We start from the raw sequence: 72,089 nt of genomic DNA, 5'->3' as shown, positions 1-72,089 counted from the left end.
GGCCGAGTAAGTGTTTTGCCAAATGTTTATCCTGATGTACTAATTTTCTGTTCAGATATCCTGGACATCAGGGTCAACTGCTTGCCTGGACACTTCTATTGGTAGACAGTATAGCCAGGACCTGGCCAAGGTCCTGAACTGATAACTCAACAGACTCAGACGTAAAGTCTGGCCCTGACACTTTCTAGGAACTTCAACAAATTTCTTTACTCCTTAAGCCTTAGTTTTCACATTTACACAAGACAGTAATTATAATATTGATTGCGGCTGTACTGAGAATCAAACTAAATTCTAATTGAAAATACCTGGACAGAGCAGAAGCTCAGGAACTGTTATTTATCACTGTGTAGTTATGTTACTTGGAGTTGGTGTTGTGCCTTGCATCATACCTCAGAGTCCATAGATCTTAAGCAATTGCTAGTTGAAAGCTGAGTCTACATCCTACACCCATTGTCTTCCCCACTCTTCCACCAGCTTGTTTTGTGGGTTTAACAGTCTCCCTCACTTCCTTGCCTCATCACTTCACATGAAATGGAGCCCTCCATGATGTCAAGCTCTTAACTTTTCTGTAGGAAAAGTTTACCCATTGGTTGACCATCAATCAATAAAAAGTATAGTAACTGTTCCCATGGTAGTCCCTACACAGGGGGAACATTCTGAACCTATTATACATACTTGCCCCCTCCAAGTCGCAGAATTTTACATTGTATTTCCCTCCCTTCATAAATTCACTCTAGTAAATGTCATTTGAGGCTGGTTCCTTCAAACTCTCTTATTTTATATTGTCAAGCCTGTAGACTACACCCTGGTATGCCTTTAGGGAAGTTTTTTCTTAAGAATTTCATGAGTATCATGGATATGGACCAACTACTACTTATAGAAAAGATAGTTCCTGTTTTTGACCCAGGTGGTGACATTCAGTATTATATCAGTTTTCCTCTTTGTCAGTGAGTACAGGCAGCAATATTTTAATTAATCAGAAATTAATCCAAATACATGAGTTAATTTTCAGAGAAAATTCTAGAAATACTCCAAGATTAAATTTAAATTATGGGCATATGATGAGGAAAATTTCCTAAAAAGTTCCTAGATTTAATATATTAAATCTAAAGCTCCAAAAGTCAATATATAAGTATTATATATTGGATTAAATTACATACCATTAATGTTATATAGAGCTGGCCATAAGCAAAAATTAAAGTAATATTCCATTTATTTTACTTTAAGAAGGAGAAGAATTGAAAAGTCAAAATAATGGTTAAAGGGAAAAGTAAACTTAAGATATATGAGGTAATTGTAAGAGAATAACTTGTTGCTTTCAAGAATTTCAAATATCCAAACCAGAACAATTATATCATACGAACCTTGAATACATGTTTATAAAACCATCATCAATAATATTTGGGAAACCAAGACAAATTCTTTTTAAATCAAAGAATTAAAGATTGGCAAATGTCTTCAGTTTCAAAAAGTAGTAACTACAGATTGATGAACTTGATATTAATAACCAGCAACATTTAGAACAGGTTATTAAAGAGATGATTATGAACATTTTTAAAACAATCACTAGTAGTAAGCATGTGTTCTCTGAAAATAGGCTATAATAACGATATATATTTTTTCTTTGGGGAAAGGACATCAGCTAGCTGTAGAATCAGGATTTTTGCGTTTGTGTATCCGTGGGCAAGTCACTTGACCTAGGACTAAATATTACAAAGTCACTAATAGCTGTTTGTCCAGAAGGGATCTATGGTGAAGTATGTTGGAAAAACAGTTGAACAAAATCTGATAGGCTTTTGTTATTGAAAACTTATCAGAGTCTTTAATAAGTTCATGCCCATTGCAAGTTTCTGAGAGTGGGCCACTGTGTGCAGTATTTTTCAACTTGATTGCCTGAAGAATAATTTTGATTTTCAGTGCATCTTACAAGACTAGGCTTCTGAAGAACTCTCAGAAATACTAAGCTGAAAGCCCCCTCAGCTCTAGCATTTTATACCTATAGATGGTTAATTATAAACTATTAAAATCAAGACAATTATTGTTACAATCAAAGTATATAGTTCAGAAATGTTGTGTCAAATTTTCACACGAAGAACATAAAAACAATAAGAACCAAAATATGTCATGCTTCAGAACTCTGGAATTTATATATTAAGTAATTCAAAATCCAATTTCAAGCTACATTTTAAGGCAACTTTAACTTCAGTTAAGCTTATTTCCCTACTGGTTTTTGTTTCAGGAGCTATTAAAGTATATCTCCTGATAGGCTATAATTCATTCAATTTAAATTGCATGTTAATTCACTTATAAAAGAAGCAGGAGGATGGGGTGGGGAATGGAGAGAGATCAGCCCCTTTATAATTCAGTTAGTAATCTTTCATTCTTAATTAGATGATTTAAAAAACCTTTTAACTTTATCTTATATTTGAAAGGAACACTGAGATATATTCCAGAGACAGGGCAAAAGGAATAGCAAACAGAAAATATTGTTCTGTAACTATGAACATCCTCCAATAAGTATTTAAATTACTAATATGTGCTTTAAAGCTTATTAGAAAAATACAAAATAACATTAATCAAGTTTTCCTAAGGCCAATTAACATTTATGATCTCTATGTACATATATAGATTTTGCAAATGCCAATACATCGGTTGTTTTTTTTAATTGCTCTTCCTCCCACATCTTACTTCCAGTTCCCCCGACTCTGACCAAGATTTCTAGAGAAATCTGAAGCTCCCTGAAGCCCTTGAGTTCCTCAGTTCCATTTACTCTGAGAGAAGGTAACCTCTCCATCCAAACCTTCTGCATCTGCATTTACCCAGCATTTCAAGAATACTTTCTTTTTGGCCAATTTATAATCACATTCCTCTAAATGCTAATTTCACGTATGTTTTGTATAGAACTTTAGAGATTTCTATTTGACTGTTAAATCCAATCCTCACCATAACCCAGCATATAGACAGGGAGAATGTTGTCCACATGGACAAGTGAGGACTCTAAGGCAGGGAAAGGTCAGAAGTCCTGTGAAGGGAATAATTAGGACTTTGCTTTCTAGCCACCCTCCTGGTGCCTCCTACTCCCCTGCCCAGACTCCCCTACCCCCACAGCGCCACAATAAAGCTGTGGTCACAGACTGTAAGCCACAGAACGCTTTCCTTATATTCTGATATCACTGTTTGTTAGAGGGATGACTTTGGGCAAGTTACTTAACTTCTGTACATCTCAATTTTCAAAACTGTAAAATAGGCACACTGTGGTACATGCTTTATAAAGAAATAAGAATTAAACTGGTTAGTGCATCTAACCTTGGGTTTTGGGGATTAATTTAATGCGAATAAATAAATGAATTAAAGATTATATTAGTTAATGCATTTACTCATCCAATAAATACATGTTTTGATTAATACATAATGATTGGACATATTATTTCTGGATTTCATGTGACATTTTGATACATGGATAAAATAATTATCAAATCAGAATAATTGCGGTATCCATAACCTCAAACATTGAAATTACTTTATCTTGGGAATATTCCAACTCTTCTCTTCTAGCTACTTTGAAATATACATTAAATTATTGTTAACTATAGTCACTACTATGCTATTGAACACTAGAAATTACTTCTAACTATGTTTTTATACCCATTAACCAACTTTTCTTCACCCCTGCACTCCTCCTAACCTTCCCAGCCACTGGTAACCATCATTCTACTCTCTACCTCTATGAGATCAACTTTTTTTTTCAACTTTTCAACTTTTTTCACTCTTATGTGGGAGCTATAAAAGCTCCCACATTCCCTCCGACAGTGTATAAGCTATAAAAGCTCCCACATATGAGTAAAAACATGTAATATGTGTTTTTCCGTGCCTGGCTAATTTCATTTAACATAATACCTTCCAGTTCCATCAATCTTGCTCTAAATAGCAAAATTTTATTATTTTTATCACTGAATAACATTTCACTGCATACATACACCACATTTTCTTTATTCATCTATCCACTGATGGACACAGGTTGACTGCATGTCTTGGCTATTGTGAATAGTGCTGCAATAAACACGAGAGTGTAGATAGTGCTTCAAATATGCTGATTTCCATTCTTTTGGATATATATCAAGCAGTTAGATTGCTGGATCATATGGTAGTTCTGTTTTTAGTTTTTTGAGGAACCTCCATACTTCAACTAACAGTAGTTGTACCAATTTACATTCCCTCCGACAGAGGATAAGATTTCCCCTTTCACGGCCGGGCGCGGTGGCTCAAGCCTGTAATCCCAGCACTTTGGGAGGCCGAGACGGGCGGATCACGAGGTCAGGAGATTGAGACCATCCTGGCTAACACGGTGAAACCCCGTCTCTACTAAAAAATACAAAAAACTAGCCGGGCGAGGTGGCGGGCGCCTGTAGTCCCAGCTACTTGGGAGGCTGAGGCAGGAGAAGGGCGTGAACCCGGGAGGCAGAGCTTGCAGTGAGCTGAGATCCGGCCACTGCACTCCAGCCTGGGCGACAGAGCGAGACTCCCTCTCAAAAAAAAAAAAAAAAAGATTTCCCCTTTCACTGGGAGCACCCAAGATGGCTGAATAGGAACAGCTCCAGCCTCCACCTCCCAGCGTGAGTGACAAAGAAGATGGGTGATTTCTGCATTTTCAACTGAGGGTTCATCTCACTGGGGCGTGTCAGACAGCTGGTGCTGGTCAACAGGTGCAGCCCAACCAGTGAGAACTGAAGTAGGGCAAGGCATTGCCTCACCTGGGAAGCACAAGCGGGAATGGAATTCCTTTTCCTAGCTGAGGTAAACTGAAACACACAACACCTGGAAAATCAGGTAACTCCCACCCTAATACTGCATTTTACCAAGGGTCTTAGCAAACAGCACACCAGGAGATTATATCCCACACCTGGACCGGAGGGTCCCACGCCCATGGAGCCTCCCTCATTGCTAGCACAGCAGTCTGAGATCTAACTGCAAGGCAGCAGCCAGGCTGGGGGAGGGGTGCCCACCATTGCTGAGGCTTAAGAAGGTAAACAAAGCCTCCTGGAAGCTCAAACTGGGTGAAACCCACCGCAGCTCAAGGAGGCCTGCCTGCCTCTGTAGACTCCACCTCTGGGGACAGGGCATAGCTAAACAAAAAGCAGCAGAAACCTCTGCAGATCTAAATGTCCCTGTCTGACAGATTTGAAGAGAGCAGTGGTTCTCCCAGCATGGAGGTTGAGATCTGAGAACCGACAGACTGCCTGCTCAAGTGGGTCCCTGACCCCTGAGTAGCCTAACTGGGAGATATCCCCCACTAGGTGCAGACCAACACCTCACACGTCACACGGCTGGGTACACCTCTGAGACGAAGCTTCCAGAGCAAGAATCAGACAGCAACACTCACTGTTCAGCAATATTTTATCTTCTGCAGCCTCCGCTGCTGATACCCAGGCAAACAGGGTCTGGAGTGGACCTCAAGCAAACTCCAACAGACCTGCAGCTGAGGGTCCTGACTGTTAGAAGGAAAACTAACAAACAGAAAGGACACCGACACCAAAACGCCATCAATACATCACCATCACCAAAGACCAAAGGCAGATAAAACTACAAAGATGGGGAAGAAGCAGTGCAGAAAAGTTGGAATTTCAAAAAGTCAGAGCACATCTCCCCCTCCAAAGGAACGCAGCTCATCGCCAGTAATGGAACAAAGCTGGACGGAGAATGACTTTGATGAGTTGAGAGAAGGCGGCTTCAGTTGATCAAACTTCTCAGAGCTAAAGGAGGAACTACATAACCAGCGCAAAGGAACTAAAAACCTTGAAAAAAGAATGGATGAATGGATAATGAGAATAATCAATGCAGAGAAGACCATAAAAGGACTGATCGAGATGAAAACCATGACACAAGAACTACGTGACAAATGCACAAGCTTCAGTAACTGACTCGATCAACTAGAAGAAAGAGTATCTGTGATTGAAGATCAAATGAATGAAATGAAGTGAGAAGAGAAGTGTACAGAAGTAAAAAGAAATGAACAAAGCCTCCGGGAAATGTGGGATTATGTGAAAAGACCAAATCTACCTCTGATTGGCGTGCCTGAAAGTGACGGGAAAATGGAACCAAGTTGAAAAACACTCTGCAGGATATCATCCAGGAGAACTTCCCAAACCTAGAAAGGCAGGCCAACATTCAAATTCAGGAAATACAGAGAATGCCACAAAGATACTCCTTGAGAAGAGCAACTCCAAGACACATAACTGTCAGATTCACCAAAGTTGAAATGAGGGAAAAAATATTAAGGGCAGCCAGAGGGAAAGGTCAGTTTACCCACAAAGGGAAGCCCATCAGACTAACAGCAGATCTCTTGGCAGAAACTCTCCAAGCCAGAAGAGAGTGGGGGCCAATATTCAACAATCTTAAAGAAAAGAATTTTCAACTCAAAATTTCATATCCAGCCAAACTAAATTTCATAAGTGAAGGAAAAATAAAATCCTTTACAGACAAGCAAATCCTGAGAGATTTTGTCACCACCAGGCCTGCCCTACAAGAGATCCTGAAGGAAGCACTAAACATGGAAAGGAACAACAGATACCACTCATTGAAAAAACATGCCAAAATGTAAAGACTGTCAATGCTAGGAAGAAACTGCATGAACTAACGAGCAAAATAACCAACTAATATCACAATGACAGGATCAAGTTCACACATAACAATATTAACCTTAAATGTAAATGGACTAAATGGTTCAATTAAAAGACACAGACTGGCAAATTGGATAAAGAGTCAAGACCCGTCAGTTTGCTGTATTCAGTAGACCCATCTCACATGCAGAGACACACATAGGCTCAAAATAAAGGGATGGAGGAAGATCTACCAAGCGAATGGAAAGCAAAACAAAAGCAGGGGTTGCAATCCTAGTCTCTGATAAAACAGATTTTGAACCATCAAAGATCAAAAGAGACAAGAAGGCCATTACATAATGGTAAAGGGATCAATTCATCAGGAAGAGCAAACTATCATAAATATATATGCACCCAATACAGGAGCACCCAGATTCATAAAGCAAGTCCTTAGAGACTTACAAAGAGACTTAGACTCCCATACAATAATAATGGGAGACTTTAACAGCCCACTGTCAACATTAGACAGATCAACGAGACAGGAAGTTAACAAGGATATCCAGGAATTGAACTCAACTCTGCACCAAGCAGATCTAATAGACATCTACAGAACTCTCCACCCAAAGTCAACAGAATATACATTCTTCTCAGCACCACATCGCACTTATTCCAAAATTGACCACATAGTTGGAAGTAAAGCAGTCTTCAGTAAATGTAAAAGAACAGAAATTATAACAAACTGTCTGTCAGACCACAGGGCAATCAAAGTAGAACTCAGGACTATGAAACTCAATCAAAACCGCTCAACTACATGGAAATTGAACAACCTGCTCCTGAATGACTACTGGGTCCATAACGAAATGAAGATGGAAATAAAGATGTTCTTTGAAACCAGTGAGAACAAAGATACAACATACCAGAATCTCTGGAACACATTTAAAGCAGTGTGTAGAGGTAAATTTATAGCACTAAATGTCCACAAGAGAAAAGATCTAAAATTGACACCCTAACATCACAATTAAAAGAACTAGAAAAGCAAGAGCAAATATATTCAAAAGCTAGCAGAAGGCAAGAAATAACTAAGATCAGAGCAGAACTGAAGGAGATAGAGACACAAAAAACCCAAAACCCAAAATATCGATGAATCCAGGAGTTGGTTTTTTGAAAAGATCAACAAAATTGATAAACTGCTAGCAAGACTAATAAAGAAGAAAAGAGAGAAGAATCAAAGAGATGCAATAAAAAATGATAAAGCGGATATATCACCACTGACCCCACAGAAATACAGCTACCATCAGAGAATACTATTAACACCTCTACACAAATAAACTAGAAAGTCTAGAAGAAATGGATAATTTCCTGGACACTTACACTCTCCCAAGACTAAACCAGGAAGAAGTGAATCCCTGAATAGACCAATAGCAGGCTCTGAAATTGAGGCAATAATTAATAGCCTACCAACCAAGTCCAGGACCAGACAAATTCACAGCCGAATTCTACCACAGGTACAAGCAGAAGCCGGTACCATTCCTTCTGAAACTCTTCCAATCAATAGAAAAAGAGGGAATCCTCCCTAACTCATTTTATGAGGCCAACATCATCCTGATACCAAATCCTGGCAGAGACAACAAAAAAAAGAGAATTTTAGACCAATATCCCTGATGAACATCGATGCAAAAATCCTCAATAAAATACTGGCAAACCGAATCCAGCAGCACAGCAAAAAGCTTATCCACCATGATCAAGTAGACTTCATCCCTGGGATGCAAGGCTGGTTCAACATACGCAAATCAATAAACGTAATCCAGCATATATACAGAACAAAAGACAAAAACCACATGATTATCTCAATAGATGCAGAAGAGGCCTCTGACAAAATTCAACAGCCCTTCATGCTAAAAATTCTCAATAAATTCAGTACTGATGGAACGTATCTCAAAATAATAAGAGCTATTTATGACAAACCCACAGCCAATATCACACCGAATAGGGAAAAGCTGGAAGCATTCCCTTTGAAGACACGGATGCCCTCTCTCACCACTCCTATTCAACATAGTGTTGGAAGTTCTGGCTAGGGCAATCAGGCAAGAGAAAGAAATTAAGGGTATTCAGTTAGGAAAAGAAGAAGTCAAATTGTCCCTCTTAGCAGATGACATGATTGTATATTTAGAAAACCCCATTGTCTCAGCCCAAAATCTCCTGAAGCTGATAAGCAACTTCAGCAGTCTCAGGATACAAAATCAACATGCAAAAATCACAAGCATTCTTATACACCAGTAACAGACAAACAGAGAGCCAAATCAGGAATGAACTCCCATTCACAATAGCTTCAAAGAGAATAAAATACCCAGGAATCCAACTTACAAGGGATGTGAAGGACCTCTTCAAGGACAACTACAAACCACTGCTCAGTGAAATAAAAGAGGACACAAACAAATGGAAGAACATACCATGCTCATGGATAGGAAGAATCAATATCGTGAAAATGGCCATACTGCCCAAGGTTATTTATAGATTCAATGCCATCCCCATCAAGCTACCAATGAGTTTCTTCACAGAATTGGAAAAAACTACTTTAAAGTTCATATGGAACCGAAAAAGAGCCTGCATTGCCAAGACAATCCTAAGTCAAAAGAACAAAGCTGGAGGCATCACGCTACCTGACTTCAAACTATACTACAAGGCTACAGTAACCAAAACAGCATGGTACTGGTACCAAAACAGAGATATAGACCAATGGAACAGAACAGAGTCCTCCGAAATGATACCACACATCTACAGCCATCTGATCTTTGACAAACCTGAGAAAAACAAGAAATGGGGAACAGAACTGAGATTAAATCAATTGCAAGCCAGCTAAGATAGCCATAATAAAATTAAAATACACAACACATCTGATTTCTTAACCAACTCACAGTCAAATACTTTGGCATTTGTTTTGAAAGACATACCTGGTTGAGGCAGATTGTCTCTTCAGAAAGCCTGGTCCAATTTTTCTGCAACAAGATACAAATAATTAGTAACCTCAGTTTTCTTTGATAGGAAGCACTGTAACACCATTGTCTTAATTTTGGTCCCTTTAGAAATAGATCCTGAGACAAGAATTTGAGTGAAAGTAGCTCATAGGAAGCATCAATAGGAAAGTGGAGAAAGAAGAGAGAAGGGGCTGCACACCAGGGACTTCATCAGGTTTCAACCAATGGGAGACCATGGGACACACCTCAGAGTTGGCCCACCTGGGCAGTGAGAAGGCTGAAGTATTTACGTGCCATCTCCTATCCATTATTGTTGGAAGGCTGTCCTGGGCCCTTAGCTACCCGGTACTTCTGGCCAGCCCCTTGTGTAGGCTGAGCACACAGATATACCTAGAAAAGGCCCACAGGCAAAAAGTGACAGCTATTTGTAGCCAGAAGCCATCTGTGAATAGGGAAATGATGCTTGCTGAGGGCATACAGATGGGCGGCAACAACAATGGCTGCACATATAACTCAACTAGTGGAGCATTCATGCAAGAGCATCAATTCTTAGGCACAAGTGTCAGGCATGTGGTGAAAGCACTGGTTAATGGATTAAGTAGAAATCAGCTAAGAAAAGAATAGTAACTTGCTTTAAAAATGGAAAAACACCATAGGAATAAAGCGATTCTTTTGTTCTCTTTTTACTTAGACTATGTATAACCTGTGGCCTAAGTTGAATGATCAAAGGAATTACTTTTCTGAGTAAGAAAGTCACTCTAGGTCTTCACATGCAGCAGGAGTCCTCCTGGTCAGCTTCAGTGAAAGAATAAGCTAACAGTGGGACATATATGGTGTCAAGGGATTATTCCAGGGGAAAAGGACACAGTAAAAATATATAGATAAAAGGCCAGCCGTGGTGGCTCATGCCTGTAATCCCAGTACTTTGGGAGGCCAAGATGGGGGGATCGCTTGAGGTCAGGAGGTCGGGACCAGCCTGGCCAACATGGTAAACCCCGTCTCTACAAATATACAAAAATCAGCCACATATGGTGGTGCGTGCCTGTAATCCCAGCTATTCAGGAGGCTGAGGCAGGAGCATTGCTTGAACCCGGGATGGGGAGGTTGCAGTGAGCTGAGATCAAGCCACTGCACTCCAGCCTGGGCAACACTGTCTCAAAAAAAAACAAAAATAAAAAAAGGATACCAGTAGAATACTTAATTTCTTTTTAATTTAATGAAAGAAAAAAATACTAAGTGGAAACTAAAGAAAATGCTAAACTTTAAACAACTCTGTGTCATATTAGTTTCTAAAATATTCCTCAAAGGTTAAAAAGAGGAATTATAAAATCTAATAAGGGATTGGCATCCTTGGAGTTCATTAACTAAAGCATTCAACTTGAGATCATATAAATTATCTTTCCTCTCTGACAGATAAAGTCATTAGGTTGATGTCATTTTCCCTGCCTACATTCTGATTTTTTAGGTCATATTTCATGCTAGCAAGATATAACAATTTACATGCTTCTTTTCGGCCACAATTTTCACAATTATGTATTCTTCACTTTATATTTAGGTGAAGATACTGCTCTTCACTAGTCCTTTTGTTGCAGCCTCTCCCTTCCTGAAGTCTTTATTTTTATTCATTTTTTAGTTGGCTGAAATTCATGGTCAAGCAGATTTTTCACAAAGAAATCTTGAGTACTAGTAATGCTTAAGTTTTGTTTTGTTTTAATTTTTACCTTTATTCTTAATTGACACCTTGGCTGGGAATAATATCCTTCCCTCATACTTTCCTGACTTCAGTGCTCCTTTATAGCCATTTCTCCCTTGTATTAGAGTATTCAATGTTGCTATGAAGTAATCTGGTGCCAGCATGAAAATTTACCATCCTAAATGACTTGCTCGCAGCCCAGAACTTAAAAACTTTTCTTTTATTCTGCTAGCATTGCTGCTAAGCATTTTATATCTATTTTCCTAGAATATGCTGTGGGGATTTATCTTCTTTCCTCCCTTCCTTCCTTCCCCTATTTTCTTCCTTTTTCTTAATTTCTGTAAGGGAAAGTTTTCCACTTTTTTGTTTGTTTTTGTTTTTGAGATGGAGTTTTGCTCTTATTGCCCAGGCTAGAGTGCAGTGGTGTAATCTCGGCTCACTGCAACCTCTACCTCACAGGTTCAAGGGATTCTCCTGCCTCAGCCTCCTGAGTAGCTGAGATTACAGGCATGTGCCACCATGCCTGGCTGATTTTGTATTTTTAGTAGAGATGGGGTTTCTCCATGTTGGTCAGGCTGGTCTTGAACTCCCGGCCTCAGGTAATGCACCCGCCTTTACCTCCCAAAATGCTGGCATTACAGGCGTGAGCCACCGCACCTAGCCAAAGTTACCACTTTCATCTGAGAGGAGTCCTGTCTCCTATCTCACCTATTTCTTCCCAACAGCCATTTCCACTACACTGTAACCAGAAGACAAAGGACAAACTCCCTCACTTTGTTTTTCTCACACCTGGATAAGGATTTTGTGCACTTACTAATATGGTTTCTGAAAAATGGAGGAAAGATTAGTAGTCTTCTCATACCATACTGTGGTCTTCTATTTTGTTCCCTCTGAAGTCTCTTGTTTCTTTTCTTAGCTACCACGTTTTAATTGAATGGCATTGAGTTTTTTCTATTGAATATTTTCACTGACTCTTTACTATTTTTGTTAAATTTCTTATGCAGAAATGTTTTATCTAAAGCAGTTGCATTCTTACATCTTAACACTGATATATCTAGAATTCATATTCTTAAAATCCCTACAATTTATACTCTTAAATTTTGTTTTCTGATGCTCACAGGTTTTGAGATTACTGATTTCATGTGCTCACTTTCTCCATCTAGGTTATATTTATCTTCCCTGAGCCTCAATGTGACTTTATCTGCAAAAGGAGAGTAAGACCTGTATTAGTTCATTCTTGCACTGCTGTAAAGAACTGTCAGAGCCTGGGTAATTTATAAAGGAAAGAGATTTAATTGACTCACAGTTCCACATTGCTGGGGAGGGCTCAGGAAACTTACAATCATGGCCGAAGGCAAAGGAGAAGCAGTCACCTTTGCCACAGGGCAGCAAGACGGAGCGAGTGCAATCAGGGGAAATGCCAGACGCTTATAAAACCTTCAGATCTCGTGAGACTCATTCACTTTGATGAGAACAGCATGGAGAAACCGCCCCCACGATCCGATTACCTCCACCTGGTCTCACCCTTGACATGTGGGGATAGTTGGGATTATAATTCAAGGTGAAATTTTGGGTGGAGACACAGCCAAACCATATTAAGATTTTCCCAGGTTACACCTTATTTTGAGATTGTGGCAATGAAATAAATGAGGGAATGTGTACTGATATCTTTTGAAAACTTTCACACACTCAAGAAAGATATTATTACTGTAATTTCCACTTTCCTGTCTCTACACCTGTTTTGGTATTATAGGGGCTAAATTAGTTTCAGATTTTTCATATATATATATTTTTTACTGTATTTTACTACAGTGAGCTATTACAGTGGATAAATTAAAGGTTCCTCTCTTTTGTATTGTTTTATCATAGAAACCTCAAAACAGCCTTGAAAACAGCCAGTTACTCATCTCTGAATGGCATAAATTCAATGATTATTTTTAAATGATAGATTCATTTCTTTGTAACCTGAAATTCCACCATAAAGGAAACCTAAACAGCTAAAAAATAAATAAGAAATGAAGGGAACCAGTTAGTCATTTTGCATCAATTTACAATACTGTTTGCACTAAACAGATGATTACAGCAGAGCAAAGTAACATGAAAGGATTTCTTTCTTTAGTTCCACCCTAGGGGCAGGCAACGGAAAAGACGAATAGCTGAACACACAGAGATGGGAAGCCTGTGTATGTAGTAAATCAGAAAGATAAAGGACACTAAGTAAATGTTCTACTCATTTCTGAAACTAAAAGCTGTGATCTGGTTTACAATAATAATCAAGTGGAAATCCACCTTAATCCTATGTCAAATGAAGTTCTATAGGCCCCTTGTAAAATCTAGTAACTTTGTCTTCAGACTGAAAGATCTGTAAGAGTTTATAGGTCTTTAACTCATTTATTTTTATGACTGAGCTTTCTTAGAATTTTGCCAGTATGGCACCTACCTATTGCGCACAGGGGTTGCCAAACTTCCTTTTGTCCTTCCTACAACTTAGTCATATCTCTGTTCCTTGCTATTGATTTTCCATCTCCATGATTGTGGCAGACACTCTACCTTCCAGACCCACTTACCTTGAATTCTTGAGATCAAAAGCCCACTTCTTAGCATACATCCTTTTCTCTTCAAGCCTCAGGACCCACCACCCCATGGCTGTCCTCACGCAGTCACAGTGAAGGGCCCATTAAAGAAGCACTTCCCCTGGTCATGATATCTAGGGGTTTGAAAATAGCCTTGGAAGCCTCGTGGTGCCAAATAATGGTAAGATCTACGTACAAAATGAGCCAAACAGCAGTCTAGAAAACTTTGCCTAAAATATTTCAAAGCTGTATATATTTTATTTATAAATAACATTTAGATACAGAGGTCAATAAGATGTTCCAAAAATTCCCAATTTTTTAGTACAGACACATCAGAGAGGAAAAATAGTATGTTTATATGTTTCTGTCACTTGACAGCAAAAACAAAGGCTGGTCATATCCAAATATCTGAGTAGACATAGTACCGATCACTTACAAACTACAAGCATTAGATTTATTTACTTATTTTATTTGTGGCACTCCTGAATAATTTCCCTGAATACTTTCATTCTCATTATGTATGCTATGCAATTATATCACATCAGTTATATGAACTTTGGTCAACTTAAACTCACTCTTCACTTAGCATGAATTCTGCTAAAAGAATCACCTGTGAGTAAACAATCTTTAAATTGTAAGCCCTTCTGCTTCCTTCTCCATCCATGTTTCCTGTGAATTTATTCCACCTGTGCACTGTGGGGGACAGCATAACAAAACTGATAAGATATTTTTTCATTCATTGTCTATTATCCAAAGATTTATTCTAGAAACTGTAGCATATTGGAATTTTAGAAGTATATCTTAATATCAGTCACACTTTATACCATAATACTTTGCTTTAAAAAAAATCAAATGTAGATATTGATACTCTGAAACCAGAAGGTTTTTAACCAAGGTCAAATTATTCCTCTGTCCCCAGTAGCACCAATTCAATAACTTTTGTGAAGCCCAGGAAATGGGACTCTAGATACTCCAGAAACACGTGCATTATTCTCACAGAAGTGGAGCAGGGATCAATGCTGTTGCTGCACAGACACCTTTATTACACATGTACACACACATATCTCTGTCACTGCATTCAAAACACTGTCACTTTACTGTCCCTATCGTATTCTCATGTATTCCTGAACTGTGTGATTTTCATAATCTCAAAAAAATAATTTTAATGTGTGGATGGGAAAAGTTAGTAAGGTCCTAATGCAAATACATAGCCTGGTGGCAAAACAGCATTTGTAAGGACCCCAGAATCCCTTCCAAGGATGTTACACCCCATAGTCAGCCCCAAGTGTAAGTCTCTTAATGATAGGCAGCTGTTGAAGAAATCTACAATTCTAGCCATTCTCCACGAGGCTGCTAAGGAATTGAGTCATTGGCAACTCACATGTGTAGAATCACTTGTCTTATTTATTTAATCTTGAGATCAGACAAGAAATCCATAATATTCCCAAAATACTTCTACATAGAGCATAAACACCAATTATGCAATATTCAGAGAATTGAGACTAAAAGACTGAGTTATTGAGAAGCTTAAACTCCTCCCTTTCTTAAAATAACATAAATATTAATAAATGCCTTGGTATGATCCCCAGGGACTCAGCCTTAGAATTTCCCTCTGCTTAATTTGATCTTTGACCTGAACCCACCTTATAAAAGCCTCAATTTCACATTTGAAGGTAACTAAAACTCCATTCCCTCACCTTTCTAGCATGTCTTTTTAATATATTATAAAGCACTCAGTACTGTACTCAGTATTTCAGCAAAAAGATTGCTTGTTAAATTCACAGAAGGAATGCATAAAAGGCAGAAGTAAATAAATGAGACATAGAATTCTTGTTTTCAAATAAAAGAACTTTAAAAATAAATTGGCCTGCAAAATGACTTTGCAATTACAGTGTCATATATGGCCCCACTGTGTCTCAGAGGCACTGCATAAATAGGAACAGAATGGCCTAATGCACTTTTTCACAACAGTGCTTCTCAGCCAGGGGCTTGTGCGAATTCATTCCACGGCTGGGTGCCGGTGACACTTCGGTTGGCTTTATTGGCAACATTTTGGTGATGCGTCCTATTCTAAGAGGAAGGCTAGAAACCAAGCACATGTCAAGAGCAAAATCCACCATGTTACTTCTTTTCGTGCTTCTTGGTTAACTCCCCAACGCCCAGTTGGATGTGGCCCTGGTTGTCACTGATTCTCTCTTCCCTGCGCTGGCTCTCCTGGGAGACTTGCTGCACAGCTCGCAGGATTGCGTTCTGCACAATCTGTTTGCTGGCATTCTGCAGCTTCACCTCTTCAGGCTCATTTCCAGGTTTCTCACCTAGCCAAAAACATGAAAAGGAGGGAAGAAGGAGAGAAATTAATTTCAGGAATGTGAGAGGGAAGGGTAGGGGAGAAAGAGGACGGAAGAGTGAGTGGACCAGTTAACTATGAGAAGACCACCAGAGCACATACAATTGGGGGACTGGTCTCAGGACATGCTGTGGATACCAAAGTCCTTGATATAAAATGACCTAGTGTTTGCATATAATCTACACACATCCTCCCATACACTTTAAGTCATCTGTAGTTACTTATAATACCTAATATAATGTAAATGTAATGTAAATAGTTGTTATACTATATTTTAAAAATTGTATTATTTTTCAGTGCTGTACTGTTATTTCTTTTACTGGGTTTTTTTCCCAATATTTTTCTTCCACGGTTGTTTGAATCCTAGGATCCTCAGCTGCTAGAGAGACAGTTTTGGCCAATGAGGGCCTCTGGGAAAGTTTCTAGAAAAGAACAGACCCTTGCCCTTTTGCACCTTCCCCACTTCTTTCAGGAAATGCAGACAGAAGCCTTCAGGTGTTGCAATCATCTTCCAGTAAGCGTGAAGATGAAAGTCAGCATTCTGGGCATGGCTGGGGAGAAAGCAGCAGCCTAATTTTGAAGGCAGCACTGAGCATCTGTACCAGCCCTGGGCCATGTCCTTCTGGGCATTCACGTATGTGATGAAAATAATTCCTTTCTGTTTAACCGAGTATTATTCAGGTTTCATGTTACTTGCACCCAAACACATGCATAGCGTATGTAACCTCACTGGGGCTGGAGAATAGATGATGACTGAATCCATATCAAGGTCAACTTTGCTCCTATAATAGGATCACAACCAGTGAAACTATCAGAAGCTGCCCGCTGCGATCTAGAGCAGGCATTGGCACACTTTTTCATCAGAACCTGCCCCCTGCTCCCGCCCCCTGGGATCTAGAGCAGGGATTGGCAAACTTTTCCTTTAAAGAACCAGTTAAGAGATAGTCTAAGTTCATGGGTCATACAATTTCTGGAACAACCACTCAACTCTGCTGTTGTAGCATGAAATCAGCTATCGATGAGTGCATAGGGCTTTCATTCAATAAAACTTCATTTACAAAAAAACAGGCCACAGGCCACAACTGGCCTGTGGACCAGTTTGTCAACCCCTAATCTGGAATGGTGGGAACTTCCTAATTAGAAGGCTAGGCAGTCTACCCAGCGCTGATTCTCTACTTTCTTTCTTAGGTAAAAACACAATTTTAATTTTATTTGAGTAGTTATGTAACTAGGTATAGCTAAATTCTTGGTGGAAGTGGAAGCTCATTTAATAAAAATCCTAGAAAAGGGATGTAGAAGAGTAAAGTCAGATAAAGGCCTTTTATCCTCTACCCATCCTATTGCCTGCAACTCTGGCCTGATAGTTATTACAAGGGGCAGAGCCATTAGAACCATTAGAATAGAAACTGTTTTCAGGGATTTCAGAAGAAAAAGAAGGAGCTTGGGATACAATGACCAAGAAGCCACCATACCAGTTCTCAGATCCCCACCTCCAGGCCTCTTTTTATGTTAGAATAAAATAATATACCTTGTTTAAGGCAACTGCTATTCTGTATTTGTTTCTATTGTGCAGCAGACGTAATACTAATTCATACATGGTAGACTGATCATAAATCTACCATTTGGTTGAAGTGCAATCTGGAAAACCCTAAATCCCACCTATTTATATTTATAGTGGTAAACAGAATGGACATAATTTCTTATTTACAATCATCTTTTTGGATATTTCCTCTACACAAATATGCTCACTACCAAGAAGATGTATTTAAAATTGGAGGGATGACGTTCACTGGGGTTGATTAATTAACAACAGAATTTATACACCTATGAAGAAACATCACAAAAGATAATATTGAGTAATTCTGAAAGACCAGACAGTTCTTATTCATTTAGTCATATAATCGTCATTTATGGAGCATTTTTATCCATCCATTGAGGGATTTACAATCTAGTGAACAAAGCAAGATAAATCTATTCAGAGCAAAGAACAATATTTTTAAACACAGGATAAAACCATCAATGTACACCAAACTGAGCAGATGAGTCTAGACACATGAATTGCAATAGACTGAAGCTGTGAAGTGGCCAAGAAGAATAGAAGTTTTTCTATATGAAGAGTCATGAGGGTATAGCTATCAAGAATACGTGTTTTGAATCACTTCAGAGATTTCAGGTCCTTTCTGCCACTTGCATTCATGCAATCTTGGCCAAGATACTTCACCTCTGTAAGCCTGTTTGCACATCTGTAAAATGGGCAAGTGGCATTAATTTAGGGTGGTTGTTGGAGAGTTAACCAACACAAAGCGTATTCAGCACTCAGTGTGGTCCCTAACGCATAGTAAGCATCTGTAAGTGTCCGCCATTGTGTGTTAATCAGGGAATAGACTAAGCTGTTGTAACCGAGAAACTCAAAAAGAGGACACCTCACACAAGAGATATTCATTGCTCTCTCGTGTAACAGCTCAGAAGTACTCCAGTGTGTCAGTAGCTCTGCTGCATGGGTTATCTAAGGACTCTAACTTCCTTACATCTTACTGCTTTAACCTTTCTAACAATATTGCCCTCATTTACCTGAGTGAAGCTGGTTAACCAATATCCCATGTGGGACCAAAAGAAAGCAAAAACGAAAAAAAATGGAGGGCAAGCAATTTGCTTTTAAAGAATTGTCATAAAGGTTGCAAACATCACTCTACTGACATTCTATCCAGGGAAACTTAATTACACGGCCACACCTAGCTGTGTGGGAGGCTAGGAAATATATTCATAGGCCAGGCAGTCATATGTCTTTCTGAAATTCAAGGAGGGGCCAGGCGCAGTGACTCACAGCTGTAATCCCAGCACTTTGGGAGGCCGACGTGGGTGAATCATTTGAGCTCAGAAGTTTGAGACCAGCCTGGCCAACATGGCAAAACCCTGTCTCTACTAAAATACGAAAAAATTAGTCTGGCATGGTGGTGAGCACCTGTAGTCCCAGTTGCTTGAAGCTGGGAGGCAGAGGTTGCAGTGAGCTGAGATCATGCCACTGCACTCCAGCCTGGTGACAGAGTAAGACTCTGTCTCAAAAAAAAAAAAAAAAAAAAGCAAAATAAAATAAAAGAAATACAAATAAAACTCAAGAAGGTTCTAATGCTAAAACAAAGAAGCCATTACGGATTTTAAAAAATTACTTCCAAGCAAAGCCAAGGCTACATTGAAAAGGGAGAATACAGTATATACTGGCAGCAGGACAAATGTGAAACCCAGGTTGCTCTGTCTACTACCACTATACAGTGCATAAGTGTGAGGACAAACAAAAACAATTTCAAAAGATTTAGGTTTGCTCCTAGAAAGAGTATCTTAGTCAACCTAGATGCGTGTTAACTCTCACTGCCCTCATTACCACTTCATTTCGGGTCATACATATCTACCTGCAGTGGAGGTTGTGGGACAAAGACAGCAGCGAAGGCTGGAGCAGAGAAAGAGAAGGATTAAGGGGGGGAGAAAAGCCACCCAGAGCACTTAACAGACAACACATGCAAAATAAAAAGGTGCAGAAAGCACATATACTACTTGTGGGTTAGACTCTTTGGTATGCGAGGAATAATATTCTCTTCCATTACCTTAAGCTATGGTAGAGGGGAGGGGACCATGAAAATAGAGAGACAAATGTCATAGCCAAGCGTCCAGGAACTGTTCAGCTGAGCTTCACATTACAACTCAGTAATGGAAAAATCCAGTATAGCTCCAGTTATTGCAGCACGTAGGTTATCCTCTGCCATGAGTGAGCCTCACCTTTCCATCTGCCGCAACCAGCCAAGCACCTCTCCACTTCTTCTGGAGTCTCTCTGACTTTATGCATTCATTCACTCTTATTTCTGCACATTCACAATGTGCAGTGCTTCATGGCTGTACATGTCTCCTTCCCTCTGAGGGCATTCCAGCTAAGGTCCTGGCTCATGTTCTTGCAACTGACTGACCTTTGCCATATCTTCAGTTGAAATTCCTGTGAGAGAGAGCCCAACAGACTCTCCATATCACCATTATCCTTATAAAGCAGCACTTTTATACCAGGCAGTGCTTTTTTGTTTTGTTTTTTATTCTTTTCTGATGGGGTCTCACTATGTTGACCAGCCTGGTCTCAAACTTCTGGGCTCAAGCAATCCTTCAGCCTCAGACTCCCAGACCTGGGACTACAGGCACACTCCACCACACCAGGCTCCAGGCCACTTCTTAAGCCGGCCATAGGTTGAATAACAAGGTTTATTCTGGCCCAATCTGCTGTGCCCAAAAATTCGCATCAAGAGGTGAGAACACAGCTACTTAGAAGGAAGGAACCACTTAACCCCATTGTCTTGGCAAAGCATCCTGGAGAGCAGGTGTTCACAAGTTAGTCTTTGTGCAGCATCACACTCATACTTCCTGGCATTCCTATGGCATTCACTTGTAAGGGCAAGGTATTTGGGAAACTCCTGATGGAGACTCTTATAATAATACAAGTACCATGTGAGGAAGTACATTACAACCAACAGAAGGCAGGGCCAGCCACCCAAACCCTCCGAGTCTCGCCAATGACTTATATGCGCTGAATTCACTTCAATGTAATGAATCACTTAGCGTTGTAGGCAGACTGTTGTCTAGTTTTAAATGATGCAAACATCTTCTAGCCTAATTAGCATTTACAACAACATTTTTGTGTTTCACAAAACAATTGAGGAGTTGATTTAATTGGCTATAAACTCTTCAATGCCCAATATAAATAAACCAAAATCAAGAATGTGGTGTAACTGAATTTGTCTTCAGTGTCTTTCCACCTCTTATTGTTACTTGCCTTTCCCCAACCCCAGGCATCCACATGGTCCTGCTTATTTGTGATCACTGAGTGCTCCCCCATGGGGGGTCCAGCCTCCCACAGACCACTGCGAGCTCTACAGCTCCCCACCACGCCCCTCAGAACTTTCTGCCCCATATCCCATTCATGCCTCCCCAGTGGAAGGTGTCTAAGGAACTCAATTGCAATCTGGTTAATAATTGATCTTAATTTCTTATGTATAGTCATTAAAATTGTGCTTCTAACAACCATTGGATGACCCTCCTGATAAAAACTTACATCAATTTTCCCCCTGGAACCTAAGTGTCATTTACTTCTATTACATTAGCCCCGTTATATTCCAGTGAGGCGGGTTTTGGAAAAGGTCAGCGTTCCATTTTGAGACAGAATCTGGTTAGTGATTTTTTGCACAGATAGGGCACCAGAGGTTGTATCACAAATGGCATCTCTATCTCTCATCTCTCCCCACTGACTCACTAAATATGCAAATTACAGAAGTCCCTACCAGAGCAAGACAGGACTCCAACACCACTCCCTGCACACACTCGAATACACAGGGCTGCTGCTGGTAACCAGGGATCAGATATTTTATCTCCCCTTCTGATTGCTTGAGACTGCAAAGACAGTGTGGTCATTTATCAATGACAAGCATATGGAACACAGAGAACAAGAGCTAATTCTGGGCCCTTTAATAATAGAATGATAGCTTTTTTCTTCCATCTCTGGAACTACAGGAATTTTCCATGAAGGACCAGATGTTAAATCTCACTCATCTACACCAACTGCAAATAAAGCAAACCCAGGAGCCCTGCTTTGCTACCAAACAAGCTAAAGTTACATGAGTTCCCAGCAATGAAAAGCCACAGCCCCTGGGTTTCCAACTTGCTGCCAGCCCAACTGAGCATGCTATTCCCCTATGCACCGTAACCAAATCAGAAGCATTTTAGGTAGATTTGAGATGCAGAAAGCAAGACAGCTATCAGCAGCCATAGGACATTTCTAAGTCATATTTGAGTGATACTGCCTATTACCACCACCACCCTTATCAAATCAGATACAGGGAATTAAGAATTACCCCTGACTGTACCTACAATGGCCAGTCACATTATTTCAGATTGTAGCCAGCTACTCTTATAAATAATATGGAGTTCTTTATTAAAATGTCCTAGACAACAAGATGACATGAATCAGAAAGATATTTATGGAGGACCTACATACATGGTACTATGGAGAATAACATAGGCCACTAGGCCAAAATGTTTCATTCATACATACTTTCATTCATACATACATTCATTCATAAAAGAATTACAAAGCCGTTACTACATGACAAACACTAGACTAGGTATTGGAGACTAAAATGTTGAGCAGAACAGTCATAGCCCCTGCCCTGTGTGAGCTTACAATCTAGAAGAGTCAGATGTTCACCAGCTAATCAAATGGGTTTATAATTGGGAGCTATGGCATGTGCTATGAAGGGAGCATGGGGAGCATACTGAAATCATCCCCACAAGGTTGACAGGAATTGAATGCCACACTCTGGACAGAAATATAGTTATAATTAAGCATCAGTCAGACTGCACTCTGGCCCACTTACTTGTTGCTGAAAGTCACTCAACACTAGATACTGCCAGTGCATCCCATTGTTCCTATAGACAGGATAGCTGACATTACAATCATGAGGTTTTTGTTTAAGGATCACTTAAGAAGTTTTTCAGAACCCAAATTCTAGTCAAACAGCGGATGCCAAACCCCACAGAAGAACAGGATCAGTATGAGAATGCAACATCTTCATCCTGCTGTCCCAGGACTTCACCCTGCACTCTTCGACCAATCAACTATCTCCACACACTTCAGCCCACTCCAAACCCTTAAAATCCATAGCCCCAGTCTCCTTGGGTAGATGGATTTGAGGTTTCCTCCCATCTCCTCATCAGCTACTGCACAATTAAACCTGTTTCTCTGTTGCAACGCAGTGTCTCCACGTATTGACTTGCTGTGTGCATCAGACAATGAACCTGTTATGATTGCAATACCACAAAGGGAACTAATCTAGTTTAGGGGTCAGGGAAAGATGTCCAGAGAGGGGACTTAAGGATTAATGAACATTAACTGGTAAAAGGAAGGTGCTGGGAGCAAGAAGGGAAGAACACTCCAGGCAAAAAGATCCACCCCTGAGTGGCAAGTCCCTGATGTGTGTAACAAGAGCAAGGCCGGAGAGGAACTGAAGGCAGCCTGAGTGGCTGGTGCCCACCAGGGAGGGAGGGAGACGATGACGTTGAAGAAAGGAGGCCAGCCTGGGCCTGGGGTCCTGGGGAGGTATCAGGGCCTTTTGTTGAGAGTAAAGCAGCCATGTATCCTCATATCTGTGCCACCCAGTGTAGCTTTAGAAGTCTGAGGAGAGTTACATAATTAAGGCAAAAATATGCAAGATTTAGAGAAGGCCTTGAAACACAGATGGACTTTGGAAAGGCCAAGGGAAAAGGAAGCAAATTCTTTCCCTGGCCTTAAAGGGCAGGGCAGACAAGTGGCTGGCTAACAGGGTCATGGAAAGCTTTTACGTGCAGAGCTGCTGAATTATTTTAGAACATAATTTAAATGATACAATATTACTGGATTGTAATTCCTTAGGGAAGCCATAAAAATGGTGCCAATAAAACTTGAAAAGGAAAAGACAATTTTACTCTAGGAATCAAGATGCTTATTGAGTTATTTTGGCCAAGAAAAAGCAAAGTTAATTTTGAAGGAAAGAAAAACAACAAAACAAGGAATAAGAAGGACCTAATTTACCAGCTATTAATACCAGTTACAAAGCTATGTCAATTAAAAAAGTGTGATAATAGTACAGGGATACAAAAATTAACCAGTACATTAAAGAGTCCAGAAACAACCACACAGATATATGGAACACCTGATTTATGGAAAACATGACACTGTTGTAGAGTAGGAAAAAGACAGTATTTTCAATCTTTAGGGCTGGGTCAAGTAGTTACTCATACAGAAAAATAATGAAAGTGCCTACTTCATACTATACACAAAAAAATTCCAAATGGATTTCATATCTAGATCTGAAAAGTAAAATAATTTGGAGCACAGAGGATTTTTAGGACAGTGAAACGACTCTGTGTGATAGACGCTATAACAAAGGACACATCATTGCACATTTGTCCAAACCCATAGAACGTACAACACCAAGAGTAAACCCTAATAGGAACTATGGAGTTTGGGTAATTACGATGTGTCAGTGTAGGTTTAACTGTAACACATGCACCACTCTGTGGGGGATGCAGAAAGGGGGAGGCTGTGCGTGTGCGGGGGAAGGGGACATAAAAGAAATCTCTGTACCTTCTGCTTCATTTTGCTATGAACTTAAAACTGCTTCACACCTGCAAGCCTAGCACTTTGGGAGGCTGGGACGGGAGGATCACTTGAGTCTGGGAGTTTGAGACCAGCCTAAGTAACATTGTGAGACCCCCATCTGTATGGAAAATAAAAAAAATAAATTTATAAAAAGTAAACAATCAAGCTTTTAGAAGAATATCTTTGCGACCTGGAAGTGGACAACAATTTTTTAAACGGGACACAAAAAGTAACAACCATAAAGAAAAACTTGGACAAATTGGGCTACATTAAAATAAGTGGTTTTGACCAGGGAAATACACACTTGGAAAAAGACTTTTCACTGGAGGTAGAGGCACAGAGAATGCTTATGAAGATACTGTCTTGGAAATCCTTTAAATATTTCCTTTTTCTGAGCACTTAGATAACAACCAAGACTGTGTTACAAGTGCAGAGAGACTTAAAAGGCTGTTCTGACCACCACATAAATGTCTGCAAAATTCAGCAGAAACGTAGGTTTTCCTCCTTTCACCCCCAAGAGACTCAGAAATCAAACTCCTCCCAAGGGTGTCTCCTTTCTTGGAGTCACTAGGAATTCTAGAAAATCTATGAAATGAGAAATAAGAATGAAATCCTAAGCCCCCCACCCAACTGAACAGACCCCTTCTTGGCCAAGGGGACCCCAGAGTAACCTGGGAAACAGTTCTGAGCCCTGACGGGATGGGAGGTGGGACACGCCTTGTTCTCTCTCCTCCCTCGCCAACCCTAAGGGTGAAACAGAAACTAGCCTTCTCAAGAGACTCCACGCTGATGTCAATCAATCACCTGAGGCTGTCCCTCCCTTTTACTTTTCAACAAAACAACCAACCAGCATTCCTCCTGTCATCCAAGTTGGAGTTCAGTGGCGCTAGCTCTGCTCACTGCAGCCTCAACCTCCTGGGCTCAAGCGATTCTCCTGCCTCAGCCTCCCAACTAGCTGGGACTACAGGCGCCCACTGCCACGCCCAGCTAATTTTTTGTATTTTTTGTAGAGATGGTGTCTTATCACACCACAGGGCTGGTTTCTGTTTAACCGTTAGGGAAGAAAGCCTAACGGGGTTGGCGAAGGAGGAGGTATAACAAGGTCTCTCCCACCTCCTATCCCATCATTGCTCGGGCTAGTCTCGAACTCCTGGGCTCAAGCGATCCACCCACCTCAGCCTGCCAAAGTATTGAGATTATAGGAGCGAGCCACTGCACAGGCCACAGCCTTCCTTTGGGATAAGAGACCATCGACCATGGTGTGGCTCCCGTGAGTCTATGCAGGCTGTGCAGTGAGGGTTTTGCATCCTCTGCTTCATCTTTTGATGTCAGGGGGCTGAAAACTCCATCCTGGGCAGTATTTTGAACTCGGGACCCAGGGGGAGGTATGAACCTCAATTGCGCATGCGTAGGTTTCTCTTTTCATAACTATTCATGACTCCTCCTGTAGCTTATTGAATATGGATATCTGGTCTGCTCAGCCAGAATTCTTGTTCCCTGTGGCCCTCCCCAGAAGTGTCTGTGTTTGACCTGTGATCCGCGGCTGCACTGCCCAGCCGGTCAGAATGGCTGCCCTGCAGGCTGCAGCCCTCTATGAGAAACAAGCTCTCCTTTCCAAATGTATGAACCGCGTCATTCTTCAGCTGACAAACAGAAAGTTCAGGAAAAGCAATCCAGAACCACCAAACCACCAAGCTGGCCCGAACTCAGGACTTCCAGATGTAGGAGCCTGCTATTTATAGGGGCAGCAAAAGTAGACACTGTGATCTCATGTGCTAAAGGAAGCCACAGCACCAAGGTCCTAATAGAACAGGAGGCAAATTTTGGAAGCCAGAGGCTTGCATACTTTCTTCCCCACTGCAGGACCTTCCATAGCCTCTGCCTTGTCCTAGTGGTGGCCTCCTGGGGGACCAGGACATTGGAGGTAAGAAGACAGGGAAAATCCTTGACTCATGAGACAAGGGCTGGTTTTATTTTATCAAACATACTTAGAGTAACTAGTACATCCACAGCACTTTCGGACAACAAAAACTCTTACTGGGCCATTTATAGATTCATCCTCCGGAGAGTTCTGAAGCAGCTGGAAATGGAGTCCAGAGGTTTCTTGTCCCCATTCAGATAAGAATTACTGGACCGTATTACCAGATCTCTTAAATATTTTAAAAAAGATTCTCAGTTCCCAGGCATGGTGAGGACATGCTCTCCTTTCCTGGGAAGGAAGGAGGGAGGGAAGCAATATGAGCACTATGAGTGATTTTAAAGGAATCTTCAAAAACAAAAGTCACCCCCACCCTATGCCACTGTCCTCCCTGAAATAAACAACGCAATCTTCACAATCACCATTTCTCTGCCAAAGAAGGAATCAAATTCCCAGATGTGACAAGTCATCAGAAAGTGCAAGTCTAGAAGTTAACTAAATAATCTCTCAAAAGTAATATTTAGTCCCTGGAGGAAGTGAGTATAGAGCAAGAATCTCAGGGGGCTAAGCAGAGGAAGAGTCTCCTCTGCCGTAAAGTAAAATCCTTTCTACTCTCCTTGAAAGAACAGCTCCCAACCTTTTGAAGATGATTGCTTTGTAATGTCAAAATATTTCCCATAGCCCTTCATGACACAATGACAAGAGGAGGCTATGAATTCAGTCATGCTTTTAGATGATTAATACTATTAATTACAACAGCCTCCATATTCAGTACATTTGAAAAATGGCAGGAGTTCTGTGAGACGGTGTATTCTGACTGCAGAAACTCTGAGAGGCAAATAAGGCATAGCTGTGCTTTAAAGTAGCTCCATGGCCTCGGTGTCTCTCTTGCTCTCACTCCAGGCTGGAGGCGTTAGAAGAAGCAATAAAAAGCAGGCAGATGTTGTAAACTAATTCCTAATGATGAATTTTCAAGGCTGTAATGGGGGTAGGGGACAGGGCATGGTGTGAAACTAGAAGCCCTCCTCCAGGTCTCCTCAATGTCTGGCCTCTCCTAAATAGTCACTCACAAACATTAATTAAATATCCAACACCACTAGGTTTCCATACGGCAGGCTGAGTTTTCGCCTTCAGGAACAACGTGATAACTAAGATTTTTTACAATTTTTAAGTATCATGAAATATTTTAAGATGTGAAATGATTAACCAAAATGAAGTATCAATTCTATTTTTTAAGTGGAAAACCGGAGGCTCAGGATATTCTTTGGAGTCACACACGGGATTAGATCTGTGTGCTGCACACCCTGGGCCAGAGTCCCTTCCATGACACCTTCCTGCTGCAGCTTCCGTCTGCAGGATAAGGAAGGAAAGCAAGGAGCCGGTGTCCAGACACAGAGCCCGAAGATTATTTCCTTCTCTGCACAAAATGGAAAATACATAAATGTATCCCCTCACTTCTGTGTGTGCTTCCATTTGCTCCACTGTCTCAAACAGCAGCTGGAGTAACTTTTAAAAAATGCAAATCCAGCCGGGCGCGGTGGCTCAAGCCTGTAATCCCAGCACTTTGGGAGGCTGAGACGGGCGGATCACGAGGTCAGGAGATCGAGACCATCCTGGCTAACACGGTGAAACCCTGTCTCTACTAAAAAAATACAAAAAACTAGCCGGGCGAGGTGGCGGGCACCTATAGTCCCAGCTACTCGGGAGGCTGAGGCAGGAGAATGGCGTGAACCCGGGAGGCGGAGCTTGCAGTGAGCTGAGATCCGGCCACTGCACTCCAGCCTGGGTGACAGAGCGAGACTCCGTCTCAAAAAATAAATAAATAAATAAATAAATAAATAAATAAATAAATAAATAAATAAAAAATGCAAATCCAATCTGTCATGCACCTGCACAGACTCTTCCTTGGCCTTCCATTGCATTTGGAAAGAAAGCTCAGCCTCTCGCCATGGGCCTCAGGGCCCTGCGTGACCAGTCCCTGTCTCTTGTGCAGCCTCATGCCCTCACCCCTCCTCTCACTTAGCGGACATGGACTTTCCTATGACTCTGTACTCAGTTCATCAAAGATAAAATCTAGTCATGCATGTATGCATGTCTCATTACCACTTACTTTATTTTCTTAAAAACGTTTTGACTTAGAAACTTTTTTAATTATTAAAATTTTTTCAAAGATGGTGCCCCACTCTGTCATGCAGGCTGGAGTGCAGTGGCATGATAACGGCTCACTGCAGCCTTGAACTGCCACCTCAGACTCCTGAGTAGCTGGGACTACAGGTGCATGCTACTGCCACCAGCTAATTTTTTTAAGTTTTAATCTTTTTGCAAAGGTGGGGTCTCACTATGTTGCCCAGGCTGGTCTCAAACTCCTGGCCTCAAGTGATCCTCCTCCTTCCACTTCCCAAAGCACTGGGATTACAGGTGTGAGACACCACGCCCAGCTGTTACAACTTACTGTGGGACCCTCAACAAGTCAGCTTCTTCACCTCTAAAATGGGCACAATAACGGCACGCCCTCACAAGGTTGTTGCAGCCTGCGTCCCCTGGAGCATCTGCTCTCAAGGGGATGACCCCCTTTGTTCTCACTCAGCATTGTCCCTGTGTGCCCAGTGCACAATCAGTAAGTATGGTTCAATGAGTGGCTGTGAAAGTCACGGTTTTCCAGTCTGTTCTTTCTTCCCCCACTTTCTCTGCTCCCATTAATGTTCTGCTCTTGGCCTGGTTTGCTATGTTTTGCTGATTCGCTGCAGTGAGAGTTAAGGCACAGGAGGAAGCAGCTGAAGAGACACTCCTTTGGTGCCAGCTCAGCCCCTCTGCATGAGAGACGCTGCAGAAACCACACTAGAGCGTGAATATTAGAAACGCTGCTCCAATTTCCAGGCCACATATGGCGAGGCCAATGAGCAGTTTCGACATCTGATACCCAGCTCATCTCTGCCATCTCTTAGCTTCTTGTTTTCTCCCTCCTCTTCCCTTTGCATGCCTATAAACTTCTAAGGGGGTCAGTTCTCCACTCCCTCCATTTGGTTTCAAACACTACAGAACAAGGAATAAGCTCTTTTCAGTTGGGTCCAGTGATGTTCCCAGATGATTTTGTTCCTGTTGGTCAACCATTTGCCATGACAACATTCTCCTCAAGCTTATAAACTTCCTGAACCCTGCACACATTGGTATGTAATGAACCAAGTCCTGCCAACACTCTAAGGCTCCGTAGTCATGAGCCTGTGCTGAGAAAGCCCTTGTCTTAGAGGCACTGGGTTTGAATCCCATTTCAGGGTCTTTATGAGTTCACCTGAACAAGCCTTGGTTTTCTCACATCTAAACTATAAAATACAGGTGAAAACTTCTGATTAATTTTTGAAGCAGATAAATGAGAATATGAGTCACCATTGCTTCACCTACAAATAGGATAAAGAAATACAAAAATCTTCCTCCAGCCATGAGTTTCCCTTATCCTAGTATATGTGGCTTTTCTTTTATTATACCTTTTCGTCTATAACCATGAGAATGAGAATCTTGGCTCTTTTTACTGTGTTGGGGTTAATTAGAAAGAGAGAACAGGTGGCTGGAAATAGAAAAGGAAGTGAAGAACAAGATCAGATGTTTTACGTCTTTTTTTTTTTTTTTCCAGTGATATTTCAGAAGAAAAAAATAAGCTGAAGAAAAATAAACCCAGACTTCAGAAGTTTTTGTTAGAACTGTGTGACAGGAAATTAATGTCACGTGTTTCACCCTGTGTCTCAGGGAACCTTGGTTGCCACATTCAAAAACTCCAAGTCAAATGTATTGAGCTTTTGGTCTGAGAACCAGAAATGGAGACAAGAAGAAAGGGAGGTAAGAACAGTTAGAGGAAGGGAGGAAAAGTGAAACAGTACCTTTGAGGATGCAAATTAGCTACCTTCAAATACAATTAAATTACATTTTATCTAATTGAAATTGTAGATAGTGGCTTAAAAGTTTCTAGCAAGCAAACTATGGTAAATAGAAATTAATTATAGAAGACATAATAACTGACTAGTTTAAGATGCAAGAACTTACAATGACAACACTGTCATTGTGCTGTCATTTTTGCCTTATTTAGTGAAAACATCTGCGTTTTTTCAATTATTCATCTTATTTTTTCATGAAACATTAAGTTCTTCAGCCACAAACTCTTCTAACATAATTTGTTAGTTGGTTTGTCTGTTTAGCCACCACTCAGTGTAAGAACTAGGCATTGGCCAGATCCTAGACGCCATCTGAGTGCTGCTCTCCAGTCGTGTCCCCTGAATCCTGCGAAAGATAAATCATCTCCAGAATTTTCTCACAATCATTTCTGTGTTTTTCTTTAATATTCTGTCACAAATTTATATTGGTGTCTGTATCTGTGGTTTGATCATTTTTACTTCTATATAGTGTCCCATTTAATGAATAGACCAAAATATTTCCATTCCACCAGTAATAGAATTGGGTTTGATTCCAGTTTTTTAGCTATTATGAATAATTCTAACATTCTTGTCCTTGCCTACACATGTGCAGGAACTTCCAGAATCTAGAAGTAGGAGTAGTCTTCTGTATTGTAGAGAATAATAAGCATGCTCAAATTTGCTAAGCATTGCCAACCTGTTATCCAAAGGAGGTCTGCAAATTTGCATTCTCATCAGCAAGAAACCCTCTCATCGTTCAAAATTCGAACCAATACCTAGTGTGCGTCATCATTTTAAAAGTTTTAACCTGGTAAGTATGCAACTGTATTTCATGGATTTTATTTGCATTTCCCAGATAACTAATGAGGTTGAACATCTATTCAGAGATCGATTTATGATGACGATTCCTCTTTTTATGAGGTACCCATTGAAGTTATTTGCCCACTTTTCTACTGAGTTGTTTTCCTTTTTCTTACTTTTTTATACATATTCCTTGTCAATTAATTATATGTGCAGCAGATACTTATATATATTCCTTGTCAATTATATGTGCAGCAGATACTTCTATGGCCCTCTTTGTGGCTTAAAAAAAGGAACCTCTGTGTTTCTCTTAATGAACAGAAGTTTATTTTAATGTAATCAAATCTATTTTTTTTAATTCGTTTCTGGTTAACAGTTTGTTGTGGTCTTGAACTCTCTATCCTGAGCTCTTGAAGTTGTTCTCTTCTATTGTCTTTTGAAAACTTTGCAATTTTGATTTTACATTTGGGACTTTAATCCAGTTGGAATTGATTTTTGTGCATGGTGTGAAGTAAGAACCTGATTTCCTGTATTTTCATATGGATAGTGAATTGCCACAGAATAATGTTTTGAGACGTTTGGCCTTTCCCTACTGACCTGCCATGGCTCCTTCATTATAAACCAAGTATCCATATATGTTGGGGGCTGTTTTTAAATTATTTACTCTTTTCCATTGAACTACTTGACTTGCACCCATTTCTCTGTCTTAAATACTACTACTTTATAAGCCTTAATATCTGGAACAACAAGTCTCTCCATCTCATTATTTTTATTGAATAATATCTTAGCTAATCTTGGCCCTTCGAATTCCTATGTAAATTTGGCAATCAAAATTTATTAGGTTCAAAAACTTTAAAAGTCTGTTGGGATTGTGGCTGGGACTCCATAGTTGCATGGAGTTTCACTGGCTTCACTTGGGAAAATTAGATCTTTCCATATTTTGTATTTCTGCTCCATGTCCATACTGTACCTCTCTATTTATTTAGGTCTCCTTTAATTTAAAAAAATCATGTTTACAAAGGTATTGTACATCTTTTGTTAAATTTATTCCAAGGTACTTCACATCATAGTAAATTATATTTTTCTTTAAATTGTATTTTCTAAGTGTTTATTGTTAATGTATAGAAATGAAATAAATCTTTTAGGTTAATTATTGATTTTAAATTCAGAAAACTCACCAACTTCTCTTAATTCATATATATATATATACTTTTTTTTTTTTTTTGAGACTGAGTCTGGTTCTGTCGCCCAGGCGGGAGTGCAGCCCGCCATCTCGGCTCACCGCAAGCTCCGCCTCCCAGGTTCAGCCATTCTCCTGCCTCAGTCTCCCGAGTAGCTGGGACCACAGGCGCCCACCACCACGCCTGTCTAATTTTTCGTAGTTTTAGTAGAGTCGGGGTTTCACCGTGTTAGCCAGGATAGTCTCGATCTCCTGACCTCGTGATCTGCCCGCCTCAGCCTCCCAAAGTGCTAGGATTACAGACATGAGCCACCGAGTCCGGCCAACTTCTCTTAATTCTAGTAATCTGTTGAAACTTCCATATACAATGATGGCATCTCCCAATGATGACAACTTGCTGTCTTCCTTTTAATTTCTCTAAGCTCTATTTATGTATTTACTTACTTATTCACCTTTCTATGCTGGTTGGAGCCTCTAGTAAAAGACTGAAAAAACGTGGTAATTCCTATATTGTTCTTAATCTCAAAGGAAAAGATTTTGCTATCCCAATATTAAGTGTGATATTTTCTGGAGCTTTTGGTAGGTTCCATCAGTGTAGGAATTTCCCTTTTATTTCTTGCTGCCTAAGAATTATTTTTTAATTAGAAATGCCTATCAAATTTTGTCAAGCATTTCCTCACATCCACTGAGATAAATGTGTTATTTAATCTCACTGAATTTATTAATATTGCAAAGCACACTGGCAAATTTTCTAATGCTAACCAATCTTTAATTCTTTGGATCAATTCACTCAGGTGTGATGTATTACTCTTGTCATAGATTGCTGGATTTGTTTGCTAATAGCCACGTGAAAATGAAGGAAACAGTAATAAAAGATGGAGCTCTTCAAGGTTTTTGGGAAATCTGAGAGGGGAATGTACCACAACCAAAAACAACTGATACTGTAATGGATACTGATAAAAGAAAGATTTATGTATAAAAGGGCTAACTTGAGTCTGTATACTGTTAAAGAGATTATAAGGACTTAGGTCAAAATCAGTGAAAATAATAAATGATACAGTTGCATGGCCACATTTTCTCACCTGGCCTATTTACTAGAATCTTCTTTTAGAAAGAAAACTCCAGAAATCAGGAAGCCAGAGTTGGGAAAGGTGGATCTCACTCTTCTGGTCCCCTAGGAAAGGATTCTGAGCAAGCTAGGCATCCTGCTGCTCTGACTGCTTTCTTGGCCCATGTCCTGGAGGGTTGGATCTGCCAGAGGCGGTAAATAATACATGGAGTCATTTCAACTTCTATTCACCATCTACTACAGGCCAGGCAAAGTGTTAGGCATTAGGGATATTGAGAAAATCCACATTTCCTTGTCCTCAAAATGTTCACCAAAGGCACAGAATATCTGGAACTATGAGCAAGTCTCAATTCCCCAACCTAGTTTAACTCATCTTTCAATCACAATAGAAATGCCTAGGATGAATATATAAGGATTAAAATATGTAGTACATATTCAAACTCTATGAAGAGTTCAATGTGATGTGTGTGTGTGTAGCTGCTGGGCTGATTTCAAATCTACCGTGAGTTACAAATGCTCATTTTGCATATTTCTCTTTATAAAAAATAAATAAATAAATAAGCAATGCCAGAAGTGTGAAGAGGAAAGGGCTCACCCAGCCCCGGGATAGGCATTGGAAAGCAGAGAACAAAGAGAAAAGTGATAAAGAGGGTGACCAGTTACAGGAAAGGTCAGGTCTAAGTGACAGCCTCAGGCAGGTCATGGAGCTTCTTGTTGGTTTGTGACTCTCAAAATCTAGTTTCCATAAGAATCACCTAGGACTGATAGTTACAATGAAGATTCTCAGCCTCCACCCACAGAGATTCCAATTCAGTAGGTTTGGGATTCGGCTCAGGAATGTACATATTTAGCCATGACTGCAGGTAATTCTGGGGCAGGTTTCGGGCAGCCACCCTGTTCTTCAATGCTAACTTCAGCCTATACCCTCAGACTGTGAGGAAATTTGGTAGCTAAGTGACTATTTTACGGTCTATTTAATTATGGGCACAACCCAGCAGATGATTCAAGTCCCAAAGTGCAAGTTCTGCCTTTTCCATGTACTTAACCAGCTAATTGCCAAATCTGCACTGCATTTGGAGAAACAAGAGTCAAGCACTAGTCTTCAAAAAAGTTTTAAACATTAGTTTGAAAATTCTGGGTATTACGTATCTATCCCCTCTCCAGGCCTCAAACCAGGATTATGAAGATTAGTAGCATTTCCAGGGTTTTCCTCTTTAATTATATTAAATGTAACAAAGCACCCAGATTCGTGTGCAATATAAGAAATACCTTTTTGTTAAAGGGAAATGGAACTGCTATTCTGATAATTTTTGGCTTGTTGAGAGAGAGAAATAAACCAAGTGGAAAATGTTCAAATTCTACTTTATCATGAAGCCAAAAAATTTCTGGTCAGAAACACTGTCAAATTACAAACACTTATCTATGGAAACATTTCCTCCCATATATGCTTTAAATTCTTTGTATGTTAAAGTCATGTTGTCCTCTTGGCAGCCTTCAAGCAATATATTTCAATACTTAATTGGAGTTAATAGGACTGAATTGAAATGACTTCCAAGAAGTAAGAAAATCAGAAGATACACTTCCAACCCTTATGAAGCATTAACAGGTGAATCAATGTAGAACATTTGCAAATGACAAAAAGGAAATGCTGGCAAATAATATTATCAATATGTGTGTTCAGAAGTCTGAACAATATGACTCAATATCTTTTGAATCCATCTGGTATACTTACGTGAATCACATCATGTACTGGGCAGTTTATTTTAAAAATTGAATAATACAACTATTATGTCTTTGTAGAAAACTGGGGAAAGGGTGTAATTCTATCAGATGAATAGAAATGACCATTACTCTTTTGAATATATATCATAGGTAGATATTACACCTGTATGTGGAAAATATTCTCTAACCATGTGCAAAAAATCTAGAGCAAGATGAAAAAAGTACGGTGAAAAAACCCACGTGATATTTGAATTTAAAATGCATGTAGAAATGATTTTGTATAAAATTATGTTACCCCAGGGGAATAGATAAATTGATACAAAGACGGAAAAGGAGGAAAAATAAACAGATTAGTCCCTTCACTTATTACAGAGTTCTTTTGCCTTAACAGGCCAGAATTCAGCAAAGTAGAAGAGTAAGCAATTCATTTCTTGTGACTTGTGGTAAGGTTAACACAACTTAGCACCACAGGTGGATTGAAGATATATCACAATTTTGTATTTATTTTACCAATAGAATGTTTCATTCACTGAAAACTAAATTTACCTCTAGAAAAGCAAGTAAAAAATGTGTTGTAATTTCTACTCTATTATCTCTAACCAATGAACTCATCTGTTTTTTATAGGGCTAAGAATGTCAAGGTCATTTCTACAATCTAGAATGAGCCAGAAATCTGAGTCCCTCCCAGGAAGACAGATAACATCTCTGTCACACAAGCTGTCCTCAGTGTATCCCCCCATGGTCATGGGAGAAGGGGTGGTTGAAGTTGATTGAGTAGCTTAACAAAATTTTATCATGACATTTGAAAATATTTACAGTACTTGCCTTACAGGTAATGCACACTATACTAGTGTCATTCTCTATGCAAAGGCAGCTCATAACATTTATATCACCCCCACTTAATGTAAAAATAAATTGGTGCAGACAATGCATTTCTGGTGATGATGGGTAAGGAAAATTGTCACATCACTGGTCTTTTAAAATAAATATTAAGGAGTTGGGAGTACAAGCCACTAATGTGTATTCAATTATGTCTAAAGGTAACTGAATGTATAAATAACATTTTCCTCTATGATTTGAATTTACTGCTACCTTCCTAGGCCATTAAATAAATAATTTTCCATTCTATTTTATTCCCTGCTGTGTACAATTGGTGTCTCTCTTATTGTTTATGCCAATCTGCCAGGCAAGTAGGTAGTAGAACATAAAAACTAATTGAGGAAATATGGGTTGGTACAAGGGCCCATTAAAAGAGACAGATGAACCCAGACAAACATTCTATTGGAATGTTTCAACCTGTATCTTCTACTTATCAAAGGGAGATATCACTCAAGACTTTAATTAGTAGCTAATAAAAGCAGATAAAATGGTCCCTCAGGTACTGACTCTATCCCATGCTTAACTTGTAATTGGAGAGTGGCAAGGTCTGCCTGTCAAAACTCCAAAGAGGGTAGGAGGCAATGAGTAAGGTGTAAGAAAGAACAGCAACAGCAACATCTCCTCGCCACACTCATATCCTCCTCGTAATTATAATATGAACTCACACCCATAAACTCAGTAAGAAAATGACACTCTTGTACCATGCCCAGTTTTCAGAGTACAGATGGGAGTTTTCAAAGCAAATGCTCAGGGTTCTAATATGATCACTTGTTCAACCTTCATGTCTGGTCCTAAAATCAGATAATAGAGAGCTTGACTCAAATGTCAAATATGGCCTAAAAGAATCCTTAACAGACAAGCTAAGAATAGGTACAAACTGGTGTCTCAAAATAAAAGGAAGGCATGATATCAGGATAGCAGGTGTGGGCCTCATGTATCACCACTCCTCTTTCTAAGGCAAGCACTATTTTTTTTTTTTTTTTTTTAATTTATTTATTATTATTATACTGTAAGTTGTAGGGTACATGTGCATAACGTGCAGGTTTGTTACATATGTATACTTGTGCCTTGTTGGTGTGCTGCACCCATCAACTCGTCATTTACATCAGGTATAACTCCCAATGCAATCCCTCCCCCCGCCCCCAAGCACTATTAATCCATCCTGTTGCTTGTTAAAAGTGAACTTGGCTCAGGATCTTTCACACAGTTCTCTAAACGGCCTTTGCCCACTGATCATAGTGAAAAGCATTTTACAGTTCCTAGTATGGTGGAACCCACACTGGGCTGAGAATAAAGTTATAGACTTGCAGCCAGCCTCAACACTAACCTACTAAGTGACTTCAGCCATTCACTTGTCATGTCTGGGTTCAAGCTTTTCTGGGAAGCAAAAATTCCTCTAATATTCAAAGTTCTAAAATGTGCTATGCATGATTGTGAAAAGCTATTATTTTCATGGCTTTCTTCTTTTTTTTATTATACTTTAATTTCTAGGGTACGTGTGCACAACGTGCAGGTTTGTTACACATGTATACATGTGCCATGTTGGTGTGCTGCCATTAACTCATCATTTACCTTAGGTATATTTACCTGATGTCTGCCAAATTAATTACAATGTATCCAGAAATAATATAAGTATCTATTAGTGTGAAAGTCCTCCAAATTACATATAGAATTACCTAAAATATCATATTATCATCTATGTATAAGTCTTCTTCTAATTCATTATTATATTACTAATTATTGGCAGGAATTAAGAGGATCAAGTCTTAGAGCAATGCATTTTTTTTTCTGTTTTGTCACAACAAAGTGTTTGGATTTTTATTTTCTGAATTAATAAATTTGACTCTTCAGGCACTAGTGAGTTACCAACTTTTCCCCTCTCATTTTGCCTTAGGAGGCATAGAAAATGTCTTTGCTGTGCTCTCTCTCCCTTTTTAGGCACATGGACCACCATCCAGTGCTCTTTCAAAGAACAAGGCCCCATTTTGTGTCCAAAAGCAGAAAATCCAATTCTCAGAGCCACCATACTTCTATATACTTCATGAAATAAGAACCATCTTTAAAGAACATCTCATGATAAATATGCAGAAGAAAACAAAGTTTGTTGATAAAAATCCATTTCAGATATGACAGTCTGCTCAACATGCAGGAAAAGAAGGTCAGAACCTGATTTAGTTCTTGTTATTCCACCATTACTCAATAAGGCATTTGAAACTGTTTCCTTAGAAGTTGGCAGAGCATGATTTAAGGTTGCAAGAATGTTAATCACAGTAAGCATCTTGAGTAACTCCAAACGAGAGTTCACAAAAACATGTGAGCATCTGTCTCCTTTTGAATCAGTTGTACACACTTTTTAAAACATGTTTCTGCTCCTAAAATCACATCTTCCGTAACATTTTTCACCATCTGCAAAATATTGCATATAGTTGACTTAGGTGACAGTGACTAGCAATCCGCTAGGCTAACACACATTATTAAAGAATGGTCTCCCTTCTCTTAGAATAGTAAATGATACATGAAGGACATTACTCGTGATTTTTCACTCCTCATACTAAAACGTGTTAAAAACGACATGATTATTAAAGCAGTGTGATGATAGCACCAAAACAGACACAGATGGATAAATGGAACAGGTTTAAAAGCCTGATACTTGATATATGGTAAATATGGCAGTTCAAGTGAGCAGAGAAATGTAAAAGAGTCAGATAGATTTTTTAAAAATTGTTAAATCTCTAACTGCAGATAGGGAGCAGGGAATGGTGAAATGTGAAATGACCCCAATACATACACATCCCAGCCGGCAGGCTTCCTTTCATATCCCTTCCCATCGTACGGCCACCCTTGAACCAATCACTGGCAATGGAAATGTAACCATCATTATAACCTAGACTGTGAGCATCTGCCTGAGTCACATGGGCAAAAGGTAGATATGAAACAAAATCAGGACTCTTCTACATGAATGAAGGAGTGACTGTTGTTAAAGCAAGCATTAGTGTATGCCACAGCAATGCAGGTAACTTTGCAGAAATACTGGGTAACATCATCCCCTCAAGAGCTTAAAACAATTGAGTTTATAACAGAGGTGATGTTTAATAGGGCAGATTCTCATGAGCCATTACCAAACAATGGTAATAATAGCTATGTAACAGTGCTTTGAGTTTTATGATATTATCCTGGCCCTATCTTAAATATTTTATTTTTCACTAGTCTAGTCTAGTTGGTGCCAGTGTAGACACCATGTTTACTTTTTCCTCTAGCCTTTTTTCATACTTTCACCCCACCTCCAGTGCTCTATGCCAATCTTTGCAGTAAAATTAGTGCTGCCCTTGCTGCTGCCGTAAGAGCTAATGTTTCTAAGCAACCTTTGTTGAACACTTCCTATGTTCCTGACACAGATTAACACTCTTTCATGAATTATCTCATCTATGTCTCTAAATTGCCTTATGAAATCATGCTGTTTCCCCTACATGCAGGTGGTAGAATGAGACACGTGCATGGGCTGGCTATGGAAGAAACCACCATTTCCTTTCCCTGCACCCAAACCCATCTGAACACTTTATTTATCACAAATCTTGATGTGAATGAATAGTCTCCAAGCAGCATTGGGTGAAGTAAAGAGAGGAGGTTAACTTGAAGGAAACCTAGTTATAGCACAGCAGAGGGAAGCGATAAAGAAAAACATAACTACTTCATTATTTTGCCGTGGCTTGAATGTAACCTTTCTTAATAACAAGGACAGCCAAAGTCATTACCATTGCTTGAGCACCTACACTGTCTACTACCTGTAAAGAAGTTGGATGTTATTTCCACTGTTTTGTAGAAGGAGAAAGCTGGAGCTCAGAAAAGCTAAACACCTTTCTAAAGGTCACATATCCAGTTAATTTGCATATTACAGTTCAGATCCAAAACTCATGCCCCTTCCTCCTCAGCACCACAATGTCTTTATATTTCCATACCTTATACTGTTTTAAAGTGTTGCTTTACCTTCAAACCTACTACAAATTTTTTGTAACTTTGTCTTAGTGTGAACCCTTCTTTATGGATCCTGCCACCAAATCTTGACTCACAAATGTTAACTTTGCAGATACACCAGGTAATATCATCCCTTCAAGAGCTTAAAACATTTAAGTTTATAACAGAGGTGATGTTTTACAGGGCAGACTCCCATAAACCATTACCCAACAGTGGTCATAATATAATAATAAACGGGGGCATTTGGATGACATGCATAATAAACAGGTGCTTGTCTCCTCATATAAGGCATTTCCTTAAAAAAAAACTAACAAGCAAACAAACAAAAACAACAACAAAAAGGGATGGGGGAACTACATAAGGGACCTAAAGGAGATGTTTTAGTCAGGATTCACCAGGAAAGCAGAATCAATGCATAGAGAGATAAATATTTGTTTTATGGAAGTGGTTCAAGTGTTTGTGAAGGATGGCAAGTCTAAAACATGCAGGGCCAGCTGGCCATCTGGATACCCAGGGAAGAGTTAATGTTGCAGTCTTGAGTCTGAATTCCTCGGGGAAGCATGTTGGGAAATCAGGCAGAGAGTCTATGTTGCAGCCTTAAAAGAATCTTCTTTATTGGGAAACCTCGGTCTTTGCTCTTAAAGCCTACAACTGGCTGGATAAGACCACCCACATTATGGAGAGTCATATGCTTTACTCAAGATCTAATAATTTTAATGAGAATTATATCTTTAAAAATATCCTACTGCAACATCTAGACAGGTGTTTGGCCAATCAACTGGATACCAGAGCCTAGCCAAGTTGACACAAAATTCACAATCACAGGAAAGTTAGGTGAAATTCACAGCAAGGACAGCAAATACACCACGTGCACATGTATCCATCCTCTCTGCCTGAGACCATAACAGACATCACTCATCAGCTAAGACCCACTTCTCCAGTGAGTTCTACACAGCTCAGCTCCAAAAATCCAAGCACAATTGGAAGAGGAGTTGAAATCTACCAGTTGTCCATAGTCTGGACCACGTAGTCCAGTACCATTACCACGGATCATGTTTGACGAGGCCAGCAACTAATGTGGCAGCCTCAGTCTCCTCTGAAGTCTCTCTTAGTTTATCTGGATTTTAAAAAATACTACTGTTTTCTGGTTTACATGGATTTTAGAAAATCTAGATAAACTAAAAGCAAGAAAAGCATTTTGTCCCAATTAACATATTTCTGTGCAAAAAGATAAAACTTCAAAATAATCTACATACATAATTGTCTAGGAACAAAATGATACTTATCTCATTAAAACCTGTTTATATAAAACACCTAACATTATAGCTAATGCCTGGCATGTTGCAGTTACTCTTCACCTGCAGCCTTTCAGGCCTGTGATGGCCTAAAGTTTTAATAAATATAACCATTTGAAATTTTACCCTGGGTACAATAATACTTATCAGTAAGACTGGCATGCCTTCTGTATTACTAATTCACACATTTGGCATATTCAAAAATATTCTGATTTTTAACAAAAATACCACCTATCATCTGTGATGTGGCAAAATATGTGGCACTAGAAATTTTGGCAGAAATTCATTAGATCCTATCAATCACAAAATGAAGGCAAAAAACCAACTTTGCAACAGAATACAAATATACTCCAAGTAAGAGGAAAGACTCATCCATTTATACTCACATCTATCTTTGAATCAGGTTCCAAGGATCTCCATAGACAGGGCCTTCATTCCATGTCTTAATTAACTATTTAGGGGTCTATTTATGTGATTGCTAACTCTATGCCTCCATATTCCATAATGTGACCTGTAAAAAGCATTCGCAACTTTGATATCATGGCCCCAGTTCTTTCATTGGATAACTGAGCAAGTTAAACACTGGATTCCAATTTCCTTATGTTTAAATAAAGGGGCAACCCTAGAATTTTGAGTCTCTGCTAAGCAAAGACATTGTACAGTCCCCTACCACATTGTACATCTGCATTGATAACAATAGGACGCTTATATTTTATGTGTGTGTTGACTCATTTAATTCTCATGAAAACAATAGTATGCAGATTGTTTTTCAAAATGACCAAAGAAATATGTCTGTTTCTCCATCTTCTTCAGAATCTTGCCATTCTTCATCAAGAAACAAAGTGTCTTTCACCTCGCCTTGAACTGTGTGGGCACTTGTGACTGCCTCAATCAATAGAATATGGTAGAAGAAAAATGACAAGGATCCGTCATAAAAAGAAATACCTGGCTTTTTCTCCCTTGGGAGGCTTACCTTAGAAGCCAGACAACAGATGCAAGGAGACCTAGGCCACACGGGGATGCCACATGCAAGTGTGCCCATCAACAGAACCCAGCTAAAATCCTGGTTCATGAACAGCATCAACCACCAGTCACAGGAGTGAACAAGCCTCCAGATGACTCCAGACCACAGCATTCATGTCATCCCAGCTGATGCCAAGTGAAGCAGAACCAAGCTATCCCTGTCCAGCCCTGCCCTCCAAATTGAAGATTCATGACCCCAAAAGAATGAGGTCATGTTGTTAAGCCACAATGTTTTGTGGTGGGTTGCTATACAGTAACAGAACAAGACTGGTAGTATTTTCTCTTCATTTTACACATGAGAAAACTGAGACAAAGAAAGTCCACAGGCTGAACTCTTAAACAATATGCTATACACTTCCATTTAATACGTAATTATCAAAAGAGTGATTAGACATTCTGGGCAAGGATTTCTTGAGTAATACCCAACAATCACAGACAACCAAAACAAAAATGGACAAATGGAATTACATCAAGTTAAAAAGTTTCTGCACAGCAAAGGAAACAATCAACAAAGTGAAGAGAAAACCCACAGAATGGAAGAAAATGTTTGCAATCTGACAATGGATTAATACCTAATATATAAGGAGCTCAAATAACACTACTGGAAAAAAATCTAATAATCCAATAAAAAATGGGCAACAGATCTGAATAGACAATTCTCAAAAGAAGACATACAAATTGCAAACAGGCATACGAAAAGGTACTCAATATCACTGATCATCAGAGAAATGCAAATCAAAACCACAATGAAATATCATCTCACCCAAGCTAAAATGGTTTAGATCCAAAAGACAGGCAATAACAAATGCTAGGAGGATGTGGAGAAAGGGAACCTTTGTTCTCATATTTGGTGGGAATGTAAGTTAGTACAACCACTATGGAGAATAGTTTGGAGGTTCCTCAAAAAACTAAAAACAGAGGTATCACATGATTTAGCAATGCCACTGCTGGTTATATACCCAAAAGAAAGAAAATCAGTATATCGAAGAGATATCTGCACTCCCATGTTTATTACAACACGATTCACAAAAGCCAAGATTTGGAAGCAACCTAAGTGTCCATCAACAGAAGAATGGATAAAGAAAATGTGGTACACATACATAATGGAGTACTATTCAGCCACAAAAAAGAATGAGATCCTGTCATTTACAACAACATGGATGGAACTGGAGGACATTGTGTTAAGTGAAATAAGCCAGACGCAGAAAGACAAACTTCACGTATTTTCACTTATTTGGGAGAGCTAAAAATTAAAACAGTTGAACTCTTGGAGACAGAGAGTAGAATGATCATTACCAGAGGCTGGGAAGAGAGTGGGGAGTGGGGAGAAAGTGGGGATGGTTAATGGGTACTAAATTAAAACAGGATGACTTTAGTCAGCAATAATTTATCTGTACATTTTAAAATAAGAGTATACTTAGAATTTTTTAACACAAAGGATAAATGCTTAAGGGATGGATACCCCATTTCCCATGATGTGATTATTACCCATTGTGTGCTGGTATCAAAATATCTCATGTACCCCATAAATATATGCACCTGCTATGTACTCACAAAAATTAAAAATTTTTAAAAAAATTTTAAAGAATGATTCATCTTTGATAATTAGTCATATCGATTTCTTGTGACATTGCAATGTGCATCTTATCTAACCAAATGACTTAAAATATATTTTTACATAATTTTTATGTAACTATGTGTGTTTGTCTCTAAGAAATTATGTTACCAAAGGCTAAATGATTGCTAACAACATATTTTAGGAAAGAATAAAGTTCTATATCAGAAAATAACTTGTTTCTTGGTCTCTGCTATTTATATTTATTAAAAATATTTAAAAATTGAAATTTTACTGCTGGGGGAAGCAATTTCTAAGGAGCCTAACTCAATTAATTTATACCATATTTATAAAACCCCCTCTAAGGAACATTTTAAGACTTAATATTACCATTCTGCCAATGAAGAAAAGAATTATTGTGGAAGAAAATAGGTGTGGAATCCAAATCACACACTTTTTGTTTTAAAGTTTGCAGCATAATTAGATACTTTGAAGCAAGATAAATGATTTGGTTAAAAGTTCTATTTAAACATTGTTTCAGTTACAATACATGGGAAATATTTCATTTCACAGTTGGTTAAAAATTATTGAATCGTTGCAGTCCCACAAGCTGATATTGTAATGTGCAAAATAAAGAACTTAATAAACGGTACTAATTACTAATGGCCATGAAAATGCTCAGATCCTTTCTCAGGAGATAACTTGCTTTTACTGACCATCACACAGCTACATAATATATGCAGATTTCCTCACGACTAACTGAACACAATTGCTGAAAGCTTTTTGTAGAATTAAACGAAACTTTAAAAATATCAAATCATGGGCCACTATTGGTGTTTTTTTGTGTGTGTTACATCTTATAACCTTCCAAATTCCTGTAATTTTTTTCCAAATCATTGATTCAAGAAACTGACACTTTCCCCATGTCCAAAAAGAAGAACAGCCATTAGTGACTTCAAAGCCCAACAAAGACAGCTGGCAGCTCTATCGGGAGCCAAAACAGAAATCAGGGGTTGAGCTTTGTTATATTCTAGTTGGAATAAAATAATGTGCTTTCCTTTGGAGGAAAAAACACAGTCAAGACAACTGGTGGGGTGTTGTTTTTCTTGGGTCTGTGCCTGAATACATTCAGTGCCTCAGAGGGCAGGGGTCCTCTCTGTTTAGCACTAGCCTAGGTGTGGCACATAATGGTTACCTAATGAATAATTAATATGAACCAAGCTGTTTCAGTGCTGAGAATTTGGAGATGACGTTCAAAGCATCATCTTGACCTCTAGGAGTGCAGAAGTGCAGTGGGGCTGGTGATCTCTAAACACTCTATTGCATTGATAGCACCCGTAGCATTAAGTGCTATGGAAGTGCTTGTCTCTGAGCCATCTTTGGCATGATCCCCCCTCAGCTATCTGCTGTGCGCGATTAGAGACCGAGAAATGGAATTCGAAGCCCCAAAAAGTGGGTGGAAGATTTAACTCTGGGCTGGCTGGGCTCTTTGCTCACCCACTCCAGCACTCTTTCTGGCTTGTAACAACAAAAATCTCAGGAAGATGCTCTGAGCCCTTGCCCCAGAGCTCTCCCCTTGGATTCATTCCATACCTGCTCTTTGCTCCCTGCCCTGGGGTTCCTATGCCAGCTTTTCTTCCATGAACATTCTTTTTTAAGACTTTCAAACTTGCAGGGAAGTTGCCATCATGCTGTGGACTTGATGTTGGAGATGACCCAGGCTAGTGATAACAATCCGGAGGACCATTGCCTAGGGAGGTCCAAGCTCTTGAGGGCTGCATCTCCCTAAGTCCTGTGCTGTGGAAGAGCAGTGCTCACAGAATTCCCTTTCAAGGGAATAGTGCCTAAAGGACTGTGAGGACCACTTACCTCAGCTAGGAGCAGTCAAGGGGCACCTTAGAAAGCTAGGTCACCTTGTCTGGTCTTATCAGCAAATTGATGGCAAAGAGTGATAAGCAAAATTGCCCACTTGTATAAAGCACCGAATGGGCCTGACTTTGCAGAGTAAACAGCCTCTCAAAGAGCAGAAAGCCCTGTAATCCCAGAACTTTGGGAGGCTGCGGTGGGCGGATCACTTGAGGCCAGGAGTTCGAGACCAACCTGGCCAACATGGCGAAACTCTATCTGTACTAAAAATACAAAAATTAGCCGAGCGTGGCGGTGTGCTCCTATCGTCCCAGCTACCTGGGAGGCTGAGGCGCGAGAATCACTTAAAGCCTGGAGGTGAAGTTTGCGGTAAACTGAGACTACGCTACTCCACTCCAGCCTGAGCAACACAGGGAGATTGTCAAAAAAAAAAAAAAAAAAAAGACAGAAAGCAATTGTCTCAGATGGAGTGACTGTGACATTTGTAGAACAGAGCAGACTCCACCACAGACACAACTCTACTGATGAGGAGGAAACTGGCCTCATGTGCAGGCCTCAGATGCCCTCCAGAGACAGAATACTAACCTTTCCAGGGTTGTCATTGATTTGAGGGACTGTCCTGTGCGCTGTAAGAGGTTTAGCAGCATCCCTAGCCTCCTTTGACTAGATACCAATAGCCAGGGCCAGCTTCATGGGTAGGTAGCCAGTGTAGCCACATAGGGCCTCACACTCAGAGGCACTCTGTGCTTGGTTTAATGCTCTGCCATTGCTGTCTTAAAATTCTTAATGATCTTATCTTCATAAGGCCTGCATTTGGTAAGTGAAATTCAGTGGAACAATGGAACCCCACCTGTAGAGAGATGCGTACAATTTGTCATTCCTTCCCTCCCCGTTTGTATACCCATAATGCCTTAGCAATGCCCCACAAGCACAGAATTACGGTGGCTCAGGACGCATGTGAGTTCAGTGAGACTTAAAGCCTCAAAGTTAGTAGAAGGTAAGCACAGGACATCGACAACTGAGTTGTGGGTAAGTGGAAGGCCATGCTTTCTATTAGAACTATATCTTGCTTAGAACACATAAAGAGATCATGGCATCCTAGGAAACATAAACAATCAAGGGACCCTATCATGTTCTTTCTTGCTCTTGTTACTTCCCTGTATTGGCCAACAATTTACACTGAAAACAGTGACATAGAAGGCAAGGGAAAGACAGAGAAGCGCTTAGTTCCTTTTCCTTTCAGCCCTTCCTAACTCATCAGTAAGCCAAAGGTAGAGCATGTTGGTAGAACATGTGCATATCAGAAGTAAAATAAAAACAGTTCAGTACGTTTATGCAGCATTTCCACTGTTCTGGTAAGAAATACATAATCATGTACAAGCTATAAAACTCAACTTGTACAATTTTATTGACTCAGCATATGAGTTTAATTTATATTTGAAACTAGCATTGCATAGTATTAAAATGAATGATAAAATTCATGCTCATAACTTTAAATTATAGAGTTTTTTTAACTTAGTTAAACATGAAACAGCAAATTCAAAACACCATAAGAGGATACAGAGAGATTAACAGAAGTAAGAAAACCTTTACATTTTAGTGCATTTAATGACATTTTGTCCTGCTGTTTGAACAAAGGCCCCACATTTCCATTTTGCAATGGGCCCTGTAAATTATGTAGTTGGCCCTGCCAGTAGTACTCCTTAGTCATGGCATTGCCAAATGTCCCCTGGGGAAGCGAGAGAGGAACAAAATCACCTCTGGTTGAGAACCACTGCCCTAGACAGTCTTTACCAAACCGACAAATAAAGACTGGTAAATAGGTTGGGCACGGTGGCTCACGCATGTAATCCCAGAACTTCGGGAGGTCGAGGCAGGTGGACCATTTGAGGTCAGGAGTTCAAGACCAACCTGGCCAACATGGTGAAACCCCATCTCTACTAAAAATGCAAAAACTAGCCAGGTGGTAGTGGTACATGCCTGTAATTCCAGCTAATCAGAAGGCTGAGGCAGGAGAACTGCTTGAGCCTGGGAGGTGGAGATTGCAGTGAGCTGAGATCGTGACACTACACTCCAGTCTGGGTGACAGAGTGGGACCCTGTCTCAAAAAAAAAAAGAAAAAAGAAAAAAGAAAAGACTGGTAAATAAAGACCGACAGAACTTCAAATGAAAAAGTGTTATGGAAGCCAAGTGTTTAAAATCCTGTAGACACTGTAGGATTCAAGTTCTATGATAAAATGCCAAAATTTAAGATCATTTCCTGAATGTTTGGTGCCTCCCAGTGTTTGGTGTTTTTCTGTTAGGACAATGTAAGATTAGAAAACGATGATCTTTTTCTTTCACAAAAAGAGAAAAGAGCAATTATGAAAAGTAATGGCTAGATAGTAAAAACTGTATGTGTTTCTCAAGCCACTTTAAGAAAAAACATGATAATAACTAATTCTAATTCTAAGAAATTCTAATTCTAAGAAAAACTAATTCTCTTAAAATTCTACCTGCACCTATATACGGCTTGGAAAGTCTTTGTGTACTTCCAAGGGTACAAATAGTTTAACTCAGACACCCACTGTGGCTTCAGCGTATGTAGGTCTCGGGATGCAATGAAATACAGCAGTTCCCAAAGGCCAGTAACCAGTGGAATCACAACCTCAGCTAGCTCAGTGGTAGCAGTGGGCTCAGTAAGAGTGCTCATTAAAACGCCTAAGGATATCATGGAATTCTCTTTCTTACAGATTTATGCAAGGTGAGCCTTCAATTAAAGTTAAAAATCTTAAATGCAAATTTTAACTCAAATTTATATGTGATGTATCGTCTACTAAGCAGATTTTATAATGTTTCTCTTTAAATCATTATTGTAACCCTATATGATAAGAAAGAAATTATTATTACTATTCTATAATTAAGTAAACTGAGATTCAGAAAGACTAAGTAACTGTCCTTAAATCAAATAGCAGGTAAGTAGAAAAACCTTGTATTAAAACCAAGTTTCTGATTTTAAGTCAAGCAATGTTTTCCTATGCCATGATTCCTGTATACTGACCTTATTTTTTAAGAGATGAAGACATTTTACCTATGTATTTTCTATTTTCCATATATATATATGCACATATATATACCTATATCTATAATTACCTTTTATAGAAGTTTGACAAACATTTAGGCAATTCAATCCCAGAACTCTCTAAACAAAGTAAGATACTTAACACATTAAATAACATTAAATATTTATTTTCAGACTCATGCACTATATACTCTATAAATAATAAAAATGCTGTTTTTATTTTCCATATATAAATTGCTTCTAAGTTAAGTCATATAACAAAAATAGAAGCCTTGAACCTAATTTGATAATATACTTACCTCAATAATTTCCTCTGTTTGAAATTTGCAGTGGCATGCCTTTCTGAAATGTGGCACTAAGAACACTACCCCTATTTCTCCATTTGACCTGGATGATTGTCTGAAGGAACATCAAAAGCTGCTTAGAACGTCATTGGAGAAGACATAGTGTCAACACTGCCTGAGGAATTCCTGAGCACAAATGTTGTGGGCCCTGTCTTATTCCTTCCTGAACTGTGACTCTTTATCCATCTAAGAGTCACGTCTGCAAGCAAACAGCCAGGCAAGAAAGACTGTTCCGAAAGTCCTCAGTGCACATCCAGGTTGGTGTTGCTCTGGGTGGTTGCATGTTCCTGCTTTCTGTCCTGTGTTTTGGAGAACTGTACATCATCCCCTAGCCTAACCATGGTAGGACTTATCTGCCTAAGGACAGACAGACCCTCCTGCTTATTGATATGCATGCTATGGTAATTGAATTATTAACATTTCATCATGAAGAAGTGGGTCAACCGGGGTATGGATGGTAGCTGGAACCTGTAATATTCTGGAGGCTGAAGCAGGAGGATTCCTTGAGCCCAGGAGTTCAATACTAGCTTGGGCAACATAGCAAGACCCCACCTCAAAAAAAAAAAAAAAAAAAAAAGGAAGTGGGACAAGATCAAGATCACTCTCAGTATCTAAAGAGTGACAATCCTGCAGAGCTGCCAATGACCGGAAATGTGTATTCTTCAAACCAGGGCTAGGCTTGAGGGGAAAGACCCCTGTGTGAGCAGCAGAGTTAGAATCTTCTCTTGGTTTATACTTAATGGGAACACTATGAGATAAAAAGAAAGATGATCATTTGCTCATTCATTTATACCACATGTACAGAGCACTTGTATGTGCCAAGAGGAGATGCACAAGGAGATGGAGAATAAAGAATCAGGCAAGTCACCTGCCTGTTGTGCCTGTCCTTAAGAAGTTAGATCTGAACTTCTCAACCCAACCACACAATCAACTGCCTGGAGAGCTTTTAAAAATCCTTATGCTTAGAACACTCTCCTACAGATTTTTATTTGACCAGCTTGGGTGCTTCCCAGAGCTTCCCAGGTGCACCCAGCACTGATAATCCCTGAGCCAAAGCACAGATGGCAATGGGGTGAGCTGGAACAGGAACTAAGAAGTAAAATATATTTGCAATCAGATAAAAATCCTAACCCTTTAAAGGTATTGGTATGCCAATTTTCTTTGGGTTTTCCCTTCGTGTTTAATAAAAGTCAACCTCAGCTATGCTTAGAGACGCTAAGGAAAAAAATATGTCCAACCATGCTCAAAGCACCATCTTTTTAATAGACTAAGGGGATAAGAGTGCAATTTTGTTACATGAATATATTGATTAGTGGTGACGTTTGGGCTTTGAGTGTAGCCATCACCTGAATAGTACATTGTACCCATTAAGTAATTTCTTATCCTGCACCCACTTCCTGCCTTCCCACCCTTGTGAGTCTCCAATATCTATTACGTCACTCCTTGTGTCCATGCATACACATTATTTAGCTCTGATTTGTAAGTGAGAACATGGGGTATTTGACTTTCTGTTTCTGAGTTGTTTAACTTGATAATGGCCTCTAGTTCCACTCACGTTGTCACAAAAGACATGATTTCATTCATTTTTGTGGTTGAGTATACATATGTGTATATATGTGTATACCATATTTTCTTTATGCAATCATCTGTTGATGGATACTTAGGTTGGTTCCATATATTTGCTATTGTGAATAGTGCTGCAATAAACATATGAATGCAGATATCTTTTTGTTATAATGATTTATTTTCCTTTAGGTAGATACCCAGTAGTGGGATTGCTAGAACTAATGGTAGTTCTAGTTTTCGTTCTTTGAGAAATCAGGAGCCTGGCACACCTTCATCCTGTTCTGGTGGTGGCAGTGGTCATTGAAAGAAGATAAACGTCAAGTAGAAGATAAACTTCATGGGCTCAAGTTAGGACCCAGATCAAATACATCTGCTCCCCTTAGAAAGTCTCTTTTCAGTTCTTTAATAGGCTCCTTCCTCTCAAGGACATCTTTATTGTTTAAAGGCACTAAAGACCATTTCTTTATAAGGTACATGACAAAAGGACTCTCTTTCACCCTCAGTAGCTTCTCTGTCCCCATCCCACACTCCAGCACTCACAAATGGAGCCCCATGCTTGGCCCAGTGGTGCTAAGGGACTATCGGTTGAAGAGGGTTTCTTTACTGGAGCACAGCTTTAGCCACCCCCAGTGCAGGTTTCCTAGGAGGACTCAGACCCAGAGCAAGACAATCACTTTCTTCCCAAAAGAATTGACCCATCTTCCTCTCCAACCTGCTTTGCTCTCTGCCCTTCAATCACAGCACTCTGACACTTTAGTGTCCTTATTTATATTAAAGTCCTGCCCACTACCTAGCAGAGCACATAGTTCACAGAAGATAGGCAGCGAATGCTTGTGAAATAAATGAATCAAATTATAACAAGTGTTTATCCTCCATACTGCCCACCTATTTATGGCCTTAACTGATACCTTTAGCTCCATTCTCACCAAGGCTGCTGTTTTCTCTTTTCCCAGGCCAGGTGCATGTGACTGAGAGATTCATGAGAGACCTGCCCCTGTCTAAGGCAGGTACATGGAGGGGTGGTCATACTGGTTCTTTCTACTGATGGCCAACAGCTCCACTCAACTAGCACTGTCCTATAGGCACAACAAAGAATGGCAAGATAAGAGAAGCTTTACATGTTGTCCTTCTTGACGTAAGTTATTTTTAGAGTAAAATAACTATTAATTATTAACTCGTATAGCATGACCTGATCAAGTAGGTGGTGAAATAATCTACTCTGAAGCATGAGTCAGATTGCAATTAAGGCTGTAGGGAACTTTATTCTAAATTCCCTGGTTGGAGAGTGATTAAAATCTTATCTACGGTATGGCAATAAACACATAATTTCATTTTTTATTCCCCCCAAAATGCAAAAATAAAATGGGAAGGCAGGAATAAGTGCACAAGAATGTTAGAAATAAATTCCATGGAGATAAAAATTAACAACTTCTTTCAGGCAACACAAGATGTGGTTTCCATAGAGCCCTCCTGTCTAAATGCCAAACAAACTCATCATACTTGTCCATAATAGAGATACTACATTCATAATTTCATTGTATTTATTGAGTGCCACAGCAACACTTCTCTAAGTTTGAAAAAAAAAAATACAGCCAGGTACGGTGTCTCATGCCTATAATAACAACAATTTGGGAAGGTGAAGTGGGAGGATCCCTTAAGCCCAGGACTTCAAGACCAATCTGGTCACTGAGTGAAACCCCATCTCTTAAAAAAAAAAAAAAAAGTAAAATTTAGCCAGGCATGGTGGCACGTGGCTGTAGTCCCTGCTACTCAGGAGACTGAAGTAAGAGGACTGATTGAGACTAGGAGGTTGAGGCTGCAGTAAACTGTGATTGCACCACTGCACTCCAGCCTGGGTGACAAAGTAAGACCTCATCTCAAAAAGAAAATAAAAGAAATAAAAATTTTTAAAGGAATTGAGAGAAGTCATTTTACTTTTGTCTGCTCATTGCAGCAAATCCATCAGCTGTGACTATTTGGAATATGGAACAGCATTTTAGTCACAGGTTAAAGAAAGACAGTTCTAGTTTGGCATTTACTTGTATAAAGATGTTCCTTGCTGATAAGTGCATGTGATACATGTGGCACAGAGTAGGTCTTCTACAAATGTTAGCTCCCTTGCCTTTTCTTACATTCATCTCATCTGCCCAGTAAAGGTCATTAGTGAGAGTAAGATGCTGAACCTCCAAGGATGCTAAGGATGATGATGTGGAACAAGATTTTAAAAGAGGCAGTTATATTAACTTACTCAAAGTCACATAGCAAGTCAGTGCTTTTGAAGAAAACTCCAACCCTCTCCTAATGCCTAGCTAGTGACTGCATGGTTGTTTCACCAACAAGGTTTGTGGCTTCTTCCTAAGAACATTCAAGACCAAAGATAATGGTCAAAGAATAGTATCCAAGAATATATGTGTCTGGCTCTGACATAAGACCACAGGATGGTAATGTAGGTCTTAATACCTCACAATACAAATTGACCCTACCTAAGTAGTTAAGTATTTTTTTAAAAAATGCACTATACCCTCACCAGAAAATCATCATTCAGGGCCACCAAGTGTACTTACATGTTCATCCTCATACCTAAACGTATTCAGCTCTTAAATATAGACGAGATCAAAATTATTCAGATCAGCAAGATGGCCATCTGCTTTCAAGCATGCAGCTGCTAGCCTTTAAACAGCAACTTTCCATGATTCATAACTTATTCATCTCAGGATGCACTCAGACATCTGCTTTATCATCAGCCTGGCTTACTGTAGCATTTTGCTTTAAAGTTTTAATGTCTGCACAGGTAACATTGTGATTCAGTAAATCAGTCTTTTTCCACAGAAAGAATCAACTGTTTAGCTCCCAACTGATGGCCCAATGTTGAGATCGTCCACATGCAAATGTATGTAAAATGTACATTATTAGTCATTCCTCTTTAAAACAACAATAACATCAGTAATAGCTTCCATTTAGCCTACTGTGGGCTAGGCATTTCATCTTTATTTTCACTACTGCTCTGTAAAACATATATTATCATCTTCATTTTTCAAATAGGCATATCAGCAAGCTTGGATAATTTACCCAATGCCACTAAATGTGAAAGTGACAGAAATTAGTTGTTTGAACCTTGACCTATCTGTCCCCAAACCCAAGCTTCTGCAACAACCAACTTTGCTTCATATTTGAATTGCTATGGAATAACTGAAACATTCTGATCAGTTTTATAGAGAAAGAGAGACTATAATTAGCCAAATTCCACTGATTTTCACCTCAAGAAAGCTCATGCACGTGGCACTTAGTTAATATAAATGCTTTGAAAACTACAAGGCATGGTGTGAATTTATTAGGTCTTCTTAATCTTCCAGACAAGTTTTGGCAGTCCTGGCTGTCTATTCTTTTACTCTCCATCCCTGACAGCAGCATCCAGGAGTACGTGAAGAACCTAGGAACTGTGCAAGGACAGAGTCCATTTCTCTGCAGGAGAGAAAAGCATCTTATATCCTCTAACATTGAAGAAAAGGTGCTGGACATACAGAAGACTCTTTCTAAAGAGACCAGTTTTATCTAGTGCACATATTTTTTTTGTCCCTAACTCTATTATGCAAATTGTTTGTTGCCTCCTATTTAATAACTGCGTTGTACACAGAATAAAAAAATTGGCCCAACTTTCAAATCCTGGTTCTGCAACCTAAAATAGGTCAGGCATTTAGAGCTTCACTTTTATTATCTGAAAGGAAAAATATAAATAATGGCACCTTTTGCTCTATGTCTTTTTAAAAAATGATATATAAAAGACAACTGAGTGACACGAAAAAATGATAAGAGTACATTGGGTAAATAGTCACATCAAAAAATAATATGCATGTCAGGATAAAATTTTTGTTACAAAAAGAGAAAGATATGTTCATACAGACAAAGGATAGGAAATTATATTCAGCATATCAATAATGATTAGTTGAATGATACTATGAGTGATTTTTGTCTTTTAATTTGGTTAGTTATGCTTTCTAAAATTTCTGAAACTGTAACAACAAAAATTTTCAAATGATGAAATATAATTCAATTTTAAATGGTAATGGGAAATCAGAAAATATAGTAATTAGAGAAGAAAGACGTGTAGGCAGTCAGTAGCCAACTTAAACCACCTTTAAAACTCTATGCAGTTGATTTAAAAAGCAAGATTAAAAAAAAAAAAAAACCGATGTTGAATATAACGCAAAAGGTAGTTTAAAAGTAAAAACAAAGGAAAATGCTCCAATGTTGATTCCTGTTATTCACAGTAGTTATTTCCTATAAAGTTACTGCAAACACTTAATTAGATCATATGAAACCATTGCTCTTAGGAAAAATACAGGGTTAGTTTCCTGTGAGCCTCTATCACAACATGTTTTACAATTGAGCAGTAAATACACAACCTTGTTTAATGTGTGTTTCTGTTTAAAGATACCTTACTTAACATATGCTGTTGATTCATTAACATTAATTTCACAACCAATAGTACTATAACTCACGGCTGAATCAAGCTGACCTAACACATGTATTTTCTCCATAAGACACATCACAACCTTCTTGTGCTTGGAAACACTATAGAGCACTTCAGCACTACATTCAAGAGTCATTTTAAACAGTGAAATCGCTAACAAAAAGCACACAAATATGAAACACATGGCACTAATAGAACACATAAGAACATTTGTTCATAGTATCAGAGCTGGAACGAAGAGAGAGTGTTCAACCTTAGCTGGGAATCTGTTAGGTGGCTCAATTTTTTTGCCACTCTGCACATGTCCCACAATAACAGCAAAAGTGCTGCTCTGATTTGGGGGTTACAAATAAATTTTAGGGAGTAGGCAAATTTGCAAATATGATATTCACAAATAATGAGGATCCACAATATCATTCAAACACTAATCAAAAGAAAGCTGCTCCTAGTCAACATAGTCCTAGAAGTCCCAGCCAGAACAGTCAGGCAAGAGAAAGAAATAAAAGACATCAAATAGGAGGAAAGTAAGTCGGACTCTCTCTGTTTGCAGACAATATGATTCTATCCCTATAAAATCCCATAGTCTCTGCCCAAATGCTTCTAGTTCTGATAAACAACTTCAGCAAAGTTCAGGATACAAAATCCATGTATGAAAACCAGCAGTATCTCTATACAGTAATAACCTCGAAGTTGAGAGCCAAATTGAGAATGCAATCCCATTCACAATAGACACAAAAAAAGAATACAATACCTTGGAATACAGCTAGCCAGGGAGATAAAACATCTCTACAATAAGAATCATAAACACTGCTCAAAGAAATCAAAGGTGATACAAACAAATGGAAAAACATTCCATGCTCAAGAATAGGAAGAACCAATATTGTTAAAATAGCCATATTGCCCAAAGCAATTTACAGATTCAATGCTACTCCTATCAAACTACCAACGACATTCTTCACAGAATTAGAAAAAACTATTTTAAAACTCATATGGAACCAAAAAATGGTCCTGAATAGCCAAGGTAATCCTCAGCAAAAAGAACAAAGCAGGAGGTATAGTTACTGAACTTCAAACTATACAAGGCTGCAGTAATCAAAGCAGCATGATACTGGTACCAAAACAGACACATAGACCAATGGAATAGAATAGAGAGCCCGGAAATATCACTGCATACCCAGCACCACCACCTGATCTTCAACAAAGTTGACAAGAACAAGCAGTGAGAAAGTACTTCCTATTCAATAAATGGTGCTGTGATAGTTGGCTAGTCATATGTGGAAGATTGAAACTAGACCCTTTCCTTGTGTTATATAAAAAATCAACTCAAAATGGATTAAAGACTTAAATGTAAAACTTCAAACTATAAAAACCCTGGAAAATAACTTAGGAAATACCATTCGGGACATAGGCCCTGGCAAAGATTTCATGAAAAAGATGCCAAAAGCAATTGCAAAAAAACCAAAAACTGACAAGTAGGACCTAATTAAACTAAAGAACTTCTACACAAGCAAAAGAATCTATCAACATAGTAAACAGACAACCTACAGAATGGGAGAAAAATACTTACAAACTATGGATCCAACAAAGGTCGAATATCCAGAATCTACAAGGAACTGAAATAAATTCACAAGCAAAAAATAAACAACCCCATTAAAAAGTGGGCAAAGGACATGAACAGACAATTTTCAGAAGAAGACATACATGTAGCCAATAAGCATATTAAAAAATGCTCAACATCACTAATCACTAGAGAAATGAAAATTAAAACACCAATGAGATACCATGTCACAACAATCAGAGTGACTATTCTTAAAAAGACAAAAATAACAGTTGTTGGTGAGGTTTCAGAGAAAAGGGAATGCCCATACACTCCTGGTAGGTGTGTAAATTAGTTCAGCCATTGTGGAAAGTAGTTTGGTGATTTCTTAAAGAACTTAAAACAGAATTATCGTTCAACCCAGCAATCCTATTGATGGGTATATACCCAAAGAAATATAAATCATTATACCATAAAGACACATGCAAGTGTATGTTTATTACAGCACTGTTCACAGTAGCTAAGAAATGGAATCAACCTAAATGCCCATCAACAGTAGACTGGATAAACAAAATATGGTATATATACACCATGGAATACTGCACAGCCATAAAAAAGAATGTCATCATGTCCTGTGCAGCAACATGGATGCAGCTGGAGCTGTAGGAGCTGGAACTCCATAGATGCATGGATGGAGCTGGAGACCATTATCATAAGCAAACTAACACAGAAACAGAAAACCAAATACTGCATGTTCTCAGTTATAAGTGGGAGCTAAACACTGAGTACACATGGACACAAAGAAGGGAACCTCAGACACCAGGGCCTACTTGAGGGTAGAGAGTGGGAGGAGGGAGAGTATAAAAAACTGTTTATCAAGTACTATGATTATTACCTGGATGGCAAAATAATCTGTACACCAAAGCCTCGTGAAATGCAGTTGACCTATGTAACAAACCTGAACATGTACTCCTGAACCTAAAATAAAAGTTGAAAAAAAGCACTGGATTTATTATCAGTCTAAATAACCTTCAGAATAAGGTTACTAGGAATAAAGAGGGACACTCTGTAACAATAAAATGGCCAATTCACCAAGAAGACATAACAATCTCAAGTGTACATGCATCTAACGAGAGAGCTTCAAAATATATAAAGCTAAAAGTGGTAAACAAAAATGAGGAATGGAAAAATCCTCAATTTTTTCTATAGGCATTAGTACTCCTCTCCTAGTAATTAACAGGCCAAGTAGGCTGAATATCAGTAAGGATATAAAAGAAGTAAACAACACCTTCAACTAACTGTATGAAAATGGCATTTATAGAGCATTCCACCTGAAAGAGTAAAATATACATTGTTTTAAAGGGCATATAAAACATTCACCAAGACAGACCACATTCTGGCTTATAAACATACCTTACCAAATTTAAAACAACTGAAACAATTGCAAGTCTATTATCCGATCATAATAGAATGAAACTAGAAATCAATAACAAAAATATGCCCAGAGAATTCCCAAATTATTGTGGACTAAAGAATAGACTTCTAAATAATCCACAGAACAATAAGGAGGTTTCAAAGGAAATTAGAAAATATTTTGAAATGAATGAAAATGAAAATACAACATCAAAATTTTTAGAATACTCTAAAGCAATGCTTAGCTGGAAATTTATAGCATTAAATGTTTATTTTAGAAAACAGAATGATCTAATATAAACAATATAAGTTTTATCTTAAGTCAAGAAAAACAAGAGCAAAACAAAGTCAAAGCAAGAAGAAAAAAGGAAATAATAAAGAGCAGGAATCAACAAAATTGAAAACAGGAAAAACAATAAAGAAATCAATGAAACCAGAAGATGTATCTTTGAAATGATTTTAAAAACTAATAAAACTGTAGCCAAGCAGACAAGCAAAACCAAATAAAAGACACAAATTACTAATATCCAGAATGAAAAGGAAATGTCTTTGTCCATTTTCTGCTGCTATAACATAATATCTACAGACTTGGTAATTTGCAAAGAACATAAGATTATTTGGTTTATGGTTCTGGATGCTGGGAAGTCCAAAAGCATGGCACTGGCATCTGGTGAGGATCATCCGGTGGTGGGAAGGCAGAAGGCAGAAGCAAGCACATGAGACAGAGAGAGATGGAGCCAAGCTTATTCTTTTGTCAGGAGCCCACTCCTGCAATAACTAACCCACTCCTACAATAATGGCATTAACCTATTCGTGAGGACAGAAACCTCACAACTTAATTACCTGTTAAAGGTCCTGCCTCTTAATGTGATTGTTACAATGGCAATTAAATTTAAACATGAGTTTTGGAGGGACATCCAAACTACCGGATCCCACCCCTAGCCCCTCAAAACTCATGTTCTTCTCACAGTGCAAAGTATATTCATTTTATCCCAATAGTCCCAAAAGTTTTAACTTATTCCAGCATCAATTCAAAAGTTCAAAGTCCAGCATCTCATCTAAATCAAAGACAGCTGAGATTCAAGGTGTGATTTACCCTGAGGCAAATTCCCTTTAGCTGTGAAACTGTGAAATCAAAACAAGTTACCTACTTCTAAAATACAATGGTGGGACATGCATAGGATAGGCATTCCCATTCCAAAAGGGAGAAATAGGCCAGAAAAAAAGGGGTAACTGACCCCCATGTAAGTCTAAAACCCAACAGAAAACAACATTGAATGTTAAAGCTGAAGAATAATATTCTGACTCAATGTCCAGAATCCTAGGTACCCTGGGACAAGAGTTGGACCTCAAGGCTTTGGACAACCTTTCCTTCATGGCTTTGGTGGGCTCAGTTCATGCGTCAGCTCTCTTGGGTTGAAGTATTTTGCTTGCATCTTTCCCAGGCTGGCATTTTACACTGGTAATTCTGCAGTTCTGTGGTCTCAGGGGAGGCCTCACTTCTATGGATCCACTTGGCATTGCCCTACTGAGGAATTCTATGGTAGCTCCACCCATAGGCAGGTTTCTTCCTGGGCACCAAGGCTGATTATTGTTAGGGATGAATCGCCCCAACAAAGCTTCTTGGTACTGCTGACACTTCCCCCAAACCTCTCCGTGCTGCCCACCCCTCCCCATTATGCTCTGCACCTCTTCCCTGTGCCACCTACTCTCCCCACTGAGCCCCTTTACATTTCTAAGCTCTGATGTAGGTGCCACAGTGAAGCCAGCAGACTTTACCTATCAGGGCTTGCTGTGATAAGCAAACCCTAATTACAAGCCATCAGCACTGCACAGGGGGATGTCATGGGAAGCATAAACAAACTTTACCTACAGCCTCCTGTAAATTCTACCATAAATGTTGCAAGTTGATGCGTGGCAAAATTAACCAGCAAACAACCCCGGGATGTGGCCATACCCAAGAACTCCCCCAAACTCCCCTCCCCAATATAAACCCCTCATTTTATAAGCTCAGAACTGCTCCTCTGACTATTAAGAGGGCAGCCAGCAGTTTAATAAAGGCTTGCCTGAACTTGGGTCTCCTCTCCCTCTTGTCCTTTCTCTCTCGGCTGACCTTACAATTATGACTTTCTTTGAAATCCAGGTGGAAAAAGGCATGCCTTCACAGCTTTTGTATTCTGGCACTCGCAGAATAAGCATCGTGTAGATGCCGCCAAAGCTTACAACTTGTGCCTTTTAGAGCAGCAGGTAGAGCTACACCTGAGCCCATTTGAGCCATGGCTGGAGCAGCCAAGGAGAGCTATGCTGAAATGCGGGGCGCAGAGACCCAAGACAACTCTGGGTAGCAAGCCTTTGGAGGGCACCTCATCGCCATCCCCCAAAACCATTCTGCCGTCTTAAAGTTCTGAGCCAGGGATAAGAGGGGCAACCTGGAAGATCTTTGAAATGCCTTCGTAATCTTTCTCCCATTGTCTTTATGAACAGCACCTGGCTTCCTTCTATCCATTGTAATCTCCTTAGCAAATGATGACTTCGCCACAGCATTCTGCCCTCAGCATTCTCTAACAAACACATTTTTTCACTCTTTATATAGCCAGGCTCTTAATGTTTCAAATTTTTCTGCTCTGCTTCCCTTTTAATTATAAATTCTATCTTTAAGTCATTCCTTTCCTCTTACATCTAACTGCATGCCGTTAAAAGTAACCATGCCAGATATCCTAATTCATCACTCTTAAACTCTGTATTCTGTAAAGCCCTCAGGCACGGACACAATTCAGTTAATGTCCTTGCTACTTTGTAACAAGGATAGCCTTTACTCCAATTTTTCAACCCCTTGTTCTTCATTTTCATCTGAGGCCTTATCCTGTATCATCCATATTTCTACCAACATTCTGGTCACAACCACTTAAACAATTTCTCAGAAATTTCAGACTTTTCCTACAGCTCTCTTTTTTTTCCTGAGCCCCCGCAAGAATCACCTTTAATGCTCTGTTCACAGCAATAGAGACTTTTCTAGTCTGTTCCTCCAAATTCTCCAAGCTCCTACTCATTACTCAATTCCAAGGTTGCTTCCAAATTTTCAGGTATTTGTTATAGCAACAGTCCGACTTCTCAGTATCAATTTTCTGTCTTAGTTCATTTTGTGTTGCCATAACAAAATCCAACAGACTTAGTGATTTATACAGAAAAGAAGTTTATTTGGCTCCCAATTCTGGATGCCAGGGAGTCCCATGAGTATGGTGCTTACATTTGGCAAGGGTCACCCCATGGTGGAAGGCAAAAGTAAGTATGTGAGACAGAGGGCGTAATGGGGCTGCAATCATCCCTTTGTCATCAGCTCACTTCTGCAATAACGAATTACTCCACTCGCAGGGAGAATTCTAATGACCTAAAGGTTTCACTTCTTAAAGGTCCACTTCTTAATATTGTTATAATGGCAACTAAATTTCAACATGAGTTTTGGAGGAGACATTCAAATCATAGCAGGGGCTATTACTATAGAACCCATGTACATTAAATAGAAAATAAGAAAACATTACAAACAACTGTATTCACGAAAATTCAACAAATTAAATGAAACAGGCCAATTTACTAAAAAGCTACCGAAGTTCACTCAAGATAAACAAAATAGTCCTATATCTATTAAAGAAATTGAATTCGTGGTTAATGACCTCCCTATGAACAAAACTCTATAACCAGATGGTTTTACTGGTGAAGGAAACATTTAAAGAAGAAATTATACAATCTGTCTTATACGAGCAGAAAAAAATTGAAAAATTCACATCATTTTCGAATAGTAGCCCAATCTGTGCTACGATAAGAAAAATACCATAGACTGGATAGCTTAAACTTTAGACATTTATTTTACATAGTTCTAGAAAGTAGGAAGTCCAAGATCAAGGTGCCAGCCAATTCAGTTCCTGGTGTGTGGCTCTCTTCCTAACTTGCATATGAATGCCTTCTTCCTCCATTCCCACATGGTGGAGAAAGAGATAATATCTCTCATGTCTCTTCCTATAAAGTTACTGTCCCATTTATGAGAGTTCCACCCCCATGACCTCATTTACCCCTAATTATCTTCCAAAGGCCCTATTGCAATTACCATCACATTGGAGGTTAGGATTTCAATATGTAAACTGGTGATGAGGGAACATTTGAAAATATTCAACATCTATTGATGATAAAATCTCTCAGCAAACTAGGAATAGAAGGAAACTTCTCTAACCTAATAAAAAGTGTCTACAACAAACAAAACTATAGCTAATATAATGCTTAATGGTAAAAGACAAATACAGTCAATTTGCTTTCCCCTAAGATTGTAAACAAGGCAAGAATGTCTTCTTATTACTCCTATTTAATATTGTAGTAGAAGCACTAGTCTACACAAAAAGGCATAAAATTAGAAAAGAAAAAATAAAACTTTTTTCAAAGTACTTGCCTACATTTAAAAATCCTAAGGAATCTACAACTTATCTCTTACAACTAATAAGACAGTGAAGCAAGAACATAGAAAAGGTCAACATGAGAAACTGAACCATACCTTTATACTAGCAATGAATGTGTGGAAATCAAATTGTTTTTAAATTATATGTACAATAGCACCCCCCAAAAGATACATTTAGGTATAATATAGCAAAATATGCAAGATCTATATGCTGAAAGCTACAAAATTCTGATGAAATAAAGAAGAGCTAAATAAATTAAGAGACATATCTGTTTATGAATTGGAGCTCAACGTAATCAAGAAGTTCATTCTCCACACACTGATCCATAGATTTCAGGAAATTCCATCTAAATTTAGGCAGGATTTTATGTAGATATAGGCAACTTGACTCTAAAATTTAGATGAAAAGGTAAAGGAACTACAGTAGCCAAAACAATGTTGAAAAAAAAGAAAAGTTGGAGGATTTACACTATTTGGTTTTAAGACTTACGGCAGGTTGAGTATCCCTTATCCAAAATGCTCAGAGCAAGAAGTGTTATAGATTTTGGATTTTTTTCAGATTTTGGAATCTTTCCACATACATAATGAGCTATCTTGTGAATGGGACTCGTGTCTAAATACAAAATTCATTCACATTTCATATATATCTATCTTATGCCTATAGCCTATACATGTATGTATATTTCTTATGCACATATATTTCATATACATCTTATACACATGCAAGGTAACTTTAAATGATATTTTAAATAATTTTGTGCATGAAACAAAATCTATGTTAAGTATGTGTAGAGTTTTCTATCTGTGGCATTATGTCAGTGCTCAAAAAGTTTCAGATTTTGGAGTATTTGGGATTTCAGATTTTTGGATTAGGCATGCTCCAAATGTGTAAACCTATAGTGACAAAGACCGTGTGGTCTTAATGAAAGGATACACATGTGGATGAGTTCAACAGACTAAAGGGTTTTAAAATGGATGCTCATAAATATAGTCAATTAGGTTTTGTTTTTGTTTGTTTTTAGAAACAGGATCTTGTTCTATCTTCCAGTCTGGAGTGCAGTGGCTCAGTCATAGCTCAAAAAGGATCCTCCCACTTCATTCTCCCTAGTAGCTGGAACTACAGGCATGTACAACCACATACAGCCAATTTTTCTTCTCTTTCTTTCTTTTTTTTTTTTTTTTTTTTTTTTGGTAGAGACAAGGTCTCACTATGTTCTAAATTTTCTAGGCTGGTCTCAACCCCTGGCCTCAAACAATTCTCCTGCCTTGGCCTCCCAAAGTACTGGGGTTACAGAAGGCGCTGTCTGTGAGAAAGTGGGCCTTCTCCACACACTGAATCTGCCAGCATCTTGGACTTGGACTTCCAGCCTCCGGAACTGTGAGAAATAAATTTCTGCCATTTATAAGCCATTCTGTCTATGGTATTTTCTTGAAGCAGTCCCAGTGGTCTAAAACTTGGTATGATTTCATTTATACAACAGTCTGAGAAGGCAAATCCATGGGGAAAGAAAAGAGATCAGTGGTCACCAGAGGTAGGCGGGGTGAGGGGGAAGGGGGAATGATTTGACTACAAAGGGGTAGCACAAGAAAAAACTAGGTGCAATGAAACTGTTATGTGGTCATTACATGAATCTATACACATGTTGAAACTCATATAACTCTATGCCAAAAAAGCCAATTTTACTGTATGTAAATTTTTAAAATAATACATAAATGGAAGTTGAAAGACTATGCTAACAGGAAAGAATTTATTGTGTTGGCAGATTGTAAGCCTCACAGTTAAGACAGTCAGATATATAATTTATTTATTTATCAATGTGTCGGGAATTTGTTAAGAGGTTTATATAAATTAATAAAAGTTAAATACCTTGCAATAAATATTTCCTTATATGTCTTTGGAAGTTCTTTCTAGAAATATTGGTGCCAAATATTTTTCAGATGGAGCTTAGATGGCAAGAGACTGGCTGTCTTTTTGCTTACAATTACACCATTTTTACTCCTCCATGAAATCCTTGTTATCAAACCTTGCCTACTTTTTATGCAATAAAAGAAATATTTTTATGTTGGCAATTCACCTGACTTGAAGGCAATCAAAGCAAATCAAGTATATATATATTAGGCTTATTCACAAGAAAGGTAGACTAATCCCTGAATTATATACTAATCATGAAAGAAGGTGGGGAATGGCCTGGGGATAAGGTAACTTCTGCCCTCACTTTCTACCTCACCCTCTGTTTCTTATTAGCTGTTCCTCAAGGAGGAAGCAATTTAGGAAAAGAAATCTGATTTTTCAGAGTCTGGAAATCTTTGGGTGAAACCATGGCACTGAAAAGGCATTTGAATTTGTGAACATACCCTCTTTCTCTTCCTGGAATTAGGCCAAGAAATATCCTAACATTCCCTTGTGTACTTTGTCACATTTAATACCAATGGTCAGTGGTCTTTGTTTCTTGTTCCTCTTTGACTTTGTCTACAAATTAGTAATAATTCCTTGATATTTCCCCACAAAACGAAGAGCACTGTATTAGAAGTACAGAACTCCTCCCATAAGTGTTTTTCCTCCCGAATGTAAAATATTGCTGTAGCCACAGCCTAAATAACCTGGATCAGTTTAGTATTATGGGACAAATATATTTCTCCATATTGGTTGTGTCATCCCCTTTCCTTTGGCCTTGGTAGTATGCTTCTTAGCTTTCTCATATTGCTCTTGAAATTTTCTACCTTCAGTTTATGGGGATGAGAGAGGGAGCAATAAAGCAATTTAGGAAAAGGAAGCAAGAGGCCTCATTTTGGTCTTTAGCCTAAGTCATGTAGCCTAGCTCAACTTCTATTTAGGTATATATGGTACTTACAGAGAAATTTATATGTATACTTTATACCTCATTTAACTGCTAATAATTTTGTATATTTCCTTAAGAGGGAAGCATAAATAAGTGATGGGCTTCAAGTAATTAAATCCTTAAAAATTTAGTAGTCATGCCCCTTACCTTTAAGGGGTTTGAAAACTGACATGCACAAAATTAAAACCCTCCTAAATGATAGTCTATTAATAGTAAGAGAGAGAGCATAAAATAGAATTGAACTGTCTGCCCCACACAAAGTGAAAAACAACCCAAATACCCTGTTCAACTTAAGCTATACTCTTTACAATCTATAGACTAACTGAAACAAGAAAATATAACAATATTTTATGGCATATAAAACTGAACCCTAAATAGGGTTAATAAAGTCTCATTCTAGTTCTCCCTCATTCCATTGTACTTCTGGACTAGAACTTGTTCTACAAATATCTGTCACTTTTCACCTTTGCCTTTAAGGTAAAGAGCCAGGGGAATCATTCAAAGGCAGACCAGTCAGCTGAGGCAAGTTCAGATCTACACCTCAGGGCTCTTGCCCTCCTGCGCTAAAATCCAAAAAAGCTACAATGTGTTTTGAAGGGCACAGTACCCACTGACCCAATTTTATGAATAGCTCCTTGTTAATTTATTGTTATATTCATCTTGGCTTACATAACATGCTTTTAATAATTTTGGAGTGATCTTAGCATATGACCCTGTTTCTTCCCTTTCTGAGTGTTAGGTTAGCTTGGAAAAAAGCGATGGGAGTGTATTTTCTTTAACTAGTACAAAACATCTGGATTCCCAGATTATTATAGAGATTTAGAAAAGCAATAGGCAAGAGATGAGGTTGCAGTGCTGAAAATCTGGTGGAGTTCAAAAGCAATTCATTGTTCTGCTTTTCTTTCAGAATAATACACATCACTATATGAATTAGAAAACAAATGATCCATAAATGAGAAGATAAGTTGACATTTTTAGCACCCTGTTCTTATTGTCCCAAATGCTTATGATTTTTCAAGAGAACCCCAAAATTGAAGAAGTGATACAAAAAAACAAACAAACAAACAAACAATATTTCCCCAGAGGTTTTTGTATCTATCCTATCCAGGTCAATTTATGCCATCTCGGACAGTTATGAATAACTTCTACTTTCCACACAGAACAAAACACTAATACAAAACTTGAAAGCAAAATGGCAAAATAAAGTTCTGTCCAAATTGTGGGCTCTTTAAACCAAGCCAGTCCACTCCAGAAATTCCCCATTGTTCATTACACTAGCCATCACTCACGATCTCGCTTTTAGAAAAATGCCTAGTTAACATCATCCAACAACCCTAACTCTTGGACAACACCATGTCCTTCCCCTCCTTGGAAAGGATACGCTGAGTCTCTGGCTACAGCTGACCTTGGACCAAAAATCATCTACCCCTGGAGCCAGCGAGACATTTTGTCGGGAAGAAAGATTGTGGGAGAAAAAGACAGATTGTGAGGTCAGAAAACTCCATTTGAGACTAGCAAGATTATCTGGAACCAGCCTCCCTGGGGATGGTAGAGTAGGTAGAGTAGTATTCCTTAACTCTCAGGGTAATTAGGAGATCAAATGAGATAGCAGCATGAAACTGCTTTGTAAAGTGTTAAGTGCTGTATAAATGCAGCAAAGAGCTGTTTTCCAACTTCCTTGCTCCAGTATTGATTGAATGTCCTTCACTATATGGGACAATTTCCTCCCTTGAGTTTTTTAGGATGGGCAAAGGAAGAGTTCCTGGGCATTGCTTTAAGGCCTTCCTCTAAGAACCACTGCCTGTGGTAAAGCCAGAACCTGCAGAAACTCATCCCTCCCTTCCCAGCTAGCATTCTGAGGGGGAAGGGGAGGGGACTGACTTCCTCTTCTCAAGTTTTGCTAATTGAATTTTCTGAAGAAAAGACTCAATTCCTCCCTTAAAAAAATGCATTATGCCTTTTCTCCCCAGCCATCTGAAGCCATGACCACAGCAAATGCATACCAGTCTTTCAAGTTAAAGACCCTCGGAACAAAGCTAGAGTTCTAGGCCCCTCCAGTCTTCCCCACTCCCTGTTTTCCACGGCCGTCTCTAAAGAAATCAGACCCTAAAATGTGTGAGAGAGAAATACTTTGGATCTACCCCTAGAGACAGCGTCGGACGTTCACAATGACCACGCTTTTCCCCGCTTCCTCGCTTAGCCCGGCCTCACTTGCTCCAGTGGGGCGGACTCAAATGCACACGCACGCACACGCCGGCAAGCCGGTCAACCGCAGACAAATCTGACTCTTCGCCAACTATTAGCCACGGAGAGCAACAAAGGGACCAAGGTCCTTCACCGCCTGCTCCAAAAAGACACTGCAACCTCCAGCAGCGCCGCAGTAGCTGCCTCTGTGCTGCAGCCTCGGGTCGGAGTTTCAGGTCTAATTCCTTAAGGAGTATCGCTCCTCTGCCCTTCGTCCTACTCCCCTTGGCTTCGCCCACTTCGCCTCCTTCTCCTCGGGAGGCCAGGAGGAGCCGGGTCACTTTGCCAATTCTGCGGAGGGGGAAGTAGCAGTGAAGGAGATTCCCACGCAAGTAGCCCGAAGCCCACTACTCTCCGTCACACCTCTCCACTCTCTCGCCCGTGTAGGTGCCGGTGCTGCTGGCGAAAGTCCCAGTTCTTAAGGCGCCTGAGCTCGGATGGGTGTGGAGGAGCTAGGTGGGAAGAGGAGCGGCGGGACTGGGGCGAGGAAAGGCTGGAGATTGTTAGAGGACAGATGGGGCGGGACTGGCGAGAGGAGCGAAGGCGACGCGCCCAGGCACTCCCCTGGCCCCTGAGCGCAGACAGTTAACTCCAACAGGCGCAGATGGGCCGCAAGGTAAAGAGGCCTTTTCTCCCTCTCCTCTCCGTCCTCTACCCCGCTTCCCTACTAGATACCTGGTGAAAAAGCAAGGTGCGGTGTACCTGGAGCGAACACCATGATTTCCTCCAGCCGCTACGCCCCTAGGTTAAGAGAGAAAGACAGGCAGACGGAGGATGGGAAGAAGGCCGGACTTGGCGGGGTCCGGCGCAGGAGGGCGCCCTGGGCGGACGGCGGGCGGGACGGTCAGCACCACGGACAGCTCCCGCCGTTAGGTCCTGGGGCCGAAGCTCCAACCGCCGCGGCGCGCTCTCCCTCCACAATGCACCGCTGCGCCCGCGGCCACCGCGGCGGCGGGAGGAGGAGAGTGAATCCCCGCTCAGTCCATCCCTCATTCCTGTGCCAGCTCGGCGGCGCACACTGCTGCTCAGAGAGCAAAGCAATTCCACCGCTTTCACGCGACGAGGAAGGACGGAAGAGGAAGAGAGGGAGAGGTAAACTTCCCGGCAGGGGGACAGCTAATTGCTTTTAATTACCTGCTGTGGCTCGCCCCCGTGGATATTGGACTGACATTTAAGACAGGTTTGTCAAAAGAAAAAAAAGAAAAAAAAAAAAACACTTCTAAGAGCTTTCTTTACTCTTGAGGATGACGCTGAGTTCTCCTAGTTGGGCTTGAACAGAGGGGCGGGTCTGTCAAGTTAATAGGTCCTAGAGGTCCGTGAGTCCTCTCTTGCGAGTCCCAGTCCTCTGCTAACGTCAGAAGAGAGCAGGAGGGAAGGACAGAGTGACTATGGAGCGCTCGAAGAGGGCGCCACTGTCAGGTTCCGCTCCCAGGTGGCAAATCCGGCTCTGAAAATTCCTAAGCTTGAAGGTCCTCAAGGTCATCACTTTAGAAAAAGCAAGGCCTGCCAGGGCACTGGAAAGAGAACTCATACACCCTTTACAAGGATGAGCCAACAGAGCCCCCTGCAAGTGTGAGAACAGCCCTGAGATCAATCAAGAAACATCAGTTCTTCTCCTATCCTCACCCAGCTGAAAACTGCCTGCATCCCCCCCTCCCATACACCCAGTTCTACCTTAAAGGTACTGGGACTGCCTTATGCTCACTTCATGCTCCTAATCATTGCTCATTTTAGGTACCTATTCCCCAATAATGTTTGTGCAGTGTGAACAGCCCACACTAGATGTCACCCAGCTTGAAACAGGTCCATGTGGGTTACAAACCCAAAGCTAAAGCCACCCAGAATCCTCCAGCCTCTCCCCCATTTTTCCAGCTAAATAAGGTTTTCCAAGCACAAAGGTAATCAAGGTCATCCCCAGTGTTTTATGGGGTTTCTTCACTTTCAACTATCCCTGGAAAATGTAACTATTCTGAAAATTAAGTATCTCTTAATAATTGGTTGATGGCTATAAGTTCTAGAGTCTTTTGGCAAATGTAAACCATCCAAATAACCTTATTGGCACTGGTTTTGTTCAAAGCCATCTGATAGATTAAAAATGCAAATAGTTTTACAGCTTTTGAACTACAGTTTGCATGGAGGCATATGGGCAGCCTCATCATAATACAATCAGTATTGCTTTTAGCACCTGGCTCAACACAGGCTTGAACATATGGGTCCTACCCCAGCAGCAACAAGATGCAAGTCAGCTGATGGGCAGGATGAAGTGTGTGCACGACAGGATGGAGTTCTCCCATTTTGCCAAGTTTCTCCAGTGATACTTCACTCTGTCTTCTTCATCCCATGGTAAGTGTAAAACAGTATTTAAATAATTTTTGGATGAAAGGTGTTTTTCTTTTAACACATTCAAAAGTGCTCTCTTTTAGCCCTTATGTTTAAATGGGCTTTCATCTCCCAATACATAAACAGTTACCCATGATCAAGTTCAAGGAAAAGCAATATAGTATAGGAAAAACAACAACAAAAGACTTGAGAATCAGTCAGACTGAGACCCAGGTACCACATCTTCACCATTTACTAGATGCATGACATTAAATAAGTTACTTAACCTGTCCTATCTCATCTGCAATATAAGGATTAAGGTATCTTGAAGATTTGTTGTAAGGATTAGCTGTAAGATGGGTTAATGGATTAATTAAGAGAGAGCACAATCTCAATTAAACTCATTCCAGGAAATCACTGGCACCCTGGGAGTAGAGTACACCCCATGGGAAAGCAAACAAAATATGTTAGATCACTGTTTCTCAAACATTAATGTGCATAAGAATCCTATGGAGATCTTTTTAAAATAAAAGATTATGATTCAGCAGTGATATGGTTTGGCTGTGTCCTCACGAAATCTCAACTTGAATTGTATCTCCCAGAATTCCCATGTGTTGTGGGAGGAATCCAGGACGAAGTAATTCAATCATGGGGGCTGATCTTTCCTGTGCTAATCTCATGATAGTAAATAAGTCTCATGAGATACGATGGTTTATCAGTATCAGGGGTTTCCGCGTTTGCTTCTCTCTCATTTTCCCTTGCCGCTGCCATGTAAGAAGAACCTTTCGCCTCCAGCCATGATTCTGATGCCTCCTCAGCCATATGGAACTGTAAGTCCAATTAAACTTTATTTTGTTTCCAGTTTCAGGTATGTGTTTATCAGCAGAGTGAAAACAAACTAATACAAACAGTTAGGTCCTGAGATTCTGAATTTCCAACAAGTTCCGTGGTAATGTCCATGCTGCTGGTCTATGGAGTAAACTTGGATAGCAAGGTATCAGAGGCATCAGTCTTTTAAAAGGAAGGAAATTACTTGTATCTTTCCAACCTCAGAGCTTATCTTTTTGAGTTTTAAACAAAGAAGGAACTCAGATGGATTCTCATAGACTACCAAGATAAACAGTAGCCAAGATGGTAGTAGAAAGAAAGAATGCCTGAAAATGGTCCTGGGGCTCCTTGGGCTATGTGATTAGTCTTCAGCAGCAATAGGAGGTAGTAAGAATTCAGCTCAAGAGGTCAAGAACAGAGAAAAAAAACCCCAACTCTTCTCAGCCCCATCCTCAGCTCTTTCCTGCCCTTCTTCTTCCCCTCATCCCTTCATTTTTTTCTACCCAACACCACTAGCCAGAGGACGATATATTCCCAATCCAGTTTTTGTGTGCATATATTTTAGTCAGAGCCTTTGTTTTATTTCCAATAAAACCAAGGCACTTCAATGATTTTTCTATTTTGCACTGTCATTTATTTCACCAGTAAATTTTACAGTCAACAATACTATCTCCAATGTTTACTACTACTTGGCTCATTATTCTGTTAGCTTTATTGAAACACCCCAATAATGCTAGTAGACTTTTTTTGAGACAAGCTCTTATTCTATTGCCCAGGCTGGAGTGCAGTGGTGCCATCTCGGCTCACTGCAACCTCCACCTCCCAGGCTCAAGAGATCCTCCCACCTCAGCCTCCCAAGTAGCTGAGACTACAAGTGCACACCACCATGCCCAGCTAATTTTTGCATTTTTTAGAGATGGGCTTTTGCCATGTTGCCCAGGATGGTCTTGAACTTCTGAGCTCAAGCCATCCACCTGCCTCAGCCTCCCAAAGTGCTGGGATTACAAGTGTGAGCCACTGCCCCAGGCCTTAGATTTTTTCTTATGTCTTTACATCTTAATGTAAATGATCAATTTAACAATAGAATGCCTGATAGGAAAATGAAAGCCTCCTTTTATTCTACTAGTATAAGAACTAGATTCTCTTTGATGGACCATTTATCCAGTTTTACCCCACAATGAGGTTCTCAATAATATTTTGCTCTCTGTTTAAACACCTCTACTCAGAATGACTCACTCTCTACTCAAACAGTTGATTGCATTTGAAGACAGCCATTTGTCAGAGAGTCAGCTACCATCACCATGTACCCCATTCTGACTTTTAGCACTGTCATATCTAGTCAATTATGGGAATAGTGATAGGAAGCAAGATAGTAAACAAAAAGTTGGGGCATCCACTAGATGCTTAACAGGGTACTGAATGAATGAGAAGGCACAGGAGGAAAAAGTTTCCTGTAGAACTAATGATTTTACTTGGAAATTTGGGAAAA

The 72,089-nt window shown here is 39.5% G+C and overlaps 1 protein-coding gene across 2 annotated transcripts; it reads right to left on the bottom strand.

The window, feature by feature from the left end:
* Nucleotides 1–14,068: 14,068 nt before the first annotated feature.
* Nucleotides 14,069–68,902, bottom strand: AKAIN1 (A-kinase anchor inhibitor 1). 2 transcript variants are annotated; one of them, XM_025365540.1, is made up of 2 exons: nt 68,588–68,902; nt 14,069–16,152 (listed from the first exon to the last, which is right to left on the bottom strand). In XM_025365540.1, the coding sequence occupies exons 1-2, from the start codon at nt 68,622–68,624 to the stop codon at nt 15,959–15,961; spliced, it is 231 nt and encodes a 76-aa protein (XP_025221325.1). In that variant the 5' UTR covers nt 68,625–68,902; the 3' UTR covers nt 14,069–15,958. The 2 variants fall into 2 exon arrangements, with proteins under 2 accessions (XP_025221325.1, XP_025221326.1); XM_025365541.1 differs by having other exon boundaries at nt 68,156–68,718.
* Between the last annotated feature and the right edge of the window lie 3,187 nt (nt 68,903–72,089).

Source organism: Theropithecus gelada, chromosome 18, assembly GCF_003255815.1.
Source record: "Theropithecus gelada isolate Dixy chromosome 18, Tgel_1.0, whole genome shotgun sequence".
NCBI lineage: Eukaryota > Metazoa > Chordata > Mammalia > Primates > Cercopithecidae > Theropithecus > Theropithecus gelada.
The sequence above is the reverse complement of the archived record's forward strand: the minus strand, read 5'-3'. Positions and strand labels throughout refer to the sequence as shown.

What these genes read in the sequence shown, in the direction of transcription:
- AKAIN1 (XM_025365540.1), bottom strand. Translation starts at nt 68,624, where the DNA reads ATGTCAGTCCAATATCCACGGGGGCGAGCCACAGCAG. An exon ending in ACGGGGGCGAGCCACAGCAG is followed by an intron (nt 16,153 to 68,587) that starts GTAATTAAAAGC and finishes GTTTTTGGCTAG; the next exon opens with GTGAGAAACCTGGAAATGAG.